The sequence below is a fragment of the Hyperolius riggenbachi genome, chromosome 2 (genome assembly GCF_040937935.1).
Source record: "Hyperolius riggenbachi isolate aHypRig1 chromosome 2, aHypRig1.pri, whole genome shotgun sequence".
Taxonomy (NCBI): domain Eukaryota; kingdom Metazoa; phylum Chordata; class Amphibia; order Anura; family Hyperoliidae; genus Hyperolius; species Hyperolius riggenbachi.
Window position 1 is genome coordinate 281474791 of NC_090647.1, and position 72089 is coordinate 281546879.

Consider the following 72089-nt stretch of genomic DNA (forward strand, 5'->3'; position numbering starts at 1 on the left):
CATGCTACCAATTTGTTTACATTTAGGCTCTCTGCACTGAATTTTGCAACCTTAGTCCATGTCCCACTATATGTCATAAGCAGCTGGTGGTCAAGCTATAGACACCACAGTGGAACTGATTAGCAGTGTTGTGTTCCCTTAAAAAACTGACTAATACACCTTGGCCTTATTTCATTGAAAGGAGATTGTAAGAAGTCTTTTCACATCATGGGTCTCTATGACCTAGTGAAAACACACTCCATATATTCAAACACAGAGCAACAAGAACAATACAGTATTCCAGCAATATAGCAGTCCATCTGGTCAAAACAACTCTCATGCTTTGGGTGATGTGGGGTCTTTGATCAGGCAATGGTTATCAAATCAGCAAGTCCTCAAACAATAACGTGGTTGTGATGGTGTATTTTGGGGACCACAGCATAAATCCAAGAATGCTAGTGAGCTGAGCTGTAGACTAGTCGATTTGCCATCAGATCGACCAGCAGATAGATCCCTCTCTGATCGAATCTGATCAGAGAGGGATCGTATGGCTGCCTTTACTGCAAACAGATTGTGAATCGATTCCAGCATGAAATCGATTCACCATCTGTGGAGCTGCCGCTGCTGCCACCCCCCGCATACATTACCTGCTCCGGCCGGCGCGAGTCCCCCGGTCTCCGCTGTCTCTTCTCTGGTCTGGGCTCCTCCAGCTTCACTTTACTTCCTGCCGGGGGGAGTTTAAACAGTAGAGGGCGCTCTACTGTTTAAACTTCCTGCCGGGACAGTAAGAAGTGAAGCCTGCCAGACTCGGAGCCTAGCGCGGAGACGGAGCAGCGGTGACCAGGGGACTCTCGCTGGTGGAACAGGTAATGTATTTCCGCTGTATTGCGTCGGTCGTTGGGCATTCGAACGCCACTATCGACGCACTCCCGACCTGCCGGCGATCGAGCGAAATCTTCCGCACAGACAGGAACGACGGGAACGATCGATTTTGGATGGAAATCGATTGTTCGGTCAGCGTTTGCGCAACGATTTCACAGCCGATTCGATCACAGTGATCAAATCGGCTGTGTATCGGTGGGAAAATCGGTAAGTGTATGGGCCCCTGAAATTTCTCTTACATGAATTGTGGCCAAACAAACACATGCCTGAATAGCACAGTAGTAACATAGAATAGAGCCTTATATTTTTATTTCCAGTTTAATGGCTTAAAGACTACACTTTAAAGAGAACCCGAGGTGGATTTTCTAAATCTTAATAGGACACAGAGGCATGTTCTGTGCACAATGACATGCCTCTGTGTCTTTCCAGTGCTGCTGCCAGTCCCCCTGGGCTCTGCTTTTACCCCCCTGAAAAATGCTGACAGGCTAGCGACAATCTGATTGTTGGTAGCCTTCTGTTTACCTGCAATTTATCAATCACTGGTCCTCCGCGTTGCCTTCACCGCCTTCTCCATTACATGGTTCCCCCCGCCGCTACCTGCCTCTGCTACCTTTCTCCAATCAGAAGGTAAGCCACCAGAAGGACACAGAGGCATGTCATTGTGCAGAGAACATCCGCCTCGGGTTCTCTTTAAGCTACTTCCCCACTTTAGCGATTGGAAACGGAAGTGTTGATGCAATGCACAAAACTTGTGTTTTTATGTGATTTATTTTGGGGGGAGATGCATCACAACGCATGGGTGGGGACTGGGGACATCAGGCAGTCCAGTCTATGCACTGTTGATGTCATCACGTTGCACTCCATACCCTCTCTTTAGTCCTGACATCTTACAACACTCCTCATATACGGCGATACAGGCCACCCTCCAGCAATCCCTCAGTAGCTGCTGGTCAACCCATGCAGAGTAATGCATCAGTGGTTTTATTTTATTACCTCCTCTAGCATGAGGTCTGGTCCATCCTCCATTTCTGTGCACCTGCCCACAGACACTCACTTCCAACTTCTTTTTGGTCTTCTCTTGTGACATCACAAAAGACAGAGGTGAACTAAAATGGGCAGTTGGGCAGAAAAGGGGAGAGTAGGTCATCTGGGACTGGAGAAGCTAATTTATTTACCATCACTGTGCAATTCTGCATGGGGAAGGGGATGACGGAAAGGGTCCCCTAGTGGCCACAGAAGAGAGGAAAGGGGTTTCAAGGTGACCTGCACTTGTTCTGGTGGAGTTAATGGGTTTCAAGGTGGCTGCACTGGTTATGGGAGGAAAAGGGGTTTATATGGCTATATAATCCAATGGCAGACAGACCCCCTTAGCACAGGGGCAACCACCATAAGCGGATGGGGAGCATCAAAGGATTGTGGACTCCACCTTTAGACCCTCCTTTTCTCTACCTATATACAACTAAATAATGAGCGCATTTTAATTTCAGTACCACTACGGCTAGGTTCACATTGTGGCGTTGTATAACACACCCTGTAAACAGGGTCAGAACACAATGGAGGGGAAAGATGCATCGTGCATTACTTACGGTATGCAGTGCATTCAGTAAAGGATACTGTTAATGAAAAGTATGCTTCACTGTAACTGTCCAGTACTGCACAGCATGCCTCGTGTTATGCATTGTGAATCTACTTTTACAATATAATTGAATCACATTAACAATGCGGTTAATATTTTCCAACACAACACACTATAACACTCCAGTGTGAATGTAGCCTAATATGTGAATGACGTGTATGATACAAAAATCAAATTCTTAACTCTATACCTTCCTTTCTACCCTGTGTTCCCATCAGAGTTTCTAAAAAATAGCAAAAGAAAATGCAAATGCTTATTTTCCCCAAGTCATAATCTGCCTAAAATAACCATACATGCCAGTAACATCCCAATAGTTCTTGTTCCTCTGTCTTGCTGCATAGGGGTAATATTGGGCCACCAACAAACAGGCAGGGATCCCTCTGATCCATACTGAACTCTGCTTCTCCACTTGTCCACCTTTCCTTTCATTCCTCAACTAATGTCCTATGTGCCAACCTGTGTTGTTATTGGAGAAGTGTCAGTGCACAAGACCGTGACCACAAATACTGCAGGAGTGCTGTAGCCCGATTAACAGTCCATAGATTCACATAGAGAAGTAAAAAAAGCTGGGCACACACATCCAATGCAAAAATTTACTAAACAGTAAAAATACAAATTGAAAACAGGCAACAGTACCGTACAGGAGAGATACAAGTCGTGGGGAGAAGTTTGTCAACAGCCGTTTCACGCCATAATTCTGTGGCGCTTTTTTTTTTTTTCTTACTTCTCTATGTGCCAACCTGTGTGTTGTAACCGTAGTCATAAAAAAACTGTGATCACTCCTTGCCTCCTAATAAGAACTAATTTGAGCCATAATAATATAGTGGCATGAAATTTCATATGAAGTGAAAAAAAAATCCAATATGAAATTACTTACGGTATTTTAGCTTACCTTATATACTCGCGTATAAGTCTAATTTTTCAGCACAAAAAATTAGCTGGAAAGTTATCTCCTTGGCTTATATGCGAGTCAGTGAAATAGATGACACAGGTTTTGTTACTGACAGAGGAGCGTAACGCTCTTGCACTAGTGATCCTGCTCTTGCCAGCTGTCTCCCTGCTGTTTTTGTGCCCCCCATCCCCTGCAACATGGTGTGCAGAGGGTGCTGCTCTAGACTACCTGTGTCCCCTGGCTTGTGGAGCAGAGCGTGCAAGCAGCATGTCAGCAGTGCAATGATCAGGGATTCTTCCTGCAATCACTGTGTGACACAGCTGAATTATTTTTGGGACAAATCTGGCTATGGGGAGAGGGGATGACTTGTACTGGCTACTGTGGAGGGAGCTATACTGGGGAGGGGGCTTATATGTGAGTCAACCATGTTTTCCTGGTTTCTTAGGGATAGGTAAAGACCTCTGCTTATACACAGGTCTGCTTATATGCGAGTATATACGGTACCTATCCTATTGTTAGTAGTGTTCACTGTCAGATTTAGGAGAATTGTGATATGAAAAAAAGAACAGAATATTTCTGCTGCCTTCCATCTTTACCTTTTTTCTGTGATGCCAAAAGTGACACCGCTGCTTTTTTATTTTTTACAAGACAGCTCAGTGTTAATTTTTCTTCCCTACTGCCACATCTTACTGTCCCTTGCACAACAAACACCACCTAGAAAACAGTTTTACATCACTGCGTAAGCTCTTAAAAGAGAAGGGGAGGAAGGGATTTAATTACTTTTAGGGGAGGGATTATTGTTTTAGTATTTATATAGCGCCGACATCTTCCGCAGCGCTTTACGTGTGTAGTGTATGTATCGTAGTCTAGGAACAATTTTAGGGGGAAGATAATTTACTTATCTGTATGTTTTTGGGATGTGAGAGGAAACCGGAGTGTGCAGGGGACAGACACGGGAAGAACATACAAATGTTGACCTGGCTGGGATTCAAACCGGGAACCCAGTGCTGCAAGATGAGAGTGCTAACCACTACGCCACTGTGCTGCCCCCGGGATTCAATCACCTTCTGATCACAGTGACCTTATCTTATCTGAAATACGAAGCTTTATGTTATTTGCATGCTAAGGTAAGCTTATTACTGTTGCTAAAAAAAACACAATTTCCCACAATCCTGCTACCACTGCACAACTCCTGCAGTAAGGACATATGTCCCCCATTTTTTTTTTACCTGGTCTCAGTGCTTTTGCTTACTGTAGGAGTTGTGCAGTGGTAGCAGGATTGTGGGAAATTGTGTTTTTTTAACAACAGTAATAAAGCCTTCTCAGTAGCTGTAAAGGAGAGCACAGCTGCTCTGCCTGTACAGTAAAAGACTGAGGTTTAACCCTTTTTGTGCATAGTTAATCCAGTTAAACCTTTTTAGGATTTCGGTAAATTGTAATGAATATTTTCTCCCTAGATATTATCATACTGTGCCTAACCTTTTAGAGCGGAGAGGAAGTTCTGAGTTTAGATCCACGTCTAGGTTCCAACCCTTTTTCTTTTTCCCCTTTTTGATCTATGTTCCAATCACCCATCTTGTGGATCCAGTTCAGACTCCAAACTACAAACCTTTCCACAATCTATCACCTACATATATCTCATCAGTAATTATCAGATACCACCCCAGCTACAGCCTCCATTCTGTGAATCACACCGTAAACTTAGTTTCATGTTCTACCCCCTGAAACCTTTAGGCAGTAGTCACAGTCAAATCTGGTTCTCTCAGGAAGCAAGGGGAAACATTTGCATCAGGTGCAGCGATTACAGGGACAGGATGTTTGTACTGTGTTTACACTAATCACATGCGGGTAGGAGAAGAAGCTAGAGGAGAGCAAGGTGAAGAGGTCATCATTGGGGATAAGCAGCTTGTTGTGCTATGTGAGGAGTCTGACAGTGAGTGAGCATTGGGGAGACAGGAAAGCAGCAGTGTTTCATTTGACTTGCACAACAAAAGGGAGGAGGTGGAGGAGGTGGCACTGCTGTCCTGACTGAGGAGGAATGGAGGATGGTTGGCTAAGGGTGAGCAGTTTGTTTGTCACAGACTCACAGCCAGCTAGTGTGCTATTGTGTTTAGCTGCAGCATGTCATGTGAGAACATTAAATGAAGCAGAGTAAATTGTCAGGTGCTGAGCGATCATTCCTAATTGGTCAAAAGGGTAGATTTATCTGCAGAGAACATGCTTCCGTTTATCCCCTGACTCAAGTGTGACACCTGCCTGTGGTACACCTGTAAGACTCACCTTGCCAACAAACGTACAATCTAACCAAGGGCATTAGCCACTAACCAAGCTCTCTCTCTCTCTCTCTCTCTCTCCTCTCTCTCTCTCTTCTCTCTGTTCGCGCGATAACGTGAATTTACTGCGCGAATATGGCCGATAATGCCAGAAAAATTTGCCTTAACGTGCGAACACAAATTTTTGCGCGCCATAACCGTTATCACGTGAAATTTTGCGCGAAGCACTTTTCACACTGTGCTAACAGTTAGCACCGTTTTGTGAATCAAGCCCAATGAGTTTTTAGGCAGATAGATGGCTTAAAAATTCCCAGCAGGTTGGTCTGATTTTGATCGTTTTTCTGATCACTTCTATAGAAATCGACGAGAGTTGATCAAAAACCTGTTGGAAATGATTTATCTGCCAAAAAACTCATAGTGCATTCCCAGCATTACAGCCCTAGATTGACGCCTGGTGCGCACAATGCAATTTCCCTTTAAGGTGCCCATTATTGGTACAATTTTTTCACCAAATGTGATCTTTCAATGTGACTTTAATGATCGAAAGGTATAGAAAATTTGCTGTTTATGAAGATAATCGATAAGGAATGATTATTTGGTCAATTGCTAAATAGGATAAAATCGATCTGAATGTTCGATTTTATGATTTAATTTTAAGAGAGAATCGTTCAGTAAATGTGAACAATCGATAATTACCTTCAGATTTTGTTTGTTTTTAAAAATTGCATTGAAGAGTGAAAAAATTGTACCATTAGTGGGCACCTTTAGAGCATCGGGTCAAATAGATAATTACCAACAGGTCCAATTTGTTTCCTGATCGTTTTTCTGGTTGATTTTTTTACAGAAGTGATCAGAAAATTGATCACAAGAATGATCGCAAATCAGATAGGACCTGACAGAAATTATAGATTAAGGCCTCATTCACACCTAAAATTGAAAATACAAGCGTTTCGCGTTTTTGTGCGCTTTTCATTCCCTCTCCCGGCGCTCCACTGTGTGCTGCATTTCTGGTAAAAGCGCTTTTCTAAGCACTTTTCCAGACCGGTTTTGTAATTCACTCCCTGACGCAAGTCAGGAAGTGAACTCTTTCACCCGGAAAATAATAAATACAATGTATTTATTCTTAAAAACGCTCACGCAATCACTGCACAAAGCAATTTTGTGAGCGTTTTGCGTTTTTCCTATACCTTCCATTTAGGCAAAATTGCCTCAAAAATGGTAAAGGCACAGCTTTGCTGAGCGGATCGCAAACGAACCGTTCAGCTGTGAAATTTCTCTTAGGAAATCATTGCACAAGAGTTTTTAGGTCGATTTTGAAAATTGCCTGCGCTTGAAAATAGGGCACACTAGGGGCATTTTCGGCCTTTTTTCAAGCGCAGGTGATTTTCAAAATCGCCCACAAATGTTTGTGCAATTAATCTCTATGAGAAGATTCATATCAGCGCTCGCTACTGCGTTGTGCGTTCAGCAAAGCGGTGCCTGTACCATTTCTGGGGCGTTTATGCTATAATGGAAGGTATAGGAAGAGCGCTAAACACTCACATAACCACTTTATGTGGCAATTGCGTTTTCTGGGTCAAAAAGTTCACTTCCTGACTTGCGTCAGGGAGTGAATTAAAAAAATGCTCTGGAAAAGCGCTTAGAAAATAGATTTTACCAGAAATGCAGCGCGCAGCGGAGCGCCGGGAGGGGAAAGTGCACAAAAATGCCTAATGCGTGATTCCCGCTATGGCAGTATTCTCACTGCTACGATCGCAGGTGTTTTGCGACTAGCGATAATTGCCAATGCGTTACCTGCAGCGTTTTGGCGGTGATTCTCGAGCGAACACGATTAGCATGTTTAGAACCGCTAATCGCGATTGCTCCCAAAACGCTACTGTGTCCAGTGATATTTCCGCGTTAATCACGGCAAAATCACTCCCGCAAAGCGTTTTGCAATTTTAGGTATGAACGGGACCTTATGCTGGGTACACACGGTATGATTTCCTGTGCGATTTTCTGACCCGATCAATTTTTCGCACGATTCTGCACTCGATTCTCTTATCTTTGCTTGTTTTTCTTATGTTTTTCCATTCATTTCTATGAGAAATCGAGCGCAGAATTGATCGGGAGAAATATCGGACATCAGGGATTTTATCAATCGGATGCATCGATCCCACGTAAAATCGTACCGTGTGTACCCATCATTAGGTGTGAATAAGGCCTGAACCCATTTAACTGACAAGTACGGTAGTAATATTTTTGTCTCATCCCCCTGACCAGGGTTCCTTCAGCGCAACATGACATGAGGCAGAGCTAGCCTATAGCGTTGTAGTAGTAGTAGAAGGGGTGTGGCAATGGAATAGAGGCTGCTCTCCCCAATGTGTGCAGCACGGATGCTGCCCCGTCTCCGTCAGGTGGGCGTGACAGCTCCGCAGACTTCAGCTGGATTCATTCATCAGCAGCGGAGACGAGAAGAAGCACCCCGTGATAGGAGCGGCCTCCACAGCACCATATACTGCCTTGTGAAGCACACAGCACCTTGCAACTGTTACTGACTATAGACAGAGCTCACCGCTGCCAGCTCCTCGCCTCCGGTAACCGGGATGGAGAAGCAGTCGGAAAGCGCCTCGTACGCCGGCTTATTAGAGAACGGGGATCCGGAACAGCTGAAGATTAAAGGCGAGGTATAATCATAGCAAAATTTAGGAGTGTATAATGACTGAATAAGGGCACGTTGTATGAATGGGTCGCGAAGACCTGGTTGTGCTTCATTTCTACAGATGTCTGTATCAGGAGATGTGTGTGTGATGTTGTATGGAGAGCTATTTCTGACGTCATCAGGCTAATCTACGTATATTCGCTAGAAAGCATGTGATGGGAAAACCTTCCGATGAGGCTCCCTTCTCTTATGTCATTGGGTAGGTCAAGTTCTTTGCTATGGCTGCGGCTGTACTTGTCAGGGACAACGTGTTCTCTGCAGCAGGAGATTTCCTCTTTCTGAATGTAGCAGGAGGTGCATTGCACAGAATCACTTAGAGAATGTACATGTGAAATCTACAACCCTAACTTTTACTGCACTGTAAACTGTTAATCTTTTTCACCCGTATCCAAGATGGAAAGTTATTAGAAATTCACCTAGTTTGAGTGAAAATGCTGACTATATAAAACATAAAGCTGGGAAAAAGTATTCCTGCATTCATTTCTATTGTCCATTATCTGGAGAAAGTACACTGTTCGTACTGTATTATACCACATGTATCAGTGTTCAAATTGGCTGCCTTCCCAGACTGTTAACATGGCAACTACAGGATTTGTCCAAAGCTGGATAATAATAATACTCTTTTTAGGAGAGGGGACAGATTGAGTGGCTGTACAAATAATACTCTTTTTAGGAGAGGGGACAGATTGAGTGGCTGTACAAATAATATTCAAGAAAAGTAGGAGGCGCCCGTAAACTTATATTAAGTGGTAGGTATTATGGTAATAATAAAGTAATAATAGAAAGGGTTCTCTTGTTCCTACCTTTATAGCAGTGAAAATCACACGCAAGGTAGTAATCGATACTTCTTAACTTTTATTGGGGCACAAATGACAACGCGTTTCTCGGCTACTGCCGCTTCCTCAGGTCTATGGATGTGCCTTTAAATACAGATGGCAAAATTCAAGATAGACACGTAACACTCAGCACCAATAGTCATAAGTACACAAATAAAAAAATAAACAATATGACCAATAAAACAATGATACAATAAGACAATAGGATATAGTCCATTGATATAACGTGTACAATAAAAACCATAGGGTATGGTCCATGGGTCCCGGTGGTAATATGTAAACACCGGTGGCTACCCATAGAGACAATAAATATAATTTAATTTAAAAACATGTAAACAAAAATGCTGCTCAAAGTCAGAACTAATAATAATAAAAGAATGTGCAAATCTGCAACTACATACAACTAGAATCATATCAATCCGGTGTTTGCATATTACCACCGGGACCCATGGACCATACCCTATGGTTTTTATTGTACAAGTTATATCAATGGACTATATCCTATTGTCTTGTTGTATCATTGTTTTATTGGTCATATTGTTTGTTTTTTTTATTTGTGTACTTATGGCTATTGGTGCTGAGTGTTACGTGTCTATCTTGAATTTTGCCTTCTGTATTTAAAGGCACATCCATAGACCTGAGGAAGCGGCAATAGCCGAGAAACGCGTTGTCATTTGTGCCCCAATAAAAGTTAAGAAGTATTGATTACTACCTTGCGTGTGATTTTCACTGCTATAAGGTAGGAACAAGAGAACCCTTTCTATTATTACTTTATTATTACCATAATACCTACCACTTAATATAAGTTTACGGGCGCCTCCTACTTTTCTTGAATCTTTGCCACCCCAGTATAGGGGAGTGCACACTTGGAAGTTATTCCAAGTGGCCAACTTTTTGCCTGGAGCTGCGACCTATATTACTATCAGAAGCAAGGCCGAGTGGGGACGGTACTTCCTCACATGCGAGAAAGGTGGTTGCTTTCTATAGCAACCCAATTTTGTGAGTATATCGCTGTTTTACGCACATATTCTGGTGTCTCATTGATAATACACCAGATCGGGCTCCCGTTCTCTGTGTCTTTTTTGTTTTTTCACAAGAATCAGCTTCCTGTACAAATAATACTTTTTTTTTTTTTTTTTTTTTTTTTTTTTTTTGGGAGAGGGTAGAAATTGAATGGCTGTCCAGATGGATCATGTATAAGGCCATGCTACTAACTAGGGTGTGCTAATATGACTGAAACACTTCCTTGTAAGAAGATACAGTATATATGAGTCACTGCTCTTTCAGCCTATTGTAACCTTGTAAAAGAATGCACATTTGGCTTCTCAGTAGATGTGGCTGGGAATGTTTCTATCAGAAGTTTCCCTAACACCTTAACCTTGACTCTTATGATTATACAAAAAGGAAATCCTACCGCCTGTACACACAGCAATGGAGTCTTTAAACAAAAAAAAAATGGCATTTATAAGATCTGAAGCACTATTTGCAGTGGCGTAGCTAAGGAGCTGTGGGCCCCGATGCAAGTTTTACAGTGGGGCCCCCTAAGCACTCCTCTATACATAACAATTGATATGGCGCACCAAAACCTGCCAGTGGCAACTACTGTGTCAGAGGTGCAAGAAGGGGATGGGGAACAGTTTGTTTATGATTACCACTATTCATAGGCCCATATGCAATTCCATTTTTCACCTGAGTTTTCTCCTAGGTGATATTTTGAAACTTGTCAATAAAATGACTTTTAAACCATCACCAAGCAAAAAAAATGCTCAAAATAATTTTGACAGTACTTTTTACATACTTTTTAAAAGTTTTTCCATTGCAAAGTTCTAAAATGTTATTTCAAATAGCAGATGAAAAATTTTCTTGTAGGAGAAAACTCAGGTGAAAAAGTGAATTGCATATGGCCCATAGTGTCTATAGAAGTGATTATTATGAGCACAGGACCAAATAGAGAGCTAATACTGTAGTTGAGGGAGGGCCCTTCGGGGCCCCTCTGGCCCAAGGGCCCTGATGCGATCACTACCTCTGCAACCCCTATTGCTATGCTCCTGACTATTTGACTTTATGACCACTGTCCAGTATACATTTGAAATATTTATCTCAAGGTGAGGTTTCATTAGGATTGTCTCTGCACGTTGCACTGCAGGATCTTCTCCACCATACAAATAATATGCTTGGTTGAATCATGACAGCTGCATTATCAATCTAAAATGTGTACCTGCCTGGAAAGTCAGATTTGGCCATTTTCTAGCCAATGGCAACAGCACAGCTGGAGTACAACAGGTCCCTATAAGTAACAGACTTTTTTTTTCTACAGGAAACCTTTTATGAACTGAACAACAGTTTTTGTTTCCTGCCAAATTTGAAATGAATTGTAGTTGTGCGCGGCAGGTACCCTGAAAATCTCACCGGGAGGGAAAGAACAGACCTGCCAATGGAACTTTTTTCCTTCCTCTTTTTGTAGAAATTGCAGGTTTCCCTTTTTATACACTTTGATAATGTTTTATTCCAGTAAATTACAGGGGGTAAACAGTCTGGTGTTTTGGGTTTGGTGATTGTCTGCTGTGTTTAGACTTACTGGGAGAGGAGGGAAATTAAGCAAAATCTTTATAGGGAATTCTATGAGCTCAGAATGGGGTACCATTGTTTCCATGTTGTTTGTGCCTTGTGATGTCTGTTTGTCACCTGGGTAGTAACGGAAATTTTACATTGATGCATGTCACTTCCTCATATTTCCTGTATGCAAGCCAGAGAGGTAGCTGTCATACTTTCTGTTGACTTAAAGGGACACTTAACTCAGGAATAAAAAATCAGTTTTACTTTCCTGGGGCTTCTACCAGCCCCCTGCAGCCGTCCCGTGCCCTTGAAGTCACTCACGGAGCCTCCGGTCTACCTACACCAGCTAGTGTCGTTTTCGCTGACAGGCCTAGCCACGCATATTTTTCTTTGCATTGCCATCCGCAATAGCATCCTGCGCCTGTGTAGGACGCTGTTGATGATGGGAACGTGAAGAAGGATACTGTGGCCAGGCCTGCGCAGGTGCAGAAAGCCCGCCGACTCCCTGTCAGGGCCTGTCAGCGTAGACTAGGGACCGGAGGCTCTGTGAGGGCTCGGGGCGGCTGCAGGGGACTGGTTGAAGCCCCAGGTAAGTAAAACTGATGTCCCTTTATTAAGACTGGCACTCACAATGCAATCAACTTTCCATCACCCGATGGAGAACGTGATTGATTTTCAGATCAGAACTGCACAAGAGCAATACAGTTCTCAGTTGGGAGCAGATTGGACAGGCTGGAAATAAACGATTGACCGTCTATCTGATTGGAATAGTGTGTACCAGCCTTTAATTCCTTCTCCTTCAGTGATCCATTTTATAACACAAATTACTGTAAATGTATTTTCCCATCCAGTCTACTGGCAGTCATAATTGTCTGCTTTATGATGATATGGCTGCATTCAGTGGGATACGTTAGTGTCCCCAGGGCTATTCAGGGGGCGTGTGTGTTCTCAGATGCATTTCTTTTTTGGTGTCTGGTTATTTCAAGGAACTCTGTAATCGGCTGCTGTGCCCTCTGGCATAGTAGGGTGGAAAGGTTTCAATGTTTCCATTCTTGTGACATGTTTGGCCTCCACTGTCATGATTTTTGTTGTGTGTATTCCAATGCACACTAAATTACAGAGGGATATGTCAGCTGACACATTAATTTCCTTTTTAAACCATGCAGATTGCCTGACTGGCCTGCTGATCCTTTGCCTCTAATCCTTTTCACCATAGACCCTGAACATACATGCCAATCAGGTGTTTCTGGCTGGATTAGCTGCATGCTTGTTTTCAGGTGTGTGATTCAGACACTACTGATGCCAGAAAGGTCAGCCAGGTAACTGGTATTGTTTTAGGCTCCGTTCCCACTTGAGCGGATGCAAAATGGACGGGGTAAGTGCTCCCTCCATTTTGCATCCGCTCTGCGCCGTTCGTTCTGTGTCTGCCCGTCCAAAGTGTTCATGTGTCCCGCCATGTGTACCCAGCTCAGAGGCCGGCAAGAGCATGGGGCTATCCATAGGAACCAATAGACCAAGTGTCCAAAGCTGCAGAGAAAATTTTCATTGGTCCTCCATGAACCCTGTTGCTGAGAATTCCCATCGGTCTTTTGCAGTCCAATGGAGATCCCTATGTTTCTGCAGTCACTGGGCTGTGTATGAGGGACCAAGCGGCGGTGGGACACATAGGCTGTAGCCCACTGTGATCCTGCTGTAGCCCAGGGCAGATAGACTATATGGGGGAACGTATCCTCTTGGCCTGAGATTATCGTGGACTGCACAGAAGTGTGGTCTGCTTACTGCAACGGATCCCACGGATCCATTGCGGAGTAGCAAGTGTGAATTGCTCCTATTTATAAAATAAGAGCCGTTCACTGTCCGTTTTTACTATGCGCAGAGAACAGACAAAAGATGTCCGTTCTCAGCTCAAATGAGAACTCACAGCCTTAAACGGAAATAAATATGGCAGCCTCCATTATCCCTCTTAGTTCAAGTGTCCTTTTAAGACTTGTAACATATCTGGGTTTCTTCTTGCAGAGCAAACAAAAGCACAAGCTGTCTGTATGCAGCAAGATCTGTTATGCCATTGGTGGAGCTCCATATCAAATCACAGGCTCTGCTTTGGGATTCTTCCTGCAGATCTACCTCCTTGATGTAGTACAGGTAAATTAAGCCCCCACTTAACTTGTTTGCATGCCGGAATCTTGCTACACCAACCCTGCAAAATGACACTATTGCATAATTTTGATAAGTGATATCTTTTTCCTGCAGAGTTTTCTCTGTGCTTGTTACATCTGTATTGGTAATTCTTCAGCCTGCATCCCTGTCTTCTTTTCACATAGTTGTTACTGTTTTCCCGGACATTGTAATGTAAAGCCCTTCTTTCTGTTATGGCAGATGAGCCCATTCCATGCATCCATTATCCTTTTCACGGGAAGAGTATGGGATGCCATTACAGACCCATTAGTTGGATTTTTTGTCAGTAAGAGCACATGGACGCCGTTTGGCCGACTGATGCCATGGTAAGTGAACTGGATTTAAATATCGGTGTGTAAAAATAATTATGGCCATGATTAAATATTTATGGGTGCCCAGTAGGGACAAATGTCATGTTTCCTAATGAATAAGGGCTTTTTATGGCGAGACGGTGTAATAAAGGTACTCATTACGGCCTAGTGCACACCGGAGCGTTTCCGCTGCGGTTTGCGATCTGCTTGCGGGTGCGGATCCGCTAGGGTAATGTATTTCAATGGGCTGGTGCACACCAGAGCAGGAGGCATTTTGCAGAAACGCATACTCCCGGGCTGCTGCAGATTTTGGATTGCGGATGCGTTTCTGCCTCAATGTTAAGTATAGGAAAAACGCAAACCGCTCTGAAAAACTGCACTTCAGAGCGGTTTGCCAGGCGTTTTTTGTTACAGTAGCTGTTCAGTAACAGCTTAACAATACATGAAATCTACTACACCAAAAACGCTGCAGAAAAATAAGAAAAAGCGTTTCAAAATCTGCTAGCATTTTGCGGATCTGCTAGCGGTTTTTGGTGTGCACCAGGCCTACCAGTACAATTTTTAGTGAACAATCATATTTTCCATCAGATTTTTTTTTCAGATTGTATTGTGTGAAAACAGATGCTAGTGGGTCCAATCGATATTAAACTATCACATTATCGATAGTTTCCCTCATGGTGTGGTCGATCGGCGTGGCAATTTTTTCATAGAGATTTTCTCAACTGGTTTATGTTCGCACATCAGCTTCTTTAATACTGGGAATCGATCAAAATAGTTCTCTTCTTTTGATCTGCATGATCTTGCTGAAAATACAAACGTTCGCTAGAAATTGCACCATTAATGGGCACATTAAAAATGATGCCTGGAACATGAACCTGGCCAGTTCACATTGGATTGATCAAAAACTGATCCGTGAGAAATCTAAGCTGAAACGTCAGTTTTGGATCTGTGTCCCTTCGTTTTGCTAGCACGTAGTCAATGCAACGCTTCCATGAATCAGGAAAAATCGTTCCCACCCCAAACTTGCGGTCTGTTTGGTCGGAACATACCAAACAGATCCTTTTAGGCCAATGTGAACTGGGTCTTGGGGTATATGCATACTAATGGTGGAAGAAAGGGGAAAAAAAAGACCTCTGCATATGAAGGCACTGATAGTTGGAGTGACTCATTTTATGAAATGCATGATCTGTCTGACACCTGTATCTTCTAAGGATTGAGAGGAGTTTAGTAGATCTGTAATTCGCAAGAAGTGTGCAGTATGATGCATGGGGTGGGGTAGGCTGTGGTTTTATAGAGGTATAGGAAGTGAGACCATGGAATGCATATTACGTAGCAGGCAGCAGGTAGGCACAGGGACTGCAGGACAGGTAAGCCAGTATATTACATCCTAGATGCTGGAACTGCTGCTATCAATAACCTGTGTGTGTTTTGGTCCTGTTATCTGTAAAAGGAGATCATGTAAGGACACAGGCATTCACTGTATGTATACAGCTAGTACGGTATATGATAATTCTGCAGTTCATTAACAAAGTGCGTAACCTGCACTACACATGCACACACGCCTGACATTGGAAAGCCTTGTCCCAATGTGTAAAAATAGCGTAAATTGTTTACATTATAGTGTCAGAAAAGTTCACAGGCATGTGAGGTTTTCAATGGTTTACACAGCTTTGTATAAGGAATGAATTTCCAAGGCACCTCTGACACCCCACAATAGCCTGACTCTGGTTTGAGCCTTTCTGTACCTCTGCACCTCATAGGGCTGTGGAATGAGGATGTTTAGGATTCAGTGACAATAGAGTTAAATCTAGCAGACGTGGTGTTCTTGCATTGTGGGTCTTCATACACATACATTTGCTTCTGACGTGTCCCTCGGCATTGCTCAAGAATGAGTTAACGTATAAAAAAAAAAAAGAGGAAAAAAAGGCGGGAGCATAACTGAAGCACAACACACCACCAGTTTTAGCCAACCAGAATGGTGGGTGTGTACAGCAGACAGGGGTGTGTATTACCATTCACTTGACAGCTGAGACTGGGGTTACTACAGGGCACAGGATGTAGTATAATTTACACAGAAGCAGATTCAGATATATTCCCTGATGTATCAGAGAGCAGGAAAAAGTCTATAGAAATGTGTCTGAATAGTAATTGTCCAGCATTTTAGAATAAGGCGCACAATATAAATTAATAGTATATCACCCCTGCAAAAGAAAAAAAAAATAGTGCTTAAAAATTGGTGTTTATAGAAACACTTTAACCCTTCACTGACCTGAAGATGATTGACACAGGCTGTGCTTGTTTATGGTAAATGCTAGATTTGTACATATCAAGGAATTTGGCCATAAAGATCTTTTGGAACCAGGCATATCTTTATCATATACCGTATGTATGTGTATATATATATATATATATATATATATATATATATATATATATATATATATATATATATATATATATATATATATATATATATATATATATATATATATTCTTTTATTTTTTTTTTTTATGGATGTAATATTCATTGTTTTATAAATGCTATGTTAGGCCTCATTCACATTGCGTTGCGCTCTCGCCTGCGCTAAGCGATTATTTATTTTTTTTTTCAAATCGCTCTGCATGTTAGTGCTTTTATAAGCGCTTTTGCAGAGCAATTATTTAATTCACCTCCTGACCTTTTCCCCCAGGAATGAATAAATACAATGTATTTATTAAAGCGCTGGGGAAATTGCTATACAAAGCGCTTTTTCAAGCGCTTTGCGATTTCCCTATACCTTCCATTCAGGGCAAATCGCCCAGAAAATGGTACATGGATCGCTTTTGTCAGCGGCAAGCAAACGGAACGCCCCAATGAGAACTATATCATTGAAAAGCATAGTGTAAGCGCTTTTAGGGCGATTTGTACAAATCTCCTGCGCTTAAAAAATAAAAAAAAGCCTCTAGTGTGAACGAGCCCTCACTGAGTGTATTGCAGATTAAGGGCTGGTACACACCTAGAGCACTTTGAAAAGCATGTGGTTAATGTATTTGAATGGGATGGATCACACCAGAGTGATGTGTTTTTTGTTTTGTTACGCAAACGTGGGTCCTACAGCATTTCTGAGGTGTTTCAGCCTCATTAAGTATAGGAAAGTGGAAAATCACTCTAAAAAAAAATGCTAGAACAAAGGGATTTTTCCAAGCATTGTTTTTTTTTTTAAAGCTGTACACTTCCATCTCTACTGTACAAAGAATAAAAAAATTGCTACACTGAAACACTCCAAAAATCGCTAGACATAACTAGAAAATCACTAGGCACATGCCCAGAATTGCTTAGAAAAATCACTTCTAAAAACGCTGAACGTTTGCGATTACGCTAGCGCTTTTAGGTGTGCACTGGCCCTCAGAGGGGAATTGGGGTAAAAAGAACATTTCCCTTGTATTAAACCCCTTTATGTGGGAGCACATTTATACATTTCTTTTAATACATTAGACATTACATTAAAAATGAAAATCCTATTGAATGTTTGATAGGAAAAAATGTGAGTTATAGAGCTTTTTAACAGTTTCTAGATGTAACATTAGAAAACCTCCATCTGGCACGTATGACATAGTGTATTGTAGACACTGGTTCAAACAGGAACCTGTGGAAAATATTTACAGATCTGTCTTTATTTGCTCTGGGTTTGACATCTTGTACCATTATTAAACAGTCTAAAAGTATTTAGATGTGTAAAAGCAGTGTTAGGCCCAGTGCACACCGAGCGGTTTTTGGAGCGATCCGCCGGCCGCATCCGCCTACAAAATTGCTTGTCTAATGTATTGCAATGGGATGGTGCACACCGGCGGCTTGCGGTTTTTGCCAAGCCGCAAACGCGCCTCCTGCTGCGCGTTTGCGGATTTCGGAAGCGTTTCGTCCTCAATGTAAAGTATAGGAAAAACGCAAACCGCTCTGAAAAACGCTACTTCAGAGCGGTTTGCCAGGCATTTGTTACAGTAGCTGTTCAGTAACAGCTTTTACTGTAACAATATGTGTAATCTGCTACACAAAAACGCACCCAAAACCGCTAGGTTTTTTACAAAACCTCATTGCTCCAGTGTGCATAGACACATAGGATAACACTAGCAGCAGATTTAAAAACTCAAAACGCTCAGAAAAACTCCTCTGGTGTGCACCAGGCCTATGGCCCAGTGCACACCAAAACCGCTAGCAGATCCGCAATACGCTAGCGGTTTTGGGAGCTGATTTCAAAGCGATTCTAGGTATGTTTAGAGAGGTTTTCTAAACCTACCTAGCGGTTTTGGGTGCGTTTTTGTGTAGCAGATTACACATATTGTTACAGTAAAAGCTGTTACTGAACAGCTACTGTAACAAAAATGCCTGGCAAACCGCTCTGAAGTAGCGTTTTTCAGAGCGGTTTGCGTTTTTCCTATACTTTACATTGAGGACGAAACGCTTCCGAAATCCGCAAACGCGCAGCAGGAGGCGCGTTTGCGGCTTGGCAAAAACCGCAAGCCGCCGGTGTGCACCATCCCATTGCAATACATTAGACAAGCGTTTTTTTAGGCGGATGCGGCCGGCGGATCGCTCCAAAAACCGCTCGGTGTGCACTGGGCCTTAGAGTATACTGAGGGATAACGTTGTATTATGCATTGTGATGAGCTATATGAAGCATTAAAAGGAACCTGAGGTGTGAGGCCTCTGGAAGATGCCATATTTATTTCCTTTTAAACTATACCAGTTGCCTGGCAGACCTGCTAATCTATTTGCCTGCAGCAGAGTCTGAATCACACCAGAAACAAGCATGCAGCTACCATAATCCAGTCAGATCTGACAATAATGTCAGAAACCTCTGATCTGCTGCATGCTTATTCAGGGTCTGTGGCTAAATGTATTAGAAGCAGAGGATCAGCAGGACAGCCAGGAAATGCGCATTATTTAAAAGGAAATAAACATGTCAGCCCCCATATCCCTCTCACCTTGGGTTCCCTTTAAGGATCAGTATTCTGTATGCTAGAAGAGGTCCGTGTTCTGCACCTACAGGATATGCCCAGGGTGGGGCTCTGCACTCAACAGGACCTGCCTGAGAAAAATACACTTGGAATATAAAGATCATGTGGCAGGTTTTCATGGTGGGAAATCCTTTAGGGCTTGTTTCCACTGTTGCGACGCGATTTCGGCCGCATTCCGACGCTTGTAAAAACGCATGCGGATGCGTTTCCACATGCGTTTTTACCCGCGATTTCGCATGCGATTTCGCATGGCAGGGTGCCATGCGAAATTAACCATGACACTGCCAGGGCTAAATAAAATTGAAAAAGGTGCGAAATCGCACGCGAAATCGCGGGTAAAAACGCATGTAACAAACGCATGCGTTTTTACTATTAAATACATTCGCGGCGATTCGCACGGATTCCCGACGCAGGCGAAATCGTTGGCTCTTTTGTGCGTTTTTTTCACGCTGAAAAAAACGCACCTCAACAACGCTACAGTGGAAACAGGCCCATCCACTTGTATTACATGTGCGGATCTGCATGCGTTGGACGCATGCAGATTCGCGATAGTGGAAACGAGCCCTTAGGGACATTCAATCTAGAACTGATATTTTAGATGTAGGTGGATGATGGTGAACGGTTTACCATATCCACTGTTTATTATATCCACAAGCAGCAAGAGAGTTTAGCCTTCATCTTCCCACTAGCATGAAGTCTCACTTCTGAAGTTACATTCTCCATAATGCAATGTAGAGGGCAGGACACGTTTTGGCTCTTTTCTGCCTGAACCATCCTATGATTCAGTAAGACATACACATAAGCCGATATTTCATGTCTCAATGGCTGCTTTGTGCACCCTCTGAGAAGTAGAAGGACCCAGAAACTCATTGCATTGATCCTTTTAAGCTGGAAGTGAAAGCTGAAGACCAGGTGTAACTATTTCCCTGTTTCTGTGTGGCACTGAGTGGTAGAACCGGTTTTTCAGCTGTGCAAAACCTTCTTGATTTGCTGAATTTGATGTAAAGCTATAGTGATAGAAATATGACGCTACTATTGCACACTTCTTTTTTTAATTTCATTTTAAAAATGATGCTTGTATATCCATTGTGCTGACCCATCTCCTGGCTTATTAGCGCACAACGAGTATGCACTCTCACTGACACCACTGGCTGCTGGCTTGTTCCATGCATGTGTTCAGATGTTGTTGGAGTTAAAATATCAGCTTGTTAAAAGGGAATAAGATGGCAGCCTCCATGTTCCTCTGTTCTGGTGAGCATTAAAGTGCCTTGGTCAGAAGCCTCTCACCAGCTACTTTCTGCAACACAATCTCAGAGAGGCAGGCTGTGATCTTGTCAAACGTCTGTGCCGCTCTGCCACACTTCTTTGCTTGCTGAACAGCATATCAGTGAGGTGAAGCCAAACGGCTCTGCCCTCAGGGCTGAAACACACCAGAAAAGCTCCCCAAACGCTAGAGGTTTCAAAAGCTCTTCCCAATGTAATGCTATGGTTTTGTTTTTTTTGTTTTTTTATTAACAAAACCTCATCGCTCCAGTGTGCATAGATACATAGGATAACATTAGCAGGAGGTTTCAAAAACTCAAAACTCTCAGAAAAACTCCTCTGGTGTGCACCAGGCCTCAGAGCCTACTGGTAATCTCTTCAGCTACGCTGATTCATGTCACAGCAACCATGTTTTAAAACATAACAGGCTTATGTGACACAGAGTCGCTATGGCCACCCTGCTTACTAAGCTATGAGATGGTATTTTTAGAGCCATGTCTGGATTTATGCCTTAGATTTTCAAGTAGGGATGAGGCAGCGAAATACGGGTGAAACTGACCCTGCGTTTTAGTGGGGTCATCCTTATTTGTAAGTCATATGGAATAACTTGCTGTAGATTTCATACCCGAAGCCAAGGTGAGTCTCATATGGAGGCTGCCATATTGGTTTCCTTTTAAACAATACCAGTTGCCTGGAAGTCCTGCTGTTCATTCTGTCCTCAGTAGTGTCTGACTCATACACCTGAAACAAGCAATGTGGATAATCTCATCAGATTTTTGCCAGAAATATCTGATCTGTATTTTTGGTTTTTTTTGGTTTTTTTTTTGCTTCTGGTACCATAGACCCTGAACAGTGGATCAGCAGGACAGCCAGGCAATGTGCATTGCTAAAAGAAAAAAAAAAAACATGCCAGCCCCCATACGTCTCTTGTCTTGGGGTCTCTTTATGCCGGTTTCACACTGTATATTGGCGTTAGCGTTGTGGCGGCCGTGCCCACCACCGGGTAATACCTAGCTACTATGCTGTATTCCCCTTCTGGCATCTGGCGTACTTGCGGTCACTTCCTGTTTCAGGTAGACGGAAGTACAGGAAGCGTATTGTAACAAATACTCTTCTGCACATGCACGCCGCACCACCACTGCTGTCAACTTTTTTTTTTTTTCTTAAAAACACTGCATCGCCATAGACTTACACGACTTTCGGTCGGACGCAGGACCCGCACTGCGTGGTAGGTATGCACGTGCATTAGATGGGGAACTTGTGGCGCAGCGTAACGCAACATGGGAGTATGATTTCCCCCATAGATTTTCATTACGCTTCGGTGGGGGTGAGGTAAATTTACTATACCACACTGACTGCACCCACTGCCCCAGTGTGAAAGGGCACTTAATCTTCTTTTTCAAACCTGAAACCTTGATACACCTAAGGCTGTATCCACAAGGATGATGATTTTTGCATGCGTTTTTTTTTTTCCCCTTATGCTAATATTTATAAACATCTAGCGTATTGACAGAGGGGATGTCCAAAAAATGCAGCATGCTGTCAGTTCCCCCTCCCCGCACATATTTGCACGCAGAAATTGACATTTTATGGAAATAGGCCCATTGACTTTTATTATAGTGCGCTCTTAAGCGTTATATTTTTTAAATGCCTAAATCTGCGTGGTGTGGAAAACCAGCCCGACTTGCCTGTATTGCAGGCAGCAATAGTCTCAGACTCGGACTGTGCTGGCCCCTTTCCAGTCTGACTAGAGGTGAAGATGCAATTCAGACATAATCCTCAGACACATCCACAGAGCCTGTAAGCTGACTCACTCCGCTCTGAGCGGGTCATGTGTTCAAGATTTCTAGACATTTTTGTGTAGCAGCAGAAATCTCATTTTACACCAGAAAGCTAACGTGAACATGGATAACTTATTGGTCTGCACCAATCTGAACCTCCCCAACTTGCTGCTGTTTCATGAGTGCAGATGTAGTTGATCATTTGTCATTTGGTTAGTTCTAGTACTGCCTCTGCAGGGCCTTGACCCTAAAGATCCATACCCATGGCAAGATTTTTGTATCTTCTTTTGACATTTCCCAGACGACAATGGTAAAAGATGGCAATGGATAAACATAGTCAGTTTACAAAGAGGCTTCAGTGTTCTCCCCAGGCTCTTTTAGCCAGGTGCTCCACCCGGCTAGTTTTGGTGAGCACCCGGCTGCTTTCCGCATAGGAGGAGATGAGCCGATAACAGAGTTGCACGCAGAAGCCCCAGCCCTGCATTCTCTCATCACACCCCGCCCAGCTACTATTTCATGCCACCCGGCTGGAAAAAAAATTCTGGGGAGAACACTGCACTTGTTTATCTAAAAAAAAAAACAAAAAAAAAAAAAACAAAAAAAAAAAACACACCGATGTGTACAGATTGTTAAACTATCTTTCTGCTAAAGTCTATGGAACTTCCCCCATTATTTAACGATTCGATCGTTAGTACAACGTTCATAGGTCTTATCAAGGCATTCTGATCACAACCCTTAAGATCTTGCACGATCATAGAACAAACCTTTATCTATAGATTTCCACGATCTATTGTTCCGTGTATACCATCTGCTGTACTCTTAACCACAGTCATCCCTGCATTTGGCCATCCCACCATGTATGTGCAAATACATGTGAAGTGCAGCCCTTGGAGCAATTTGTTCCTTGTTCTGGCACACAGTGCAAAATACCATTACATAAAACATTGTACAATACGTTTATTTCAGTTCATTGTGTTTTAAAGTCCTGGAAGAAAGTCTGGAAATTCTTAGCGTGAATTTTAGTGAATATGCATCCCGGCCTTGATTCACACCTTCTTTACCTCCCTTCCCCAGTACTTCCTTTCTTCTCCCCAAGTCCCCATTTTATTCTTATAGTAAATACTTTTAAATGTGTAGTTATGCTGTATGATTACATTTGCCATATGCTTCATACTTTAACTAAAGATTAAAACACGGCAGAGAGGGTGGATGGTAAACATTCAAAGAAACCCTCTATATGGGGAACAGAGCCCAAATCGGGGGAAACTGTATTTGTTGGCTATCGGCTTGCAGATCACTGTCAGAAAGCACTGTGCTGCTTTTCCAGGGTTGCAGCTGAGAAGGGGCAAGAAAGCTGACACCCCAGTGGATGCATCAAACCTGCTATGCTGAAGCACACTTGGAGGTGACCCAGCCTCTGTAGTGAATAGTTACATTCTTAGCAGTAGCAATGAGGCTTCATTATGAAGGCAAATGCAGAAGGCCAGACCTGAGATCCCCGGGAAGGCATGTCAGTCCCTCAGATAGGAGAATCCTACCTGTTACTACACCGAACTAAAATTGGGTTTAGTTGTACTGACGTTCTGAAATCAAACCAACAAATGTTGATTCAGGTCATATCTTTTAAAGGACCACTATAGCGGAAAAAAAAATTAAGCAGTAAAAACTCAGACAGAACTGAAAGGTTTTGGAGTAGTCCATCTCCTCATGGGGGAGTAAGATGCCAGCCTCCCTACTCACTTGCACACTATTTTGGCAGTTAGACTTGGCGACTGCGGTTTAGGAAATGCTTTTGAAAACACAGCTTTAAGAATTCCCCATGAAAAGATGGACAAGTCCAAAACCTGTCACTTCTGTAAGATTTTAACTGCTTACTTTTTTCACTGTAGTGGTCCTTTAATAACTGGTTTCCTTGCAGGCTTTTGAAATGTTTATTTTATTATGTAATGTATGTTACAGAACTGGATCAGAGCTGTAGAATAATCCTTTTGTTCAGTTCTATATAATGCCTAAAGAAGAAACTTAGTTTTGAAAGCTTGCAATAGTCTATGTACAGTTAGTCATTGCAGTAAAATGTATTACCTGAATCAACATTGGTTTGGTGTTGAGAGATCTTTTGCGACTAACACTGGACCAAATCTCATTCATTGTACTGAACTGAAATGTTTTGTTTACATATGCAGTATATTCTGGCGTATAAGACTACTTTTTAACCCTTAAAAATCTTTTAAAAAGTCTGGGGTCGTCTTATACGCCGGGTATATATCCTGTTACCGCCTCTCAGATCTCTCTGCTGAGGACTGTAGTGAGGCGGCACAGTCGCACTTGTGCGAGATCTGAGAGGCAGAGAAGGCGGTAAATACGATACAAGGGTGGGCCAGAAGGGAGAAAGGGGCGTTTTATGGGCACAGAGCAATCTATTGTTCCATACCGCTCTGATAAACAGGTAGAGCAAGGTGAGCTGACCAGTCCACTTAGGACTAACCAGTTATCTGCCTATATACTGTTATATACTGGGTATCACATACAGTACAGCACCAGTATATGTTCATACATAGCACCAGTGTATTATGTTTTTTTAATTTCTATTTGGTGTGCATCGGAAGAGGGGTAGTCTTATACGGCGCGTATATCCCAAACTTTATATTTTAACTGGAAAAGTTGGGGGGTCGTCTTATACGCCGGAATATACGGTATATTTACCATTCTTCAATTCCTGTTTTTTCTATTTGCATACAGGGTAATACTGTCCACGCCCTTTGCTGTGATTTCTTACTTCCTCATCTGGTTTGTGCCTGACTTCTCCAGTGGGCAGATCTTGTGGTACCTAACCTTCTACTGCCTTTTTCAAAGCCTTGTAACGGTGAGTTAGTGAAGGAGGCTATCACACTAATGTCCAGCTATGTTTTGTAAATGGGAAGAGAGATTTTATTTATGCCACTCAAACCTATTTTTCCCTTGCAGTGTTTCCATGTTCCATATTCGGCTCTTACGATGTTCATCAGCAAAGAGCAAAGTGACCGGGACTCTGCCACAGGATATCGTACGTACCCGCTCTGTTACTTTACTGTCATGTATGAGAGGTGGCAAGTGAAGAATGATTAGTGCAGAACATTTTGTAAAGCTGATCACTGATCTTGTTTCAAAACTGATTGTGACGAGGCAGAGGGCAGGAAAGAGCGCGGCTTCCTGTAACGGCGATGTGTATCGCCGTTACCAGGGGAACCGCTCTTTCCTGCCCCCTGCCTCGTCACAGCAGTGAAACACCGGTATAACGCATGGAGATTGGAGAGGGGAACCCGGGTTAGAAGAAGCGGCCGCTGGCTGTCTGAGCAGGTAATAGCAGCGGTGGGGGTGGGGGGGAGCCATGGACCACCACAAACAGGACTCGCATTCAAGCCGACCCCCCCCCCAACTTTTGGCCCCCTTTTGTGGGGGTCAAAAATTCGGCTTGTATGCGAGTATATACGGTACTTCTTTTTATGTGCCTAAAACACAGCCACTGGATTTATCCGGGTGTTGAAATATTTCATTTACGATGTGCTGTAGCCCACTAGGGCAATACACAATACAACAAAATTGTTCTCTTTTTTTTTTTTTTTTTTACCTTCATATTTTGATAAAATCAATTGTATATAATTTTTTTTTTCTCGATCAAGGAAAAATTGATCAATTGTTTTTCTTAATATTTTTTGAAAATCTGATTGGCCACGGTGGGAATTATTAAATTGTTTGCTCAGGAAGTTTGAATATTAATTTTCAAACACTACCATTGGCCAATAACTTTACTGTATATCATCAAATAGAACTCTTTAGCTGAAAATGTTTAATAACGCAAATAGAAGTCTACCCAGGAAATGTAATGGCTGTACTCACCCTACTGGTTGCATGCGTATTTTAGGTGTGGCTTAAAAATTACTGAAGATAAAAGGACAGCTGAAGCTAGAGGGATATGGAGGCTGCCATATTTATTTCCCTTTAAACAATACCAGTTGCCTGATAGCCCTGCTGATCCTCTGACTCTAATACTTCAGCCATAAACCCTGAACAAGCATGCAGCAGATCAGATGTTTCTGTCAGATCTGGCAAGATTACCTGCATGCTTGTTTCTGGTATTTTTCAGACAATACTGCAGCCGGGCTGGCAGGCAACTGGTATTGTTTAAAAGGAAATAAATATGGCAGCTCCATAGTCTTCTCACTTCAGTTGTCCTTTTTAAGGGCCCTTTCACGCTATGTCCGTTGTGTTGCAGAATAATTCCGCATGCTCACTCACTGCCCATACAATTCTATGGACCTGTTCACACTTCTGTGTTGTAACTGATCACATTATTCCAACTAGCTGCATGCAAGCTTTGAATCAAAGTCTGTGTTCGGTCTCCATTGCAGTTCACACTCATAATGTGTACATTATGCAACGGGCACAGTGCAAATCCAGCCTTAAGCTCAGCTGGACAGTCTGGCAACTAGCTCACATAAATGGCAGCCTCCATATTCATTTTTTTATTTTTTATTTTTTTTGTGTAACTCCATTTTTATTGAAGTTTTTCAATATACCAATAACATATTAATAGCAGATGAGGTTTAAACACGTATCAATGGTTATCCAAATGTCTCTTCAACATTACAAAACAAAAACCATAAACAGCATTATAAACATCTAGTTTATCTAATGCTAACAAAAATTAAACCAAAGAGTATGAGTTATCACATCAAGAAATATATAGGCCATTATTATCTTTGGTCAGCTTATATAGCTTAGCCCACATAATAAGTATCTTATATGAATAACAAAAAGAGTAGAAAAACAGAAAAAGAAAACAAAGAAAGAGGGGGGGGGGGAAAAGCAAAAAAAAACCAGAAGTAAATAAGAAGAAAACAAAAGAAAAGGAGAGAGGGGAAAAAAAAGAGGAATTTTTGGAACACAAGTAGACAATGTCTAACAAGTATTTAAGGAATCGCTATAGAATATCACTACCCCTCACCTCCCCACTCCCTCCTTTCCCCAGTCCTCAGATCCCCCAACCAATTGCCATATAAAAGGTTTCCATCAAACATAAAACATTTCAAGCTCTGTTTCCTTCTTCTGATAATGGTAGTTCATAATTGATATCCCAATAATCCCAGACCTTGGAAAATAAGTCACTTTTCTCATGGGATAGATAAGTGAGATATTCCATGGTTCGAGTATGTCTTATTCTCTGAATTACCTCCTGCATAGTAGGATATTCTCTACTTTTCCAATTTGAGGCTATGGCTATTCTTTCCGCAGTCAAGGCATGGTTCGTCATCTTAAATGACAGCCTTGAGGTGGTTTTCCCAGTACATAAATCCATGGATCTAATTTTATTTTCTTTTTTAAGACCTGTTTTAGTAAATCTCCAATCTCTTCCCAGAAAACCTGAATTTTAGAGCAGAACCAGAATATGAGAGAGGGTTCCTACCTCCCTGCATTCCCTCCAGCACAAGTTTGAAGTTTGTGTGGATATAATTTATGTATCTTATAAGGCGTATAATACCATTCAAAAAGTATTTTATATATGTTTTCTTTTGTCTTAGAGCAGAGTGAGGTTTTTCTTGCATTGGCCCATATTTCTCCCCATTCTACAAGATCTAAGTTGTTTTGAAATTCTGTTTCCCAATGTGTCATAAGAATGTTTTGTGAAATTTTTCCTCAGGTGGGACATTAAGAATCGAGTATATTCTAGATATTAAGTGGGGTGTTCTCTCAGTCTCAAGGGTTAATGTTTCGAAATTTGTTAATGGAGAGAGAGGATTTTGGCCTATCTGAGCATGTATAGATCTAATTTGAAAATATAATAAAAAATGACCCCCAGTTAGGGAGAATTTTTTTACAGAATTCAGAGAAGGGAAGTAATTTTCTAGTAGATGGGTCACATACATCTCTCATAGAGAGTAAAGATTTATCCTTGATACAAGGGAGGTCAGTTGCCACGTCATTGCTCTGTATTCTAGTCAGCATGGACCTGGATGCTTGTAAATTAAATGAGAATCGGATCTGTCTCCAAAGGGACAGGGTGAAGTCCACTGAGCTCAGTATATATTTTCCAGAGCCCGCTCCGCCTTCTGGAGACCACAACACTGAAGCCAGTGTTCTAGGGGAGATAGAGGCCTCTTCTAAGTCCACCCATCTTGGTCTAGAATCTAAGGAAGACCACTGGACAATTTGGCATAGGTGGGCAGCATAATGATATTTTTGCAAGCTAGGCACTGATTGCCCTCCTCTTGATCTATCTGTTTCCATAACAGAACGTAGTACTCTGGGCCGCTTGTTTGCCCAAATCTATACATTATTTTTAGAAAATATTGTAATAGTTGGGACTTAGGAATCCTAACTGGTAGAGTGTCACAAAGATAGAGAAGACTCGGAATTGCATTCATTTTAAGAGCATATATCCGACCGTACCAGGATAGCTTATATGTATTCCATTCCGATATTTCTTTAATTAATTGTTTGAACATGGGGGGAAAATTATGGTCCTATAACTTCTTAGAGTTATTGCTAAGGTTTATGCCTAGATATTTGCTGTAATTTGACTTCCATTTAAATGGAAGTCAAATTACAGCAAATATCAAGTCTTTTTGGAAGTCTTTTTACTGCAAGTTTACTCAAATGCTGGCAAACCTCAATCTAAGGGGGAATATAGGTATTCTTTGCATATCGACTTCATCTCACTATGCCCTCCCTCTATCCCTTAAAGAATACCTGTAGGGGGAAAAAAAGAGAAGTCTCTGGATAATTTAGAGGCTTCACCCATCCCCCTCCACTCCACTCTTCCAGTGCCCCCCACCCCGAACCTCTTTGACAAGGACTTGTCGCAGAGGTGAGCACTGCCTTGCTCCTGTCTTTGTGCGGCTGCATCGCACCTGCACAATAGCATGGAGAAGCCCAGGCTTGGCGGTAAAAGCACTGGGGCAGTTATTGCATTGTCTTCTGCTCTGAACTGGGCAGGTGTATAGAAGATGGGGTCGGTCAGTGATATTCAAAGAATTCCGAGCTGATGCAGGATTATGCATTTTTTAATGTATACAGCAATCAAATGCAACGGAGGTGGCAATTGAAGGGTTTATGTTGCATACATTTGCATAATCCTTGCTTGAGCTCAATCATTTGCATGTCATTGACCATCCCTTTATAGGTGAATATGGAAAGCAGTGTTTGTCCAGGAAAGGTCATTAGTCCTCTGGAGCTGTGTCTGCACAGAGCCCTTCCCCTGTTGTCTCCTATGCAAATTCCCCTTTCTGCAGCACTCCGAGCAGAGGCAGCCTGGCACCGGCTAGGCTGGGCTGCAGAATGGGCTGATTGTGCTGCTATAATGTTTATGAAACAGCATAGAAGGGGAACCCAAGATTAATCGTTGCATTTGATTTTAGATTCTATCACTGTGAATTTGTTTTAATAATTCTTCTGTAAACTGTAATTCATTTTTTCAGCTCTATTGGTATTTTTGTTGAGAAATAGATTCCTGTCCAGGTCAGCTCTGTACATTACAAGGATTTTAACATACAGTATTCCAGGTGCTTTCCATTTTAATGTGCATATACAAGGCATACGTATGGCACTGTCTGACACACTTATCTTTTATCTTCTATTGTGAAATCTGCATAATTTGCACACACCATCTTTTAAATGGAGCAAAGGATGCCAAGAATGTTTGCTGTATCTAGTTGTCTAGGAAAATGTGACTCTGTGTATGTTCTGCACTCTAAGGCAGCACTCTGTATCCCAGAATGCTGTTGCCATGGTGGAAAATATGGGATGTTTAAATGTCCTGAGAATTTTAGAAAAGAGGCAATTAGTAGCATCAACTTATAGAATATCTTGTATAGCACTCAATAACAATACTACATTTTTATTTTTATTTTTTTTAATGAAGAAGGATTTTTAGTTTTACAGCCCCATTCAGGAAAAAATGTATCCTACTTTTGAATCCTCTTGGATTATTATTATTTTTCACCCTGTGTCCCCACTTGTGAGAATTTGCATTGATTCCTGATCAGACGGGGAATGAAGAATCTTCCCTAATGCCTCATTCACAGTGGAACAACTTAGAGGCATCTTAAAGGGACTCCGAACAGTGCCGAAAATATGGAAAGATGCATATCATTTTAAAGCTCTCTTTCTCCTCTTTCCAATGATATATAAACCGCCGCCCTACTCCTTTTAGTTTTCGCTATTTTCGCGATTGAAATTGCCGCGGCCGCAAGTTTCAATCGCGAAAATAGAGAAAACTAAAAGGCGTAGAGCAACGATTTAGGTGTCGCCAGAAAGAGGAGAAAGAGCGCTTTAAAATGATATCCATCTTTCCATAGTTACTTGTATTACACAGGACGACACTTTCCCCAGTGTCAGCAGCTCCATTCAGCAGAAAAAGTCGCCCTGTGTAATACAATGTAACTATGGAAAGATGGATATCATTTTAAAGCTCTCTTTCTGGCGACACCTAAATCGTCGCCCTACGCCTTTTAGTTTTCTCTATTTTCGTGATTGAAATCGCGAAAATGGCGAAAACTAAAAGGAGTAGGGCGGCGGTTTATATATCATTGGAAAGAGGAGAAAGAGAGCTTTAAAATGATATGCATCTTTCCATGGTTTCTGCACTGCTCAGAGTCACTTTAATGCAGTTAATTGCACTGCAGTAGTAATAGTCTATGCAATGTTCAGTGTTCTTCCACTGCAATGCTTTCCAATGGACACCAGTATCCCAACGCAGTGCATGCAGTGTTAGTGCCAGTCAAGCATACCTTTTCATTGACTGAAACATGCGTTTCAGCTTTTGTTGCAATCTTGTTATATAGGAAATGCATTTCCTGGACTGTCAGTCTATGGCTCAACACACACCATACAATCTAGGTTGTTCAATCTTACCACTTTCATGTAGTATAAGAGCTTATCCAATCATTCATTCAAGGTATTTTCAATCTGTTAGCCCTTATACTACATAGATTTGGTAAATCTGTACAACCAAGATTGTATGGTGTGTGTTGAGCTTAAGGCTGTGAACCTAGCCTTACACTGACAGACAAGCACAAATACAAGAGGATTTGTATGTTTGTTTTTGTTGTTGTTGTTGTTGTTTAAAAAAAAAAAATAAGAATTTTTTGTGCTTTGCTGTGCTTCATTTGCTAGCCCTGGCACTACCAGTTTTCATACTTAAAGGGGAACTGCAGATAGGTGTGTATGGAGGCTGCCATGTTTGTTTCCTTTTAAGCAATACCAGTTGCCTGGCAGCCCTGCTGATTCTCAGCCTATAATACTATTAGCCATAGCCCCTGAACAAGCATGCAGCAGATCAGGTGTTTCAGACTTTAAAGTCAGATCTGACTAGACTAGCTGCATGCTTGTTTCTGGTGTTATTCAGATACTACTGCAGAGAAATAGACCAGCAGGGCTGCCAGGCAACTGGTATTGATTAAAAGGAAATGAATATGGCGGCCTCCGTATACCTCTTACTTCAGTTCCCCTTTAAAGTGTACCTGAGACCAAAGAGGTCTCAGGTTGTATACTTGCCTGGGGCTTCCTCCTGCCCCATTGAGGCCACTCAGTCCCTCGCCCTCTCCCTGGGCTGCTCCTGTCTTCCGCTGCATGGCCCAGTATTCTGGCCGAGTCACGCTTCATCATGCATGCCTGGCTGTGCGCGCTCCCTTGTTGCAATAGCTACTGTGCAGAACTCTCCCAAACCTGGGAGCGTGCGTGGCTAGGTTGCACCTGCGCGACGAAACACGACTCTGCTACAGTACCGGGCCATCCAGCAAGACATCTGAGCGGCCTGGGGAGATGGCGAGGGACTGAGTGGCCTCGATGGGGCTGGAGGAAGCCCCAGGTAAGTATAAAACCTTAGACCTCATTGGTCTCAGGTTTCCTTTAAAGCCTCAAAGGTCCACGGAATATCTGCTATGGGGATACAGGCAGCCCCCCCAAGTTGTACTTGCTCTTGTCCACACTATTCAAAACTAAAATTAAAACTTTCCCTGAAATTGATCGTTCAGGGGGTGGTGCACTGTAGGTGAGCACTAAAAACTTGTTTGTTTCAAACATTCCTGGATGTTTGACATGACTGAGGTTCCTCCTAACTTTGTTTCCTTTTCTCCTCCCAGGGATGACTGTGGAAGTCCTGGGCACTGTACTGGGTACAGCAATTCAAGGTCAGATTGTGGGTAAAGTGGATACAGTTTGTGTGCCTAGTGCCGTGCTGGATCAGCCTGAGAATGTTTCTATGATATATGACAATGGCAGCCCTTCCCGTGACCCAGACTCCCTCACCAGCACAGTAAGTTTCAGCAATCCTATCACAGCACCCCCATTTATGCTGCGGCAGCTGTAGGCTAGACGCTATACACATGCAGAATCTACATAGTAAGAGTCCCTTTTAGAAGCAAGAAGCCTTTTCTGGTTCTACCCCCAGGTGATGCGTAAGCCTGGAAAGGTATTCCTCAGATGTTCTATTCAGATGAAACCATGTTACAACAGTTTGTGGACATCAAGTTCAGGACCTATTTAGGATCTAAATAAATCTGTTTTAGCTAGGCCACATTGAAGCCTGATAGTCCTATTTCTGTGACGGCTGTTACTGAAAGAAGGGAAACCACAGGGATCATTTGATTTCAGATTCCATCACTGTGAATGTGTTTTTAGTAATCATTCTGTAAACTGTAATTTATTTTTCCAGCTCTGTTGGTATTTTGTTGAGAAATACATTCCTGTTCAGCTCTGTACATTACAATAAGTTTAACATTCACTATGCCAGGTGCTTTCCATTTAATCTGCATATGTAAGGAAAAAGAATGTCTGTGACTGCTGTTATACCTTAACAAGGTTATACAGGCTCCCAGCATGGAAATTAGCTAAAAGTGTACCTAAAGCAATATGTAATATGATGAGATAAATGTGTATGTATAGTGCCAGACATATTAATATCAAGGCTGTTTTACTTGCTTTATTTTGCTGCCTGAAAGAGTTGATTTCTAGGCATAGAAGGGACTGCTTTTGTCTTGTCGGTACCTTGTCGGGAATATACAGTGGAGGAAATAATTATTTGACCCCTCACTGATTTTGTAAGTTTGTCCAATGACAAAGAAATGAAAAGTCTCAGAACAGTATCATTTCAATGGTAGGTTTATTTTAACAGTGGCAGATAGCACATCAAAAGGAAAATCGAAAAAATAACCTTAAATAAAAGATAGCAACTGATTTGCATTTCATTGAGTGAAATACCGTATTTGCTGCTCTATAAGACGCACTTTTTCCCCCAAAAAAATGGGAAGAAAAAGTCCCTGCGTCTTATACGGCAAAGGCAGGCAATCCCCAACTTGCGAACGCCCGCCGATACGAACCGCAACCCGCCGCCATTGGGGATTCCCTGCCTGTGTCCCCGCTGGGCCTGGCCTGCCCCCTGCGTGGCACATCTCTCCCCATGTAATAATTTCTTCCCCCCCCCCCCCCCCGCCATGCGTTCGTCTCCCCGGGTCACCCCCCCCCTGCGTGTCTCGCTATCCCCGTTGTACTTATGTCCCGCAGTGTCAGCAGCAGCGGTGGAGGCTTACCAGATCCATGCCGCCGCCGCAAGGACTGCAGACACCCGGCTACTCCGTGTGTTTCCTCTACTGCACGGCTTGTACTGATTGCGTCATCAGTAGCCGCGCAGTAGAGGAAACACACGGAGTAGCCAGGTGTGTGCAGTCCTCGCGGCGGCATGGATCTGGTAAGCCTCCACCGCTGCTGCTGACACTGCGGGACATAAGTACAACGGGGATAGCGAGACACGCAGGGGGGGTGACCCGGGGAGACGCACGCATGGCGGGGGGGGGGGGGGAAGAAATTATTACATGGGGAGAGATGTGGCACGCAGGGGCCAGGCCCAGCGGGGACACACATGGGGAGGAAGGACACAGGACATATGAGGAGAAGGGGTGGTCAGGATATATGGGGGAGAAGGGGCACACAGGACCCATAGGGATACACCATTTGGGGGAGAACATGTACAAGACGCCTCTGGAATATGGACGCACCAGGATGGAGATATATATATATATATATATATATATATATATATATATATATATATATATATATATATATATATATATATATATATATATATATATATATATATATATATATATATATATATATATATATATATATATATTATAATTTTTATTTTTTATTTTTTTATTTTTTTTGAACCCTCTAACAATAAAATACTTAGTGGAAAAACCCTTGTTTGCAAGCACAGAGGTCAAACGTTTCTAACGTTTCTTGTAATTGATGACCAAGTTTGCACACATTTTAGGAGGAATGTTGGTCCACTCCTCTTTGCAGATCATCTCTAAATCCCTAAGGTTTCGAGGCTGTCTCTGTGCAACTCTGAGCTTGAGCTCCCTCCATAGGTTTTCTATTGGATTAAGGTCCGGAGACTGACTAGGCCACTCCATGACCTTAATGTGCTTCTTCTTGAGCCACTCCTTTGTTGCCTTTGCTGTATGTTTTGGGTCATTGTCGTGCTGGAACACCCATCCACGACCCATTTTCAGTTTCCTAGCAGAGGGAAGGAGGTTGTCGTTCAGGATTTCACGATACATGGCTCCGTCCATTTTCCCGTTAATGCGATTAAGTTGTCCTGTGCCCTTAGCAGAAAAACACCCCCAAAGCAAAATGTTTCCACCCCCATGCTTGACGGTTGGGACGGTGTTCTGGGGGTCATAGGCAGCATTTTTCTTCCTCCAAACACAGCGAGTGGAGTTAAAGCCAAAGAGCTCTATTTTGGTCTCATCAGACCACAGCACCTTCTCCCAGTCACTCACAGAATCATTCAGGTGTTCATTGGCAAACTTCAGACGGGCCTGCACATGTGCCTTCTTGAGCAGGGGGACCTTGCGAGCCCGGCAGGATTTTAATCCATTGCGGTGTAATGTGTTTCCAATGGTTTTCTTGATGACTGTGGTCCCTGCTAATTTGAGGTCATTCACTAACTCCTCCCGTGTAGTTCTAGGATGCTTTTTCACCTTTCTCAGAACCATTGACACCCCAAGAGGTGAGATCTTGCGTGGAGCCCCAGAGCGAGGTCGATTGATGGTCATTTTGTGCTCCTTCCAGTTTCGAACAATCGCACCAGCAGTTGTCACCTTCTCTCCCAGCTTCTTGCTAATGGTTTTGTAGCCCATTCCAGCCTTGTGCAGGTCTACAATTTTGTCTCTGACATCCTTGGACAGCTCTTTGGACTTTCCCATGTTGGAGAGTTTGGAGTCTGCTTGATTGATTGATTCTGTGGACAAGTGTCTTTTATACAGGTGACTAGTTAGGACAGGTGTCCTTAATGAGGGTGACTAATTGAGTAGAAGTGTCTAACCACTCTGTGGGAGCCAGAACTCTTAAAGGGAATGTGGAAATCACTTACTTATCAATACACCAAGATTTCAAAAATACTTCAGGAGATGAAAAGAAAAGCGATGTGTGGCTTTATTCAAATATTTTACATGTATACATGGAAAAACCAGGTAAGCCAAGTAAAAAGATTCAGGCAGTTAAGGTTTTCCGCCTGCACTTCCGCCGTGCATTGGCTCTTATACCTCAAAGTACGTAGGCATGATGTAATTTTACTTGTCCAATAATAAATGCATGACACCAAGAGTTTTTTCTTCATTGCACAGCAGGGTGGAGTTTTCCCATAGCTTAGCACCTGGTGTTGTCTCTTGCAAATAATCCATTTTCTCAAGGATGCTTCTAACATTTCAGCTTGTGGGAATGGAAACATCCTACGATAGGAGTTTTGCAGTGCCAGGCGCAGGATGTTCCTGAAAGATAAGAATTCACACACAGTACTAGCTCTTGGCTAAAGTATGTCAGCAATAGAATAATCTGAGTCTAATGTTAAAGGGTAACTCTATTCATCTGTGTTACATTGCATTTATTAAACACTAGTGTCACCTTATAACTGATAGGTGCATATCTATGAAACTTGGATTAACATACAGCTATGACATTAACAGGAACCAGAGATGAACGTTTCACACAAATTAAACATATCAGTTGATAGCTTGTAAAGAATAAATGCTCTACCTGATAGTTTTGCCGCTCTGGTGTGCCTTTTTTAGTGTTTTTTATCCATTATTGCTCCAGGAAAAATCAAATATGGCCGCCGACTCATATCCCTTCTCCTTCTGGGTTATCAGTTGTTCTGGATGTGCTGTCTAGGCTATATGAGACTATGCTGCTATCTAGGCTAAATGCAGCCTTTCATCTATGTGCTTTCATTTTGGTATGATGTACAGCTGCCTGTAGGAAGTCTCTCTCATAGAAATGAAACTGCCGTTATTATCAGTATCTAGAGCACACAGGGATCATATTCCAGCCACAGAGCTTCTCTCTCAGGAGCAGCAGCCTCTTCCATATCATCACAGCTCTCAGTATGCAAAGCAGGAAATCTAAGCCAGGAGAGGGGAAGGCTTAGTCTTGAAAAGACTACACAGAAGAGTGACTCAGCTATAATGATTCCAGGTCAAACCTCGACTGAATAGTCGGTGGATTCTTATCACAGTTGCTAATAGACTAATTAACCACTTGCCGACCGCACGCTTATACCGTGCGTCGGCAAAGTGGCAGCTGCAGGACCAGCGACGCAGTACTGCGTCGCCAGCTGCAGGCTGATTAATCAGGAAGCAGCCGCTCGCGCGAGCGGCTTCCTGTCAATTCACGGCGGGGGGCTCCGTGAATAGCCTGCGGGCCGCCGATGGCGTCTCGCAGGCTAAATGTAAACACAAGCGGAAATAATCCGCTTTGTTTACATTGTACGGCGCTGCTGCGCAGCAGCGCCGTAAGGCAGATCGGCGATCCCCGGCCAATCAGCGGCCGGGGATCGCCTCCATGTGACAGGGGACGTCCTGTCACTGGCTGCACAGGACGGATAGCGTCCTGTGCAGCCCGGATCACCGGGAGGGAGAGGGAGGGGGGTAAATGTCGCCGCGGAGGGGGGCTTTGAGGTGCCCCCCCCCCCCCCCCCGCAACTAGCCTGCACGCAGGAGCAATCAGACCCCCCTGCACATCATCCCCATAGGGGGGAAAAAAGGGGGGCGATCTGATCGCTCTGCGTGCACCCTGATCTGTGCTGGGGGCTGCAGAGCCCACCCAGCACAGATCACAACAAACAGCGCTGGTCCTTAAGGGGGGGTAAAGGGTGGGTCCTCAAGTGGTTAAGCAGATAACAATGAAACTAAAAGCAGGGTAGGTGTTTACTGTCATGTTCCCACTGATAAATGTAATAAAATACATGAGGGTGCTTCATCTCTGGTTCTCTTTAATGGTTGGTAGGGGTTCAAAAACTTATTTCACTTAATGAAATGCAAATCAGTTGCTATCTTTTATTTAAGGTTATTTTTTCGATTTTCCTTTTGATGTGCTATCTGCCACTGTTAACATAAACCTACCATTGAAATGATACTGTTCTGAGACTTTTCATTTCTTTGTCATTGGACAAACTTACAAAATCAGTGAGGGGTCAAATAATTATTTCCTCCACTGTAGTAAACATCACTGATAAGCAAATTATAGCCATTAAAGTTTTTTCCTGGTAGGTGAGGGCAGGGAGAGCTAAAATACATGAACGTGACCTTTTTCTTAGTCTGGGACACTTACCATAATAGGCTGCCACTGATTAGAAACAGTAAAACATTCAACCTACCGTAAAACCTTGTATTGAGAGTAACTTGGTTTGAGAGTGCTTTGATATACTATACAAGCAAAACATTTTGTGAAATTTTGACTTGATATACATCACAACTTGGCCGATAGTTCTTCTCCCTTTGGTGCTGCAGGATTGTACTTAATTATACTTAATCTGAGTGTAGAGACTGTGCAGACACAATTCCATGAAATCCTCATTAGTAACTGTCATTGGATAAGTTCCTTGTTAAATCCACACAAAAAAGAGGTTGGGGTGAGCCAACAGATGGCAATGATTCTGTTAGTTAAAGTGAAAGAAGTCTTATTTACATCTTTTATTTTATACTATAACGGTTTTTGGATTGTAGAATTAATCAACTGGGACTCCATTAATTCTTATGGGGAAACTTGCTTTGATATAAGAGTGCTTTGGATTACAAGCATGTTTCTGGAACAAATTATGCTTGTAAACCAAGGTTCCACTGTACTTTGTAAATGTTTAAAGGAATTATCAGGCAAAAAAAAAAAAAAAGAAATTGAGTTTCACTTACCTGGGGCTTCTACCAGCCCCATGCAGCCATCCTGTGCCCTCGTAGTCACTCACTGCTGCTCCAGTCCCCCGCTGCCAGGTCGGCAAAAACGAAACTAGCTGGCGACAGGGGACTGGAGCAGCAGTGAGAGACTACGAGGGCACAGGATGGCTGCATGGGGCTGGTAGAAGCCCCAGGTAAGTGAAACTCCATTTCCTTTTTTTTTTTTTTTTTTTTTTTTTTTTTCTTCCCTGACGATTACTTCAAATATAAAAGAAAACCATAGGATACTTTGTCATTTTTTAGGAGTAGGAGGATAAATATAATTATCTCATCAGTTTATTTTCAGCTCTCGTTCACTTTAAAGAGAACCCGAGGTGGGTTCTAAGAATGTGATCATCCCACAGAGGCTCGGTCTGCATATACTACCCAGCCTCTGTTGCTATACAGTGCCCACCAGGCCCCTTCTGCTCTCTGCTTGCCCCCATAAATCAATCGCTGTGCTAGCGACTCGCAGCGTGTCGCAGCCGGCTGTTTACCTTTTGTAGTGTCACTCTTGCCGCTCCCCTGCCGCCTCTAGGTCGCCGCTTCCCGCCTGCGTCCCTTCCCTCCAATCAGCGGGAAGGGAAGGGACACAGGCGGGGAGCGGCGACCTAGAGGAGACGGGGAGCGGCGAGAGTGACACTACCAAAGGTAAACAGCCGGCTGCGACACGCTCGTTATGTGTCGCTAGCACGGCGATTGATTTATTGAGGGCAAGCAGAATGCAGAGGGGGCCTGGGGGGGGGGGGGGGGGGGCACTGTATAGCAACAGAGGCTGTGCAGTATATGCAGACCGAGCCTCTGTGTGCTGATAGCATTCTTAGAACCCACCTCAGGTTCTCTTTAAGGCCTCAGATACAGAAGTTAGAACAAAGTAAACCGCAAGTTTTTCTTATGGATGGTTTTGTTTTATTTTTAACCAGTATAGATAGGTGATAGAATCTCACTGTCAGCCCTTAGGGAGGAACTCCAGTGAAAATAATGTAATAAAAAAAACGTGCTTTATTTTTACAATAATTATACATAAATGATTTAGTCAATGTTTGCCCATTGTAAAATATTTTAAATTTCTAATTTACATTCTGACATTTATTACATGGTGACAGTTTTACTGTTGGCAGGTGATGTAGCTGCTGCATGGTTTTTTGGCAGTTGGAAACAGCTATTTCCCACAATGCAACAAGGTTCACAGACAGGAAACTGCCGGGAGTACCACGGTCCTCAGTTTCTTGTGGGAGGGGTTTCACCACTATCAGTCATACAGCGCCCCCTGATGGTCTGTTTGTGAAAAGGAATAGATTTCTCATGTAAAAAGGGGATATCGGCTACTGATTGGGATAAAGTTCAATTCTTGGTCGGAGTTTCTCTTTAAAACCAAAATCAGATCATGGAACCCCCAGGAAAATCCTGCTTGGGAGTATTTTTATAGATGCAATTATTTGTCTGGTTCACTGTTAGAGTAGACCTAACATAGATCCTGTGACAATTTGTCATGCATTTATTCTATATCTTGGCATATAACCTCCATTTTTGCTTGTGTTTTTTTTAGAGAGAAGCCTACATGATTTCAGCAGGTGTTATTTGTGCCATATATGTATTCTGTGCCGTGGTACTGTCCCTTGGTGTGCGTGAAAAGAGAGGTAAGTGAATCTTGTTCCTTGTGTTTTTTTCCCCTGAGCTACATGTGTTTTCCAGTAGTTCACCTCACTCTCTTTCTTGCAGATTCCTGTGATCTCCTGTCTCAGCAGCAAGTATCCTTCTGGCAAGGCCTGAAACTTGTCATGAGCCATGGACCATACATTAAACTAATTACCGGCTTCCTGTTCACATCACTGGCCTTCATGGTAAGATGATCATACTGCATGCATGGCTGCTGCTATTAGGCACAGGAGGAATAGTAGGCTTATTGTGTAGTCCTTACTGTAGAAATAGTTGTGCATACCTGTCTGTTACAATGCACACATTCTTTCTTTTGTTTCACTAGTAGCAGTGGTTTTCCATTGGCTTCTACTTTGTTTGCATCAACCTGTAGCATTTTTTAGGAAAGAAAGATTTTGAAATTGCAGTAGTCTACACACCATGCAGATAAACTTTCAGTTATTGTTCTGACTGCTGTAATGTTTTAAAAGCTGACGCTCTCAAGTCCTGGCAGGTTTCAGGCATGTATGGTTCCCTGAGCATAGGAATGCCTATATGTTAGTGTGCTTTACATTACATTTATCAGCAGTTACATGTGACTTTAGTAAAGTTGTCTACAGCATTTCTCTCTGGGGTTTTTTATAAATTTTATGATGACAGAAAGCTTAGTGGGTCTGCATTGTGTGTGCATTGCCAGCTCCACCTAGTGAAACTCTTAAAGTGAAATTTAGGCGAAAAAATAAAACTTATGATCTAATGAATTGTATGTGTAGTACAGGTAATTTTATAGAATAATAGCAAAGAAAGTCTTATTTCTATTTTCAGTTATATAGCTCTTTTACATGCGATTCTGATTTGCGATTTTTAATCTGTACTGCATGCTGCGTATTTTCTGTGTTTTTCTTTTTGTTTTGATAACATCCATGGAAAATCTGAATCGCAAATCAGATTTGTAGTGTGCAGGGGGCCTCAAGGTGGCCACACACCATACATTTTTTTTTTTAAATATCTTTCCAATTCAAGAATTGCAATACATTTTTCTGACTGGTCAGATTTTTGAAATGTTACAATGTACCACACACGTTTGTAACACGTTTTTTACAATTCTAAAAAAAAGATTGAAAACTCTAAATTTCTTGGGTGTACATATTCATAAACTGACAATTTACCACACACCATTCAATTTTTATATAAATTGATAAGAAAAATCCACCACTCCCGATCAACTTTTATTGAATAAAAACGGGGAAATCCTTTCAGATTTCTTGCTTAAAGAGAATCTGTACTCTAAAATTCTTACAATAAAAAGCATACCATTCTATTCATTATGTTCTCCTGGGCCCCTCTGTGCTGTTTCTGCCTCTCCCTGCTGCAATTCTGGCTTGTAATTGCCATTTTTATGCAGTGTTTACAAACAAAAAACATGGCTTCTAACCAGAGTGTGATAGCCTGAGAACAGCTCTCTGTGTGACTCATGCAGAGCTTGTGTATAGCTTCTGCCAATGACAAGCAGTGCTGCACATTCCACACATTCCAGCCTGAGCCCGACAGAGCCGACAGAGGAAAGAAGATAATATTTATTACAGAGACAGTGCAACTAGAAAAGGCTGCAGTATGGCAGAGCACATTAGAACAGGTATAGGAACTTATAGGATAGAAGAAATAAGGCTCAACATTTTGTTAGTCTCTTTAAAAGAAAAAAAAAAAAAGCTTTATATCTTTTTGGAAAATCGGATAGTTTTTATCGAATTGCCGTAAAAATTGGATCATTTTATTGTATTGTGTGTGGCCACCTTAAGGGCTCGTTTCCACTGTTGTGACGCGATTTCGCCGGCATTCCGACGCTTGTAAAAACGCATGCGGATGCGTTTCCGCATGCGTTTTTACCCGCGATTTCGCGTGCGATTTCGCATGGCAGGGTGCCATGCGAAATTAACCATGACACTGCCAGGGCAAAATAACATTGAAAAAGGTGCGAAATCGCGGGTAAAAACGCATGTAACAAACGCATGCGTTTTTACTATTAAATACATTAGCGGCGATTCGCACGGATTCCCGACGCAGGCGAATTCTGTGGGTCCCGTCGTGCAGATTTGGCCCGCCGCCAAATCGCTCCTGCACGCCGCACATGTGGAAACGGCCCCGGCCACTTCAATGTACCAAGCGAATCCGCATCTCGTCGCCGCATGCGGATTCGCTATGGTGGAAACGAGCCCTAAAACAAACAAACAGTGAGACGGGTTGAGATAAATGCTTCAGAAAAGAACACTGCCCTCTGACTAAATTAGTCGGAGAGCTCCGAGAAACTCTCTTCCTGTACTGGAAACTTTCTTCCTGTACTGGAAACAATACAATATGAGACTCATATCTGTGCTACTAATGCTCTATTTTTTAGCTGTTCTACACATACAAATCATTATATTATAAGTTTATTTTCACGTCAGACTCCCTTTAAAGTGTACCTAAACCAAAAACAAGATTTTGGAGGAAACGCCTGTCCAAGTACCCTACCTTCCGTTATCAATATTCAGCTGGTTTTTCGCCGCTCCTCAGTGGCTGCAACTGTTGTAAGGCAGAGGTTTCGTTTCAAAACGTCATCAAATATGGCACCTGAACCTCTCTTACTTCCTGCGCAGAGCGGCTGACAGCGGGAATCTCCTTCTCTGCGCTCATGCACTGTTCAACTTCAGTGCACAAGCTGAGCATATTGATGCCTCAACTTGTAGATACCTCATTAGAGGAGAGAGAGATTGGCGCTAAGGCCCAGGAAGGTCTTTGCGAAAGTCAATGAGTCTGACTTATCGACTGGCCAGTGGATGGGGAACCACGGAGGCAATTACTGAGGACGGAGGGGAAAAAACAAAAGTGCAGACATTGCCATAAGTGCCTGCTTAGCTTCAGAATGATATAAATTTCAATGAAATGACATGTTTGCAATGGTTTAGGTTTCTATTAAAGCCCATCTGAAGGCATGTTTCTAAATAGACTATAGCTCAGTAAACAGTGTTTAGATATCACCTTTGTGTGTGGAACACTACCTTACTCGGCTAAACAAATCTTGCCTCAAACTATTATGTTTTACAATGTATTATATCATGAAAGACATGGTTAAGATATAGTTGCAATGAGCTGTTGGTTAAATACAGCATAAATCATAAAAGTGAGCGCTAAGCCTAGATTGAAAATTAATTTTCCATGCTTTTTGTTCTGCAGCTTCTGGAAGGAAACTTTGCACTGTTTCTAACCTACACCCTTCACCTGCGTAAGGACTTCCAGAATATCCTGTTGGTTGTAATGGTGAGTGCAAGAGCTGATGGGGGTATTTATATATCAGTGTAAGGGGATTCTCTGTCACCAGTGTCAGGCTACTGGATTCACTAGTTCACGTCTCTGCATATAGTCAAGCCTTAGTCTTGTAAAAGTCTCAAGTTCTGTACTGCATGCTGTTATTTCAGAAGTAGATTTTAATGCTGAAACGCTGATTATATCTACAACAGCATTTCTCTTACTGATCCAAGTATTTAACATTCAAAGTCAAGTACACACAGCTTCTTTTGTTCTGTCAGCATGGAGACAGAAAGCCATTGTAAGCTGGCAGATATAATATTCATGGCCATCTCCCTCCTCCCTTCCCTCCATGGCTGACGCCTCAATGCCCTGCAACTGTGTTGCACACAAATCTTTGTGTTTTTTTTCTCACTTTTATTGCCTACCTCCTTTTCCTGACTACTTTCACTAAGCACTAGAAAGGCTCACTTATTCTTCTGCTGTTTCCTCCCACAGGTTTCTGCCACTCTTACAGTTCCCTTGTGGCAGTGGTTCCTAACCCGCTTTGGAAAGAAAACTGCTGTCTATGTTGGGATATCGGTGAGTAGAAGAGTAATAAAATCTACGTAACTGTGGAGATTCATGAAAGCAGTGACAACATGTACTTGGCACAACGCAGCAGCATACAGTGGAATGTCAAGCATTTTGCTAGCAGCTAGGGTGAACTTCTGCTGCCCTCCAGTGGTTGTTTGAAGTAGAAAAGCGACACAAGAACTTCTGACACATCTTCTCTGGAAATTGTTAAACCAGTTCCTACAGATGAGGGTGTGGCCCAGAACACACCTATTCCTTTGATACAGATAGCCACATACTTGTTCAGGTTCCCCTTTCTTCTTCCTTTAAAGTCTCTATTACTACCTGTATGTAGAAAAGCATTAACTGCCAAATATAGCATTATATTATGGCCCATGAAGTCAGCTTGCGCACAGTGATTATTTACCGGAAGGAACAGGTCAAGCTCTGTGACCAGACGTTTCTTGCCCTTTTGTAGGTAGTAGTATACATTACTGCTGGAGGCAAAAAGTAGTAGATTGCTACTCCACAAATTGGGTGATGGTATTATATTGTGTATACACTGTCTTCTGGATAACATTTATATGGATTGCTTCGAAGTGTAGCAGAACCATAGTAATGTTGTTTCAATTATGACCTATAAATCGGTCCTAAGCAAAGTGTGTAAAATCTGTAAATATGATGATTTCATCAGTTTATAACAAATAGAAGATAATTTTAAATATGTGGGTGTTATGGTTACTGCACTTAGCATCTTGGGATTTGCTGTATTCAGGCCCAGATTTACCTCACAGGAGCCTATAGGCACAGATGTCCTGGCATCTTAGACTTTGCCCTACATGAACCTACGAACCATCACAAAACTGCACCACAAGTGTGCTGGCTGGCCTAGCTGTCCCTTCCTTTCCTTGCCCATCATAGGTAGCTACAGGTGTCCCTTAGTTTTAGGAAGCCAGAAGTACCCTCAACAGTAAAGGGGCCCATACACCTAACGATTTTCCCGCCGATATACAGCAGATTCGATCACTGTGATTGAATCTGCTGTGAAATCGTTGCACAAACGCTGACAGAACGATCGATTTCCCTCCGAAATCAATCGTTCCCATTTATCCGTCCATGCGGAAGATTTTGCTCGATTGCCGGCAGGTCGAGAGTGCATCGATAGCGGCGTTCGAATGCCCGACCGACGCTAGCGGCAATACATTACCTGCTCCGCGGGTGCGAGTCCCCCTCTGTCCCTGCGGCTTTTTCTCCGCGCTGGGTTCCGGAATCCGGACCGGCTGCAGCTTCATTGAACTTTCTGTCCCGGCAGGAAGTTTAAACAGTGGAGCGCCCTCTACTGTTTAAGCTTCCCCGGACAGGCAGTTCAATGAAGCTGCAGCCGGTCCGGATTCCGGAACCCAGCGCGGAGAAGAAGCCGCAGGGACAGAGGGGGACTCGCGCCGGCCGGAGCAGGTAATGTATGCGGGGGGTGGCAGCAGCGGCAGCTTCACAGATTGTGATCGGTTTCAGGCTGAAATAGATTCACAATCTGTTTGCAGTAAAGGCAACCATACGATCCCTCTCTGATCAGATTCGATCAGAGAGGGATCTATCTGTTGGTCGAATCTGATGGCAAATTGACCAGTGTATGGCTACCTTAAGTAGCTAGAGATACCCCCAAGTATTAGGCAGCTAGAAGAACCTCAGTATTTGGTAGCTAGAGGTGCCCCTGACTGGAGGGATATCTGGTCAGTGGAATGCTGAGAGCTGGGTGAGTAACCTCTCGTTTACACTCTCATCAGGACTCTGCATAGGGATAGAGGGAGACACTCTGGCAGGGGAGTGAGCTGCCTTTCCATCATGAGGCCTACAGTGCCTTATAGTAAATCCAGCGCTGGCATATTAAATAAGCTTGTGAATATTTATTAGTAGAGCTGATTGCCACACACAATTTGTGTAAGATTTTGTATTGTTCTATGCAGAATATTCTTGTTTTTCTCTTGCAGTCTGTTATCCCTTTCCTGGCTGTCACTGGCTTTGTACAGATAAACCTTGCAGTTAGTTACATTGTTGCAATAGCTGCTGGACTTAGTGTGGCTGCAGCCTTCCTGCTTCCATGGTATGCTACAACTCTTTTATTTTGCTGCATTTTGTTATTTGTTTTACATTGCCTCCTAAAGGAAAGCCTGAAGTGAGAGATATGGAGGCTGACCTTTTAAAATAAACACTGCAAGTTGCCTAACTGTCCTGTGCATCCTCTGCCTCTAACCACATGCTTGTTTCAGGCGTGTGTTTCAGACAACACTAAAACCAGAAAGATCAGGCAGCTAGTATTCTTTAAAAGGAATTAAATGTCAGCCTCCATATGTTTCTCAATTCAGGTTCCCTGGAGGTTTTAGTTTGTTTTACTAAGGTAAAAATCACAACAAAGTTGGTAAGGTTCTGAAATGAGAAGACAGCAGAACACATTTTGTTTGCATACAACAGGGGCTCAGGATCTTCCTTGGACTGCTCCATCAGCCCAATGACCCACAAATCCTCAGCATTCATTTTACTCTTAAGATCAACTATTCCTTTGGTATGGAAGAGCCAGTGCAGAAGGTCTCATGCTATTTCCATGTATTCCATAAACTCCATGAACACTGGATAGGCTACAGGAATTGTAAAAGGGGGATGAAAATGAGCAAGTAGCAAGAATTTCTAGTCTGACTCTGTGGCTAGTCCTGCAATACATTTTGCTTTTTACGTCAGAGTATTTTTAAAGTTTTAAATTATAGCTTATGCTGGCAATACAGGGGGTGATAACAGCTTGATCCACCAAGCAATCTATTACTCCACAAATGACATACAATAAGGTTAGAGTAATGGCATATGAATTGCTGCTCTTTAGCCAACAAATGTAAACTGCTGACTTTGTAACCTAGAAGCTAACGGGGCATCTGTACAGCCTCAGCCCACACTGTTGACTTAAGGGTAGAGACCAGATCCCTTCTGGCCAACAGTCTTTGTACGTGTGTAGGAGGCCTAACTGACCCTCGGAGTAGCTCTTATACAACCTCCACCATTATTTCCCAACTAAGGCTTTTTTGAATGAAACCAATTAACTCAAGTCATTTTTTTGCAATGATTCAAAGTGTGTTAAAAAAAATAAACCAAATAATAAACTATAAGCCTCCATTATAGTTTGTTCTGTTGCATGTACAAACATCAGAGTTGGTGTAAAACAGTCAGAATGTTTAAAGAGGAACTTAAACTAAGGATTAAACTTCATCCCAGTCAGTAGATGATATCCCCTTTCCCACAATAAATCTTTATCTTTTCTCAAATAGATAATCAGGGGGGTCTGTATGACTGATATTGTGGTGAAATCTCTCCCACAGTGTGATGTCATGACCATGGTCCTGACAGTTTGTCTGTGAACCTCATTGCATTGTGGGAATTGAAAACTTTTTCCAACTGCCAAGCAAGCGAGGTCTCCCTCAGTGCATAGAACTCTCAGTAACGAATATTATGTACATACCACCTGGCAGAACTAGAGATGTCACCACCAGTAATAAATTTCAGAACATAGATCGGAGAGAGGAAAGATTTTGCAATGGGCAAACAATGACTAATCTATAGCTGAATATTATAAAAAATAAGCCATTTTATTCATTGTTATTTTCTCTACAGTTTCTCTTTACGTCTCTGTATGGCCATTTAAACTGACAGATCTAATATGTACTTTTGACCAGAAATAGCATTGTGACATTTCTTTACTTTTAATTGATGTTGTTTTCCATTCCATCAATTTTATTGTCCAGGTTATTTATGTAAACCTTTTTTTTTATATCTGCTTTATTTTATGTTCCAGGTCTATGCTCCCTGATGTAATTGACGACTTTATCCTGAAGAACCCAGAATCTCCTGGACATGAAGCCATCTTCTTCTCTTTTTATGTCTTTTTCACCAAATTTGCTTCTGGGGTCTCCTTAGGAATATCCACACTCAGCCTTGAGTAAGTATGATGAAAGAGACAAGCCTAATTCTGGTGCACTGGTGGAACTTGTAGTTATCCCACAATGTTTACCCTGGTACTGCTAGTTAGCCCCTCTCCAATATTTGTTACATAAATCAACCACCATAAAATGTCCTACTTTTCATGTGATTTGTTTTCCCATATTAATCAGGAAGGCTTTGGGCGGGAGGTATGGCTTCTTGGTGCATGCCACGTAGTGCCTGAACTGGGCACTGCTGTAGCCACAATGCTATAGAGTAGGGGTCAGGAACATTTTTGTCTGTGAGAGCCATAAACGCCACATCTTAAAATGTAATACAAACTGGGACAATAGGGCTCACGTCCCTGTTGCCATGGTGATGTGTATACAGTTGATCCGCCGGGCAGCGGAAGTGTCAGGCACGTCTTCAGCTTCTCTTGAGTTTCAGCAACATCCGCAATTTCCCAGAGAGACAGACAGGAGAAATACACAATTAGCTAGCTGACTTGGGGGTTGATTCACTTTGTAGGATGAGATCCCCGCACTTTGGCCAAATAGGCTGCCTGTTAACCACTTGATGACCCACCCTTTACCCCCCCTTAAGGACCAGCGCTGGTTTGATTGATCTGTGCTGGGTGGGCTCTGCAGCCCCCAGCACAGATCAGGGTGCAGGCAGGGAGATCAGATTGCCCCCCTTTTTCCCCCCCTATGGGGATGATGTGCTGGGGGGTCTGATCTCTCCTGCCTGCTGTGGGTGGCGGGGGGGGCACCTCAAAGCCCCCCTCCGCGGCGAAATTCCCCCTCCCTCTCCTACCTGCTGCCTCCCCCTGGTGTTCCGGGCTGCACAGGACGCTATCCGTCCTGTGCAGCCAGTGACAGGATGTGGTCTGTCACATGGCGATCCCCGGCCGCTGATTGGCCGGGGATCGCCGATCTGCCTTACGGCGCTGCTGCGCAGCAGCGCCGTACAAATGTAAACAAAGCGGATTATTTCCGCTTGTGTTTACATCTAGCCTGCGAGCCGCCATCGGCGGCCCGCAGGCTATTCACGGAGCCCCCCGCCGTGATTTGACAGGAAGCAGCCGCTCGTACGAGCGGCTGCTTCCTGATTAATTAGGCTGCAGCTGGCGACGCAGTACTGCGTCGCTGGTCCTGCAGCTGCCACTTTGCCGACGCACGTTATGAGTGTGCGGTCGGCAAGTGGTTAAGTGACTGGCAGCCTATTGGGCCGATCAAAGTGTGGTGATCTCATTCTACAAAGTCACTGGACCTGACAGGATCCAGGGTGGGACAATTGGAGTGGCGGTTAGTGTTGGGGGGAGCGTGAGTAAGTTAGTACATGCTACAGCAGTAGCGTGCACTGCTTTTAAAATTTTACTTCCGCTGTCGCACTAAGCTGCGCTGCTTGATCAGTGTAGCTTAGTGAATCAACCCCTACTGATTTGTCTGTGAGCCAGATGCAGCCATCAAAAGAGCCACATCTGGCTCCCGAGCCATAGGTTCCCTATACCTGCTATACAGCGTAGCCCCCGCAGCCATAATTCGGATTACTTAACCATCTGAGTTGCCACGAGTTGGAATAGTAATCAACACTGCCCTGAATTTCACCGGCCGCAGGGTAAGCTGTCATTTGGCTCCCCCTCCACCAAAGTGACCGGGCAGCAAACTGATGTGCGCTTTGGACGTCCCATACAGAAAAAGTCCATCACTTTTCCAGAGTAAACCCTTGCTGAAAAATGTCTTTCTTCTTTTCTAAATAAAGTAATAGTCAACAAGATTTTGAGAACTAAGGCCACATACACACATCAGACCATAGTCTTTTGAAAATGAAAGATCACAGACCAATCTTACCACCCTTCATGTAGTATGAGAGTCATACTCTACACAGTCTTTTCTATGGAGCTGAACTCCCCATCAGAAAAAAATCTTTGCAAGATGCTGCACACACAGATGCTGTACAGACACAAAAGATCTGTTCCTGCCAAAAATCCATTCCTGCAAATTGCAATGATAGTCTGAGATCTGCAGATCATCATACACACATGATTTAACTGACATTCATCTGCAGATCAGATCCACCAGGATGGATTTTCAGATCTGCAGATGACTGCTTGATCTGCAGATGAATGTCAGTTAAATCGTGTGTGTATGATGATGTGCAGATCTCAGACTATCATTGCAATTTGCAGGAATGGATTTTTGGCAGGAACAGATCTTTTGCAGATAATGATCTTTTGTGTCTGTACAGCATCTGTGTGTGCAGCATCTTGCAAAGATTTTTTTTCTGATGTGGAGTTCGGCTCCATAGAAAAGACTGTGTAGAGTATGGCTCTCATACTACATGAAGGGTGGTAAGATTGGTCTGTGATCTTTCATTTTCCAAAGACTATAGTCTGATGTGTGTATAAACCTTTAGTGTTAGAAATTTACCTTTTCCTCCACTAAAAAGTTAGTCCCCGCCCTTACAGTGTTAACATGGAGAATGCAAGTTCAGAAGATTTAGCATCTCTAGTCTACCTAAGTGGGTAACCGCTGAGTATTGCTCTCTGGGATAGGATATTTGTAGTGGAACCCTGGCTACATCTTTACTTTGTCTTATGCCTGCACAGAGTAGAAAAACCTTTTCTGGCTTTATGTTGTAGTTTGTGTGCCCAATGAATAGATATCCGCTAAATCTTACTCAGGTGATGCAATGGATTTGAGATGATCTCTGTAATAAGAACACAAACAATAAAAATGTGACTTGTTCTAAGCCTTCCTAACATCACAAAAGGAGACTCCCTTTTTTGTACTTTTTATCCTGTCCATCCCAGATAGACATTCACTCCTTCCTGCTGTGGGTGACACAACCTAGATTACAGTGAAATCTCTGTGGGTGACAGCAATGGCAATAAAATCCTGAGGCTCCAATCTTTCCCTTTTCTGTAAAAAACAAAACAAAATGGCGGACGTGGCACTTTGGAAACGAGGACATGCAGTCCATGTGCTGTTTACAGGCAGCCTGCAGAGCGCACACTTATTCTGCTTTTCTCATCAGTTTCGCAGGTTACCAGGCTCGTGCCTGCCAGCAGCCAAAGGAGGTGGATTTGACACTAAAGTTATTGGTCTGTGCTGCTCCTATTTTTTTGATATTTGTTGGACTCGTACTCTTTAAATTGTATCCAATTGATGAACAGAAAAGAAAAGAAAACAAAAAGAATCTGCAGCTTCTCAGGTGAGTGGTAAATGGATCACTTGGTAATGTTACCAATCTGAATGCACATGTTCATACAGGAAACATTTATACAGTACTAAATCTAGGGCATCTGACCTTCTGTAAAATAAAACTGCTGTAGCAGTGTGCATGCAGCTACACAACCACTTATTGCCGTGGTCTGATATAACAACCATGAGCCCTGCAAAGTCTTGCCACCTAGTAACAAATCCTTATTAAATCCAAAATTATTATTTACATATACATCATTACAATAGAAATGTAATGTTTACTACTGCGCCAGGAATGCAGCAAAGTAACCTCAAACATTAGACCAAGTGCCCAGACTTTGGGACTGTTCTCTCTGGAGTCTTCTTATCACCTGAGCCCAGGCAAAGCTACTGAAGATAAGTACAGAGATATGTTCATGCTGGATCCACATACCTCTGTGCTTTTCTCTCCTGGTTTCCCCCTGTAATCCCAGGAATAGGCAGGCAGGATTACTGTGATGTTCCCTCTGATCACCCTTCAGGAGTAGTCATGGTGACCGTAGAAACAGGAAACAAGGAGAGGAAAGGACAATGCACAGAGGTATGAGCATACTGCACACCACGGTGCTTACCTTAGCTAGCTTTGCCTTGGGTCAGGTATCCTTTAGCTACACTGCAGAACAATCCCAATAGAGCCAGCAGGTGGCGCTATAAACAAACATTACACTTTCATTTGTGACCTTTAAAGGACACCTGAATTCTTGCACAGGACAGAAGGAAAACATAGAGAAATACACTCTGTATGTATTTAGAGAGTTTAGCTTGTCTGTGACTAAGCACAAGTTGTAAATTGATCTCTTCACTGTGTCACCTGACTGCCATGGCAGATGAGCTCATTTGAAAGAACAGGTTGTGAACAATATGTCTGCTTCCATTTAAAGCAGGAAGTGGAAACTGTGCAGATTTATTGTGGGATTAGTATCAACTGTAACAAAGAAATGTTTTTCTTTAAAGGTTATTATGCTGTTGCGTATGTTTTTTAAAGCAGAGAGGAAGTTCAGAGTTTAAGTCTGCTTTAAAGGACACCTTAAGCGAGAGGAATATGGAGGATGACATATGCATTTCCTTTTAAACAATGCAGATTGCCTGGCCGTCCTTCTGATTACCTGCCTCTGAGGGCCCGTTTCCACTTGTGTGGTATCTGCGCCGAATCCGCAGAGTTTCCCCACAGGCAAATCGCACGGGGAAACTCTGCCATAGGGAGTAATAGCGCCGCCGGCCTAGTCATTTGCTCTAGCAATTTAGCCGGCATTTTCATCCGAAGTTGTGCGGGAGGCTGCCAATCCCATAGCCATGCATGGCACAGCTGATGGGATTCGTCTGTGTACCCACAGACCCGGAAGTGCCGCCGCGCGTCTCGCAGACGCTTCTGGCACTAGTGGTAACGAGCCCTAATCCTTTTAGCCTGCGTCAAGCATGCAAATCAAGTTGTCAGACTGAGTCTGATAAGATTAGCTGCTTGCTTGTTTCAGGTGTGTGATTCAGACACTACTGCAGCCAAAGATCAGCAGAGTTGCCAGGCAACTGGCATTGTTATAAAGGAAATAAATATGGCAACCTCCAAATGCCTCTTACTTCAGGTTCCCTTTATTAATGTCAAGAAGTTTTGAATCCGGATGATAGTTTATTGGTTAACTTAGAGATAAATAAGAGCAAGCTTTCGGCTTTTGAGCCTTCGTCGGACTGAATCCCGTATGCTTAAAATACAGCTATATACATGCAACATCAGACGATAAAAGGATTTTTTTTAGGAAACATAAATGCATGTCATTATGGTGCATTAATTGAAACAAAACATCCAGATGGTTTCAATTAAAGGGATACTGTAGGGGGGTCGGGGGAAAATGAGTTGAACTTACCCGGGGCTTCTAATGGTCCCCCGCAGGCATCCTGTGCCCGTGCAGCCACTCCCCAATGCTCCGGCCCCGCCTCCGGTTCACTTCTGGAATTTCAGACTTTAAAGGGGAACTGAAGAGAGAGGTATATGGAGGCTGTCATGTTTATTTCCTTTTAAGCAATACCAGTTGCCTGGCAGCCCTGCTGATCCTCTGCCTCTAATACTATTAGCCATAACCCCTGAACAAGCATGCAGCAGATCAGGTGTTTCAGTGGTTCAGACTTATAAGTCTGATCTGACAAGACTAGCTGCATGCTTGTTTCTGGTTTTAATCAGATACTACTGCAGAGAAATAGACCACCAGGGCTGCCAGGCAACTGGTATTGATTAAAAGGAAATAAACATGACAGCCTCCATATACCTCTCTTCAGTTCCCCTTTAAAGTCTGAAAACCACTGCGCCTGTGTTGCAGTGTCCTCGCTTCCCCTGATGTCACCAGGAGCACACGGCGCAGGCACAGAGCATACTGGGCTGTGCCTGCGCAGTACGCTGCTGGTGCCATCAGCGGGAGTGAGGACACGGCAACGCAGGCGCAGTGGTTTTCAGACTTTAAAGTCTGAAATTCCAGAAGTGAACCAGAGGTGGGGCCGGAGCATTGGTGCGTGGCTGCGCGGGCACAGGATGTCTGCGGGGGACCATTAGAAGCCCCGGGTAAGTTCAACTCATTTTCCCCTGAACCCCTACAGTGTCCCTTTAAGGCATCACAATGACAAAGCTTACTATTATCCATCTCTAAGTTAGCCAATAAATGGTATCATCCTGATTCAAAACTTCTTGCTTCTACTGATTGCTAACCATGATACAATATTATACTGCTTTATTAATGTCATGGTTTAAAAATGCAAAAACAAAAAACTTTTTGGGCTCGTTTCCACTGTTGCAGTGCGGAATTGCCTGGATTCCACCGCAGATGAAATCGCATGCGGATGCGTTTCCGCATGCGGGTTTCCCCGCGATTTCGCATGGCTAAGAAGCAGGCGAATTTAACCATGTCACTGCCTGTGTAAATTTTAATAGCATTACATGCGAAATCGCACGTGAAATTGCATGACAAAGCCACATGTGATTTCCCTATTAAAAGCATTGCAGGCGATTCGCCCGCATTCCTGCCGCACGCAAAATCTGACGGCTCTGCCGTGCAGATTTCCCCCGCACACCAAAATGCACCCGCACGACGCACAAGTGGAAACAATCCCATCCACTTGTATTGCCTATGCGCTATAGTGGAAACGAGCCCTTTAAGTTTTTTTTTTTTGTTTTTTTTTACTTGTTTTAGTACCATTAAGATATTGATTACTACGCTAACTTTAAGATATGCATATGCTTCTCTACTCACAGAATGTTCCTTTATCTATCTTTTCCAGAGAAAGCGACAGGGACTCGGACTCAGACTCCATGGAACATGCAAGCAATTTATGACAAAGGCCCAATACCCTCCTTTAGTTTACATTCAATTCTTGAGACATTCAGTTTACCCCATTGGGGGTAGGTAGCAGCCAATGAATGAACTTTCTGCACTGTGCTCTTAAGAATTACCCTTCTGGGGACAAGTGCCACCCCTTGGTGCTATGTGTGCTTGGAACACACAATGCTGCAATTCTGCTGCAGTTCTACTGAATATTGCACTAACATAGGGCAAACATATTAATTTAAATGTAAATTTGCAGAATAGTATTTGTACATAAGACTTCATGCAGGATAAGTGGACAATGTAGAAATGTAATTTTGTTCAATACTGTATATGTGATTGAGAAGTGGTAACATGTCTCAGCAGGTTGTACATTGTGAGGACCGCCTGCAAAATGCCAAACACTGAGATTTAATAATGTATGTATGGCGATTAATAGTGGGTGTTTGTGTTTTAATGTATATGCTGCTGTATATTATGTTAATTTGGCAATGTACATATGTATTTGTAATGTGTGTGTATATAACAGAAATGTTGCCTCTTGAACATCCGTAAAGATTTAATATAAGATATTTATTTTACATAAACCTTATGGGTAAAACATGAGACTTTTTAAGTGTATTAAAGTACCATATTGCCAAAAAGGCATTTTTTTACTCCAAGAAAACGGTGCCCATAGTGGTGATGTGTTTGGTTGCAGTATTAATGGTTAGTACTGACCTAACTGTTGACCTGTATAGCATTGCTGTATTAAGAACTGAATGGTGACATAAAGAACAGTCTGACTGTTTGCCATTGTATATTTATTATTATACCTGTTTGTAAGATCTTCTACAGGTTTGGCAATTTTTGTTTTTTATACTGGTGTCAAAGTTTGTGTTCCCATGGATTTGTGCCAATGTTAATGTTTGTATATGTAGGTATGGGAAATGGTGCCAGCAATGATCAGGAAATCATGTGCTCCTGACTTGAGATCTTTGTGTAATCTGAAATATGACGCACACATGTGTATAAACTTATCAATTTAAACTGATCCGTCTTTATTTTGTACTTTCTTATCCTAAAACTGTATTATGAGACTCTCCCATGAGGAGATGGACTACTCCAAAACCTGTCAGAATTTTACAACCTACTGAAAGTGACAGCAATGTAGAAAAAATAATTTATGGTGCATTTTACTCTGGGATAAATGTATATTTTATATTTGTGCATACAGGTTTATTGTGAATCTTCAATATTTAGCAATAGTGGACCTGAGGCTGGGGTGCATGCTGTTTTAAAGTGAACCTGAGGTGAGAGTTATATGGAGGCTGTTATATTTATTTCCTTTTAACCAATACCAGTTGCCTGACTGTTCTACTGATCCTCTGTCTCTAATACTTTCAGCCCTAGACCCTGAACAAGCATGCAGCAAATCAGGTGTTTCTGAACTGACGATTAGCTGCATGCTTGTTTCTGGTGCACTTCAGATATTACTGCAGCTAAATAGACCAGCAGGGCTTCCAGGCAACTGGTATTGTTTAAAAGGAAACAAATATGGCAGCCTCCATATCACTCTCACCTTGGGTTCACTTTAAGAAGTGTTTATTTAGTTGGAAAAAATGAACATTTCAGGGATAAATTGTAAACATGTTCGCTGTCAAAAATGTAAAATAATACATCTCTAATCACTGCACCTGTACTGACCCAGCAGTTTTGCATGCTGCTGAGACACAGCAGACACAGGCCAGCATACACGAGTGACTTCCCATACAGTTATTAATGGCCTAGTGCTGTGCAGGTCTGTTTGCATAGAGTGCAATGTCTGATGTTCACACTGCATGCGTTCTGGACCTGTGCGGTCCGGGAACACATGCTGCATGCATTTTTGTAAAAACGCGTGGCTGTCCCATTCACTTTTCAGTGATGGGATCAGCCACGCAATGCACACAAACGCGGATGGCGTGCGTTCGCATGCGTTGCGTTCCGCATGTGTGGCCATCCGCGTTGTCATAGGTCAGTTCAGGCACCCTTTAAAGTAAACCTAAAGTTCCATGCTTGCCTCAGTAAGGGGAAGCCTCTGGATGCTCCTGAGGTTTCCCCAATCCTCATCACCCCCTCCACTGCTGGTTGTGACCAGCTCTGATACTGCGCAGGCCATGCTCTGCGTCTTTGCAGTGAAGCAGCGCTTGTACACAGAAGGGGGGGGGGGCGGGGGAAAGAGTGTTAACTTCAGGCTTAATTTAAGTTTCAGATCACTGTATAGTCCCAGATCAGTACATGCTGTCCATTTCTTCCACAGCTAGAACAATTTGCTTTGTTACAAATCCGAGACAGCCTAGGTACATTTTAAAAAGTTTGGGGCTCATGTATTAAGCATACCAATGTCCGATCTGAGCCTCTTTCTGCTTAGTCACTGCTTTCCCCCTGATTTGTACTGAATGCTGAATAAAATTCAAAGTTACTGTCTTCTGCCTGAACAGTCGGGGATGAATCGGTACGGACAACAAAGCAGTGATGCTGATCCCTGGCCAGCCGGAGAACAGGTGGGATAGCCAGAGGCTGGAAGGCACTCACTGCTGCAGAGCAACAGCAGCATGAATGTTACATTGACCCACTCTTGCCAGTTGGATCAGCTGTTTGAAAAACCTTGTATCCTATGCAGGTCAGCTGTGGCCAGATCAGTGCAGCCAATGGAGTGGAGCAGCTGATTCAAGATTCTTCAAATAGTATAAACCTCTTCAGCATGAGCTGTTCTGCTAGACGGCTTAAAACATAAGTACCATAAGTTTTCATTGTGGTGGTGTATGTGACTGCAGCAGCACAAATGTGAGTTAACTGTCCTTCCAGCAGTCTTTGCTGTACTGTAAGGGCCCTTTTACACTATATTAGTTGCACTCTGTTATAACTGACTCAAAGTAATGTCCATGTTTTCCAATGGCTCAGTTCATACTATATGCATTTTAACTGAAAGCTTTTTCATGATGCACTGCTATGGAGAAAGAAAGAAGAAAAAAAAAAAGTGTACCAACACATTGGGCTCTATTCACTAAGCATTACCACATTCAGTAATGCTGAAAATAGCTGATTTTACTGATCACCTTTCCAAATTACAATTCACTAAACCTATTACCGCACTGAAAATTAGAGTTACTGACTTGTATGGTAATTTCCTCAGGAAATGTCAAGAAATTGCAAATTAAAAGATTTACCCATTCGGTAAATCTGGCAAAAGTGTTTGATATTTTTCCCCAGCTCATAGCAGCCGGCAACTTACATTTTTCCTGCTGTCTGTGCGGTAACTTGACAGCATTTATGGACAGCCAGGCAGCCAATAGGGAAAGCTACACAGCCCTGCTTCTCACGCTGATTTGATGCAAGAGGGATTCCATTGGGTCTTAAACTGTATCAGAGCAGAGGAAGGTGACCTTTTAAAGGGAAGGTTCAGGGACTATCTAAAAAAAATAAAAATCCATTTCCACTTACCTGGGGCTTCCTCCAGCCCGTGGCAGGCAGGAGGTGCCCTCGGCGCCGCAGGCTCCCGGTGGTCTCCGGTGGCCGACCTGGCCAGGCCGGCGGCCAGGTCGGGCCTCTTCTGCGCTCCATGGTGCGTTCCACGCCGGCGCGCTGACGTCATCGGACGTCCTCCGGGTTGTACTGCGCAGGCTCAGAACTACTGAGCCTGCGCAGTACAGCCCGGAGGACGTCCGATGACGTCAGCGCGCCGGCATGGAGCGCAGAAGAGGCCCGACCTGGCCGCCGGCCTGGCCAGGTCGGGTCGGCCACCGGAGACCACCGGGAGCCTGCGGAGCGGCGCCGAGGGCACCTCCTGCCTGCCACGGGCTGGAGGAAGCCCCAGGTAAGTGGAAATGGATTTTTATTTTTTTTAGATAGTCCCTGAACCTTCCCTTTAAGGGGCTTTTCTGCATCCCTTTAGATTTGAAACTGTATTCTGGCATATAGAAGATCTCTCCCTGGTGGCTGAAGCACATCTAAAGTGATGTCAGAGATGCATTAGAAGGAAAACCCCCAAGTCATACACGCAGCTCCCTGCCTCACCACTGACCTGCTACACAGCTGTGACACTTACCAAGCAGGGCTTGGTGAATTCAGGCATATTTGTTTGGACAATATTTAGTGAATTTGAAAAAAAAAAGTGTAAAATAAGGAACAAGGTATTTTACAGACCTGTCCTTAGTGAATAGAGCCCATAAAAGGAAACCAGAGAGTGGGCAGGGCAGCACATGTGCAGAAGAGTCGACTGGTGCGACTGAGCCAGTTTACCGGGAGTTACTATGGCTGAAGGAGACAGTCGGGAGGACGGCATGGGACGCATCTGTGTTCATGGGGCTGGAGGAAGCCCCAGGTAAGTATCAAATCTTTTTATGCCGTCATCTCTGGTACCCTTTAAGTGTAAAACGGCCCTAAGGGTATATTTACACTGAATCAGTTGCCTGCAGTTATAATTGAATGGACAACTGACGTGCAGTCTAGTGTCCATGTTTCTCTATGGGTTAGTTCAAATTACATGCATTGTAACTGTAACTGAAAGCTTTTTAAAATGCACTGCTATAAAACAACTAATTAGTTAACACGTTTTTCAGCATTCAGTGTGAAAGAGGCCTAATACATCCCAGATGAAGGATGCAAATGTTTGTTGGCAGTTTTTAACCGGTTCAGCCCCACAGTGTCGAAAACCTTATGCATCCGAGCAACGTTCACCTTCCATTCATTTGCCAATAACTTTATCACAATACATTGATCTATATCTCGTTTTTTCCGCCATTAATTAGGCTTTCTTTGGGTGGTAAATTTTTTCTAAATCCATTTTAACAGGAAGATTAGGAAAGAAATGAAAAAAATCATTATTTCTCAGTTTTTGCCCATTATAGTTTGACATTAATCTATGCTACTGTAATTAAAACTCCTGTATTTTATTTGCCCATTTGTCCCGGTTATTACACCGTTTAAATGAAGTCCCTATCACAATTTATGGCGCTGATATTTTATTTAGAAATAAAGGTGCATTTTTTCAATTTGTGTCCATCACTATTTACAAGCTTATAATTTAAAAAATATATAATATACTCTCTTGACATGCATATTTAAAAAGTTCAGACCCTTAGGTAACTATGTTGTTGGTTTTTTATTGTAATTTTTTTTATTAAAAAATGTATTTGGGTAATTTTTGGTGTGGGAGGGAAACCGGTAATTTTAAATGTAAGATAATGTAATTGCTTAATAAAAATGTATGTGGGTGTAGTTTACTATTTGGCCACAAGATTGCCACAGTCAAAGTTCTGGATGTGAACGATCTCACATCCAGGAACTAGAAAGAGGATGGTAAAAAAAAATTTTTTGGCAGAAAGACGGCAGTCTCTGATAAGAGATTGTCGTTTTTTCTGCGGGGGACTCAGATCTGTGAATGGGAATTATATTCCCATTCACTGATCAGGGGGCTAGCGGCAGGAGCGAGCGTGGCGCCGCTGCAGCACCACAGCCTATCTGGATGAACATACTTGTCCAGATAGGCTGAACTGGTTAAAAAACTGAGGCCAGGTTTGTAGGATAACTAAGTAAGAAATTAAGGCTTGGTTCACACATAAATCTGTACATTTCTGGTTGAGTCCTGTCAGTTTTGCATCCGTTTTCTGTCAGTTTTAACGGACTGGACTGAAAGTGTACACCTTTTATGTATGAACACAACCATAGAAACGCATGCAAAACTGATGCAAACTGTCAAAAACTGACCGGATACTTTATGTGTGAACCCTAAAGGATGAGGGTGGGAACTCAATGGGGGATGACCAAGGTAAGGCAGAGTTATTAACCACTTGAGGACCCACCCTTTACCCCCCCCCCCCCCCTTAAGGACCAGCGCTGTTTTAGCTGATCTGTGCTGGGTGGGCTGTGCAGCCCCCAGCACAGATCAGGGTGCAGGCAGAGCGACCAGATCGCCCCCCTTTTTTCCCCACTAGGGGGATGATGTGCTGGGGGGGGTCTAATCGCTCCGGCCTGCCTGGGTGTTGCGGGGGGGGGCACCTCAAAGCCCCCCTCCGTGGCGAAATTCCCCCCCCCTCTCCTCCCTCCCTTACCAGGAGATCCGAGGCTGCACAGGAACGGATCTGTCCTGTGCAGCCTCTAACAGGCTCCTGCCTGTCATGTGACAGCGATCCCCGGCCGCTGATTGGCCGGGGATCGCTGATCTGGTACAACGCTGCTACTGTTAGCAGCGTTGTACGAATGTTAACAAAGCGGATTATTTCCGCTTGTGTTTACATTTAGCCTGCGAGCCGCGATCGGCGGCCCGCAGGCTATTCACGGAGCCCCCCGCCGTCAATTGACAGGAAGCAGCAGCTCGCGCGAGCGGCTGCTTCCTGATTAATTAGCCTGCAGCCGGCGACGCAGAACTGCAGCTGCTACTTTGCCGACGCGCGGTATGAGTGCGCGGTCGGCAAGTGGTTAAATGCTTTCTTGGCTTCTGTCTTCACAAGGGAAACAGCACTGTTGCAAATTACAGATGCAGAAGAGTTGCATTCTTCCAACTGTAATATTAAATACTTAACGCAGGAAGAAGTGAAGGCAAGACTAAATAAATTAAAAATAGACAAGGCACCTGGCCCGGATGGCATGCATCCTCGGGTCCTAAGGGAATTAAGTTCAGTTAAAGATAAACCCCTTTATCTTATCTTTTGTGAGTCTTTCAACTGGCAGAGTCCCAGTGGATTGGCGTACAGTCCACGTTTTCCCATTATGTAAGAAGGGCAAAAAATTAGATCCAGGAAATTATAGAGCTATAAGCTTAACCACTTAACGACCGCCTAACGCCGATAGGTGTTGGCAGGTCGCAAGTGGTTTCCCATGGAAACGGCCGCTCGTTCCAGCAGCCTTTCCATGTCAGTTCACGGAGAGTGTCTCCGTGAACAGTCTGCGAGCTGCCGATCGCGGTTCGCAGGCTAAATGTAAACACGCGGGGAAGAAATCCCCGCTTTTTACATCATACGGCGCTGCTGCGCAGCGGCGCGTAAAGGAGATCGGCGATCCCCGGCCTCCGATAGGCTGAAGCATATCCTAGGCAGCGCAGGACGGATATCCGTCCTGCGCAGCCCACAGTCAAAAGTACAGGGAGGGAAGGGGGCGGAAATCGCTGCAGAGGGGGCTTTGAGGAGCCCCCCCCGCTACACGCAGCAAGCCGGCGGCGATCAGACCCCCCAGCAGGACATACCCGTAGTGGGGGAAAAAGGGGGGGGGAAGTCTGATCGCCCTGGCACAATCACGATCTTTGCTGTGGGCTGGAGAGCCCACTGAGCACAGATCACCGCAGCCGAGCCTGGTCCTTAAGTGGTTAACATCAGTTGTATGCAAACTATTTGAGGGGTTACTAAGAAATACTATACATGACTTCATAGTAGAAAATAATCTTATTTTATGTGATATACTTGGACTTTGCAAAGGCCTTTGACACTGTTCCCCACAAAAGTCTGGTGCAAAAGCTAAGGATGCAAGGACTGGGGAAGAGTCTGTGTGCATGGATAGGGAACTGGCTAATGGACAGAAAACAAAGAGTTGTGGTCAATGGATCATACTCAAAATGGGAGACTGTTAGCAGTGGGGTCCCACAGGGGTCTTTACTGAGTCCAGTGCTCTTCAATGTATTTATTAATGACCTAGTAGATGCAGTAGTGAGCAATGTTGCTATTTTTGCAGATGACACAAAATTGTGCAGAATCATCAACTCTCAGGAAGATAGGGACATATTGCAACAGGATTTGGGTAGGATGGCTACATAGGCACATAAATGGCAGATGAAATTCAATGTTGAAAAATGTAAAGTCATGCATTTTGGTCGTACCAATGGTCTAGCACCATACAAAATAAATGGGTTACAGTTGGGGACATCAAACTTGGGGAAGGACTTAGGAGTACTCATCGACAACAAGCTAAATAATCGTACTCAATGCCAAGCCGCCGCAGCTAAAGCTACCAAAATTTTGGGATGCATTAAAAGGGAAATAAAAACTTGAGATGCTAGCATAATATTGCCCGTTTAACTCTCTAGTCATCCTACACCTCAAGGGGTAGATATGCATTTTGCTGATCTGGATTATTGTCATTATTGCTGTGGAGGACAGTGTAACACAGAAGGTTATGTGCATATGTGGTCATCATTGGTTGGTGTGGGGAATGCATCGCGGGATGTTATGTGCATATGTGTTTGTTATGATTGAGCCAATTATGCTAAACATGACAATTATGCTAATTTTTGGCGGCAATTTTGAAATGGGGGTGTGGTTTGATGAGGGAAAACTGGTCTTATATCACCTTCAGGTATTCACACATTGTTACCATTCTGTACTGTAGCCTTGACAAAGGGGACCCTGCGGGGCCCCGAAACGACTCGTTGGTTGTGGAATGGTGTGTCACGTTTTCTGAATAAACAGAACATGGTATAATTGAGTGTGCGGACCTTCTGGAGCTTTTCGTAACTCTCTAGTAAGGCCACATCTGGAATATGGAATTCAGTTATGGGCACCACATTACAGGAAAGATATTGCAGTTTTATGGCCCATACTCACGGGCTACTTTTTGTCTTGTCGCCAGAACGCGACAGGTTCGGCGACAGCTCGTTGCCAGGTCCCTCCGCGTACACCCGCGGAAGAGGGATTACTGAAGCGACGGAAGCTGTCGCCGACGTTCCTCCCCCTCGCCGGAAGCACTGTGGATTTTCTATTATGTTGCTGTCACTAGTCCGCACACTCACGCGGACTAGCGACAGTTGCGGCGAAGTTGCAGTGGCAACTGTCGCCGGGCGATTGACCGCGCCAATCGCCTGGCGACAGCAGCGATGGTTCGGGGTGCGCGCCCGTGTTGCGCCTCATACTCACGGGCGACCTGTCGCCGCGCGCCGCGTGTTGCGGCGACAATTGTAGCCCGTGAGTATGGGCCATTAGAGCAGGTGCAGAGACCAGCAACAAAATTGATACGGGGTATGGAAGGTCTCACTTACCAAGAAAGGTTAGATAAACTGGGTTTATTTAGACTAGAGAAAAGACGCCTTAGAGGGGATCTAATTAACATGTATAAATATATCAGAGGGCAATATAAAAGCTTGGCGGATGAGCTTTTTGTCCCTAGGCCTTCTCAAAGAACTAGAGGACATGATTTGTGCATGGAGGAAAAACGTTTTAGGCATTTATTTAGGAAAGGGTTCTTTACAGTAAGAGTGATTAAGATGTGGAATGCATTGCCACAGGAAGTAGTTATGGCAAACTCTATACCTGCATTTAACCACTTGAGGACCCACCCTTTACCCCCCCTTAAGGACCAGCACTGTTTGTTGTGATCTGTGCTGGGTGGGCTTTGCAGCCCCCAGCACAGATCAGCGGGCACGCAGAGCGATCAGATCGCCCCCCTTTTTTCCCCCCTATGGGGATGATGTGCAGGGGGGGTCTGATCGCTCCTGCCTGCAGGCATGTTGCGGGGGGGGCACCTCAAAGCCCCCCTCCGCGGCGACATTCTCCCCCTCCCTCTCCTACCTTTCCCCCCCGGTGATCCGGGCTGCACAGGACGCTATCCGTCCTGTGCAGCCAGTGACAGGACGTCCCGTCACATGGCGGCGATCCCCGGCCGCTGATTGGCCGGGGATCGCTGATCTGCCTTACGGCGCTGCTGCGCAGCAGCGCCGTACAATGTAAACAAAGCGGATTATTTCCGCTTGTGTTTACATTTAGCCTGCGAGCCGCCATCGGCGGCCCGCAGGCTATTCACGGAGCCCCCCGCCGTGAATTGACAGGAAGCAGCCGCTTCCTGATTAATCAGCCTGCAGCTGGCGACGCAGAACTGCGTCGCTGGTCCTGCAGCTGCCACTTTGCCGACGCACGGTATAAGCGTGCGGTCGGCAAGTGGTTAAAGGGGGCTTAGATGCTTTCCTTGCGTTGAAAGACATCCATGGCTACAATTACTAGGTAATGCCTAATGATGTTGATCCAGGAATTTAATCTGATTGCCATCTGGAGTCGGGAAGGAATTTTTTCCCTTTTGGGGCTAATTGGACCCTGCCTTGTAAGGGTTGTTCGCAGGGGCGTAGCAATAGGGGGTGCAGAGGTAGCGACCGCATCGGGGCCCTTGGGCCAGAGGGGCCCCGAGTGGCCCTCCCTCAACTGCAGCTGCCACTTGAGGGAGGCAGCTGCCACTGCAGCTGCCTCCCTCAACTGCAGCTGCCCCGAGTGGCCCTCCCTCAACTGCAGCTGCCACTTTGCCGACGCACGGTATAAGCGTGCGGTCGGCAAGTGGTTAAAGGGGGCTTAGATGCTTTCCTTGCGTTGAAAGACATCCATGGCTACAATTACTAGGTAATGCCTAATGATGTTGATCCAGGAATTTAATCTGATTGCCATCTGGAGTCGGGAAGGAATTTTTTCCCTTTTGGGGCTAATTGGACCCTGCCTTGTAAGGGTTGTTCGCAGGGGCGTAGCAATAGGGGGTGCAGAGGTAGCGACCGCATCGGGGCCCTTGGGCCAGAGGGGCCCCGAGTGGCCCTCCCTCAACTGCAGTATTAGCTCTCTATTGGTCCTGTGCTCATAATAATCACTTCTACAGATACTTTGAACAGTAGTAATCATTAACAAACTGTTCCCCATCCCCTTCTTGCACCTCTGACATTGCAGTTGCCATTGGCAGGTTTTGGTGCGCCGTATCAATTGGTATGTATAGAGTGCTTGGGGGGCCCCATTGTAAAACTTGCATCGGGGCCCACAGCTCCTTAGCTACGCCACTGGTTGTTCGCCTTCCTCTGGATCAACAGGGATATGTGAGGGGGCGGGCTGGTGTTGTACTTTGTTCTCTGGTTGAACTCGATGGACGTATGTCTTTTTTCAACCCAAATAACTATGTAACTATGTAACCAAGCCTAACGCTTACATCCATGGATAAAAATTGGGTATTTCTGCAATATATCTTTCATTTATGTGGGTCTTAATGTGCTCATCATTTATGGTCAGCTGAATGTTTTCCAGTTTAGGCGGACCTTAGGAAATCCGGTTCAGACTCCGGATTAAGTACTCAGTGACCCATTCTGAGGGGCCAGGAACACTCTAGTGTTGTTGTGCAATGCAGGCGGCCAGAGTCGGGACAAGGTCCTCCAGCACCCAAGGCTGAGACACCAAAGTGCGCCCCTCCATCCCTGCCACCCCAGCCGTCACACACTGATTGCTATTAGACTAAGAGGCGCCACAGGGCCCACAACCTCGCCAACACCTTAATATCTAGTTATCTGGCTTGCAGTCACTCTATGTATCCCCTTTTCTTATTTATTTCTGCTTCAAACACAATTAGGAATGACAGCTGAATGAATTGTGCGCCCCCTCCTACACTGCGCCCTGAGGCTGGAGCCTCTCCAGCCTATGCCTCGGCCCGGCCCTGCAGGCGGCAGTGCGATTTACAGAAATGTACGACACCTGCAGTGCTGACCCCATTCAATTATACTGACTGGAACAGCACTGTGTTGCACGCAGCAGTGCATTGTTAGAGTGCACTGGTATGCAGGGCATTAGTGTTCTCATCAGACAGTGCTGTCTATGCACTGTCTGATGTCCCTGTGTATCACACACTTATACACGGTGCTGATATCAGCTCAAAAACATGTACTTGGGCTCAGGCACAATGTCAATGGTCTTGTTCCAGGCCACTCCTGAAGAGTATTACCCAGACTGTTAAAGGACTCATAACTTTAGGTGGATGAAGCCTCAGCACTGGAAGTTATCATATTTCAAATGTAAAATTATCTTTAAAATGTGTTACAAGTAGTGGAATTGTAATGTCTGACTTTAAAGCTGACAATGCACTATGGCATGTGGCTATGCTTTTTGCTATGGAAATATCTCCCAACAGCTCTAGCTAATCAAAAAGCTAATCCTTGACTTAGCAATTTAATATGTTTAGCATACCTCCTGCTGTCTCATGACTACCTTGTGGAACTGGTTGTGCAAGAGCACAGCATGGTTGCTTTACATTTTAAATTCATAGAAATAGCCCAGACAGTATATTACAGTCTACATATAGATTTTTTAGAAACACAGTTTTCTCTGTATGTCCAAAACCTTTTCTGGCAGGTACTTTCTTTTGTGCAAAAACTTGGGTAGACCAGCTCAGAGGGAATCTGTTGCCTAGATGTATACCATTTCTTAGTCATTGATGTAGCCACAGGTTGAGCATGACATGCCAGTTGCTCAAGCAACTGGCAAGAACAGGTGTCCAGCATCAGGTGATCCCCGCCTTTGCTGCATACTGAGGACTTTGCTGTAGTAAGCCTGGGACCCACTAGCAGCGCTTTTGATTTGAAAAGCTGTTAATGTAATGCTATGCGTGTAACATACCTCCCAACATTTGAAGATGTGAAAGAGGGACACTTAAGCCATGCCCCCTGTGAGGCCTTAAGCCACACCCCTGCTTTTGCAAGAGGGTGACACTGGGTGGGGGCGGAAAGTGCCAATGGGAAGGAGGAGGGTGTGAGTGGAGAGGAGACGGGTGCGAGTGGGCAGAGAGGAGAGTGCCAGTGGGCAGAGAAGAGAGTGCCAGTGGGCAGAGAAGAGGGCGACACTCAGAGGCAGGGAGGGTGACGCTCCGGGGGCAGGGACTGGGTGCCTGGGACAGGGACTGGGTGCCTGGGGAAGGGTGCAGGGTGCCTGGAGCAGGGTGACTGGGACAGGGGGCAGGGTGTCTGGGGAAGGGTGCAGGGTGCCTGGGGCAGGGTGCCTGGGGAAGGGTGCAGGGGCCAGGGATAGGGTGCCTGGAGCAGGTTGCAGGGACAGTGTGCCTGGGAAAGGGGGCAGGGACTGGGTGCCTGGGACAGGGGGCAGGGACTGGGTGCCTGGGACAGGGACTGGGTGCCTGGGACAGGGTGCAGGGTTCATGGGGAAGGATACAGGGTGCCTGAGGCAGGAGCCAGGTGCCTGGGGAAGGGTGCAGGGTGTCTGGGAAAGGGTGCAGGGTGCCTGGGGCAGGGGCCAGAGGTAGGGTGCCTGGGAAAGGGTGCAGGGTGCCTGGGGCAGGGACTGGGTGCCTGGGGAAGGGTACAGGGTGCCAAGTGATGGGTGCCTGGTGCAGAGACAAGGGGCAGGGACTGGGTGCCTGGGGAAGGGTACAGGGTGCCAGGTGCAGGGGCCAGGTGCGTGGGTGCAGGGTGCCTGGTGCAGGGACTGGGTGCCTGGGGAAGGGTGCAGGGGCCAGGTGCCTGGTGCAGGGACTGGGTGCCTGGGGAAGGGTACAGGGTGCCAGGTGATGGGTGCAGGGTGCCTGGTGCAGAGACAGGGGGCAGGGACTGGGTGCCTGGGGAAGGGTACAGGGTGCCAGGTGCCTGGTGCAGGGACTGGGTGTCTGGGACAGGGGGCAGGGTGCCTGGGAAGGGTGCAGGGGCCAAGGTGCACTGACACCTGGGGAGGAGGGTGGTAGGGGGAATGCCCGTGGGTGCGGAGGAGGGTGCCACTTTTAGGTTGGGGGGGAAAGGTTGCCTGGGCAGAGAAGAGGTGTAAAACTGATCGAAGCTCCAGCCGCGGTAATGAGGGATGCGGGAGCTTCACTACTTCCTCCCTCCCTCTCTCTGAATACCCCCCTATGTATGTCTGTGTCCCTCCCCCCCCCCCCCCCCCCCGTAGGCAGAGTGAGCGCAGCGGAGCGGGCAGTCGAGTCCTCTTACCGCTGATGCACGCGTACTGACACCGGACTTCCATGTGCTTCCTGTGACGTCATAGTAAACAGGAAGCACATGGAAGTCCGATGCCAGAGACAGTACGAGTGTATCAGCGGTAAGAGGACTCGAATGCCCGCTCCGCAGCGCTCACTCTGCCTACTGGGGGGGGGTGACACAGACATACATAGGGGGGTATTCAGAGAGAGGGAGGGAGGAAGTAGTGAAGCTCCCGCATCCCTCATTACCGCGGCTGGAGCTTCGATTAGTTTTCCACCTCTTCTCTGCCCAGCCGGCTGGGATTCCAGAGGGGGGGCCCGGGATAGCGGGAGAGCCCCCCCAAATCGGGAGGATCCCGACCAATCCGGGACGGTTGGGGGCTATGCAGTGACTGTAATCCCACTTGAAGGATGTGATTTTTTAAAACTCCTCCATAGCATTACATTAGCAAGAGCTTTTCAAACACTAGCTCTTAGAAAAGTGCTTCTAGTGGGTCCCAGGCAGTATGCAGTCCAGGAGATAAGCTTTTCCTACAAGCCTTATTGATTTCCCAAAATCTCTTGTAAACAGTACTTTATTTAGAGGAAAGAGGGCTTTCATATTGTAGCTTCCATATTGTAGCTGTATATATACGTACGTATGTATGTATGTATGTATGTATATATATGTACAGTGCTGCCCATAATTATTCATACCCCTGGCAAATTTTGACTTAGTTACTTTTATTCAACCAGCAAGTATTTTTTTGGGCGGGAAATGACATAGGTGTCTCCCAAAAAATAATAAGACCATGTGCAAGAGACATTATTGTGTGAAAAAAACATTTCTCAGCTTTTATTTACATTTGAGCAAAAAGTGTCCAGTCCAAAATTATTCATACCCTTCACAAACTGTCTCAGTCTGTGGGAAAATCCAAAGTTTTATACCATTCCAAATAGTCCAAGCTGTTTTAACGCATCCTAACCAGTTCGGCCTATCAGGACGAGCTTCCTCGTCCAGATAGGCACTGCTGCCGCCGCCGGCTGGTGCGCGCGATTGGGCGCGCTCCCGCTGCCCGGCGCTAGCCCCCCGATCAGTGAATGGGAATGTAATTCCCATTCACCGATCTACCTTCCCCGCAGAAATACCGACGCTTTCTCTCCAGAGAGCGTGGTATTTCTGCCCCCAGGAAACATCTCCCCAGCATTTTAGTTCCTGGATGTGAGATCCAGGAACTAAAGATAGGCGCTGCTGCCGCCGGCTGGTGCGCGCGCTCCCGCTGCCCGGCGCTAGCCCCCCGATCAGTGAATGGGAATGTAATTCCCATTCACCGATCTACCTTCCCCGCAGAAATACCGACGCTTTCTCTCCAGAGAGCGTGGTATTTCTGCCCCCAGGAAACATCTCCCCAGCATTTTAGTTCCTGGATGTGAGATCCAGGAACTAAAGATAGGCACTGCTGCTGCCGCCGGCTGGTGCGCGCGCTCCTGCTGCCCGGCGCTAGCCCCCCGATCAGTGAATGGGAATGTAATTCCCATTCACCGATCTACCTTCCCCGCAGAAATACCGACGCTTTCTCTCCAGAGAGCGTGGTATTTCTGCCCCCAGAAAACATCTCCCCAGCATTTTAGTTCCTGGATGTGAGATCGTTCGCATCCAGGACTTTTTTCACTGTGGCCATCTTGTGGCCAAATAGTAAACTGCACCAACATACAATTTTAATAAAAAATATATATAATTTTACATTTAAAATTAGCAGTTTCCCTCCCACACCAAAAATTACCCACATACACTTTTTTTTTTATTAGAAATAAAAAATACAATAAAAAAAAACAAAAAAACATAAATAGTTACCCAAGGGTCTGAACTTTTTAAATATGCATGTCAAGAGAATATGTTATTATATTATTTAAAATTATAAGCTTATAAATAGTGATGGACGCAAATTGAAAAAATGCACCTTTATTTCTAAATGAAATATCGGCACCATAAATTGTGATAGGGACATTGTTTAAACGGTGTAATAACCAGGACAGATGGGCAAATAAAATACATGAGTTTTAATTACGGTAGCGTATATTAATTTCAAACTATAATGGCCAAAAACTGAGAAATAATGAATTTTTTTCATTTCTTTCTTAATCTTCCTGTTAAAATAGATTTAGAAAAAAATAATTCTTAGCAAGATGTACTACCCAAAGAAAGCCTAATTAGTGGCGGAAAAAACAAGATATAGATCAATTCATTGTGATAAGTAGCAATAAAGTTATAGGCGAATGAATGGGAGGTGAACGTTGCTCGGATGCATGAGATTTTTGGACTGCGGTGCTGAACTGGCTAATTACCTCCATGAATTGGGAACAGCTGTTTTAATCAACTCAACAGGTGAAAAACAGCAGCTCTCTGCAGTTGGTTTGTGGACAGTCATGGCTAAGACAAATGAGCTCAGTGAGGACCTGTGGCTGCGCGTTGTGGTTGCACACAAGTCAGGAAAGGGCTACAAGGTCATTTCCAAATATTTTCTAGTGGCTACAGAGCAAAGTATTATTAAAAAATACAAGATGTTCTGCACTGTGGAAAATCTAAGAGGACATGGTCAGAAGACAAAAGTGACACCTGTGCTGTACTGGGTCCTGTAACTTCGACCAGTCGGGGCCAGTCTGAGCATGCGCAGTGCGCTCGCTCTGTGTCTCTCTGGCAGAGAATAGTACAGTGCAGGCAGAGAGCAACGGGGAGAGAGAGAGAGAGACGGAGGGAGCACACTGCGCATGCTTAGACTGGCTGTGACTGGCCAAAGTTACAGGACCCGGAGCTGGAGAAGGCTGAGGACAGCAGCGTGGGAGCGATCCGTGCGGATGGGGCTGGAGGAAGCCCCAGGTATATATAAAACTTATCTATACTTGGTCTCTGGTACACTTTAAAGGGGAACTGAAGTAAGAGGTATACGGAGGCTGCCATATTTATTTCCTTTTAATCAATACCAGTTGCCTGGCAGCCCTGCTGGTCTATTTCTCTGCAGTAGTATCTGAGTAACACCAAAAACAAGCATGCAGCTAGTCTTGTCAGATCTGACTTTAAAGTCTGAAACACCTAATCTGCTGCATGCTTGTTCAGGGGCTATGGCTAATAGTATTGGAGGCAGAGGATCAGCAGGGCTGCCAGGCAACTGGTCTTGATTAAAAGGAAATAAATATGGCAGCCTCCGTATACCTTTTACTTCAGTTCCCCTTGAAGCATTGCTTCTTTCACCGCATGTTCTCCGTTCACAGCAAAATCTTTCACATGCAAGCACCATACCTAAAATCAACTCAAGGCGTTTTATCTGTTTAATTGATAATGACATAATGACGGACTGGCCCACACCTGCCCATGAAATAGCATTTGAACAAAATGTCCAATTACTTTTAAAGGAATCATCAGGCGATTTTTACCAAAATCTGTTTTACTCACCTGGGGCTTTCTACAGCCCCTTGCAGCCGACTGTCCCATGCTGTCATCTCCCCTCTCCGCCGCTGTTGCCACACAGTGCAGAGGACGACCTCGCCCTTACTGCGCCTGCATCAAGCGCCGCTGTCAATTATGGGCACGTTGTCCGCGGCTTACTGCGCAGGCGCAGTAGTTCTGCACCTGCACAGTAAGCCGCAAACAACAGCCGGCGATCACACTCTATATTGATCCCCCCCACAGCATTACAGAACGTACCGGGTAGGAATAAAGGAAACCCACGCCCACTCACCTCCTCCAGGTTCCAGGTGCTGCAAGTCCCATCTGTCTTCTCTTCACCACCGCTGCTCTGTACTTCCTGTTTCTTAGTTTGGGTTCTAGTGCTTGATCTGAGAAGCTGGAAATACAAAACGGAGAGAGGCCCTGTAGCGCCTGGAACCTAGAGGAGGTGAGTGTGTGTGTGTGTGTGTGCTCTAGGGACCCTAGGC

The 72089-nt window shown here is 44.2% G+C and overlaps 1 protein-coding gene across 1 annotated transcript; it reads left to right on the forward strand.

Annotated features, from left to right (window-relative positions):
* The first annotated feature begins 8040 nt into the window (after positions 1 to 8040).
* Positions 8041 to 55548, forward strand: MFSD2A (MFSD2 lysolipid transporter A, lysophospholipid). The gene is made up of 14 exons (XM_068268793.1): positions 8041 to 8328; positions 13772 to 13897; positions 14132 to 14256; positions 25020 to 25143; positions 25245 to 25323; positions 32399 to 32571; positions 40080 to 40170; positions 40253 to 40374; positions 43382 to 43465; positions 43952 to 44035; positions 45997 to 46109; positions 47844 to 47987; positions 51005 to 51181; positions 54472 to 55548. Exons 1-14 carry the CDS (start codon positions 8248 to 8250, stop codon positions 54524 to 54526), a joined length of 1578 nt encoding a protein of 525 aa, XP_068124894.1. The 5' UTR covers positions 8041 to 8247; the 3' UTR covers positions 54527 to 55548.
* Positions 55549 to 72089: the final 16541 nt, after the last annotated feature.

Coding starts and splice junctions, on each gene's coding strand:
- MFSD2A (XM_068268793.1), top strand. CDS start 8,248: ATGGAGAAGCAGTCGGAAAGCGCCTCGTACGCCGGCTTATTAGAGAAC. Junction 44,036..45,996: donor CTGTCTATGTTGGGATATCG/GTGAGTAGAAGA, acceptor TTTCTCTTGCAG/TCTGTTATCCCTTTCCTGGC. Junction 46,110..47,843: donor GCAGCCTTCCTGCTTCCATG/GTATGCTACAAC, acceptor TTTATGTTCCAG/GTCTATGCTCCCTGATGTAA.